This window comes from Lactuca virosa, chromosome 1, assembly GCF_052849685.1.
Source record: "Lactuca virosa cultivar CGN04683 chromosome 1, Lactuca_virosa_CGN04683_v6, whole genome shotgun sequence".
In the NCBI taxonomy this organism is placed as follows: Eukaryota; Viridiplantae; Streptophyta; class Magnoliopsida; order Asterales; family Asteraceae; genus Lactuca; species Lactuca virosa.
The window spans coordinates 305918800-305990888 of NC_136426.1; the positions used below are offsets into that span (position 1 = coordinate 305918800).

General features: G+C 38.6%; 1 protein-coding gene and 1 long non-coding RNA gene across 3 annotated transcripts; one reads left to right on the forward strand and one right to left on the reverse strand.

The window, feature by feature from the left end:
* Positions 1-28596: 28596 nt before the first annotated feature.
* Positions 28597-32487, reverse strand: LOC145167684 (cysteine-rich receptor-like protein kinase 15). 2 transcript variants are annotated; one of them, XM_079086931.1, is made up of 7 exons: positions 31656-32487; positions 31101-31196; positions 30717-30838; positions 30414-30624; positions 29552-29789; positions 29304-29451; positions 28597-29215 (listed from the first exon to the last, which is right to left on the reverse strand). In XM_079086931.1, exons 1-7 carry the CDS (start codon positions 32416-32418, stop codon positions 28883-28885), a joined length of 1911 nt encoding a protein of 636 aa, XP_078943057.1. In that variant the 5' UTR covers positions 32419-32487; the 3' UTR covers positions 28597-28882. The 2 variants fall into 2 exon arrangements, with proteins under 2 accessions (XP_078943057.1, XP_078943049.1); XM_079086923.1 differs by having other exon boundaries at positions 31101-31223; positions 31656-32486.
* Positions 32488-34311: 1824 nt separating this feature from the next.
* Positions 34312-34870, forward strand: LOC145109904 (uncharacterized). The gene is made up of 3 exons (XR_013709315.1): positions 34312-34402; positions 34518-34596; positions 34685-34870. It is a non-coding gene; the product is annotated as an uncharacterized LOC145109904 (long non-coding RNA).
* Positions 34871-72089: the final 37219 nt, after the last annotated feature.

Sequence of the window (72089 nt, forward strand, 5' to 3'; positions counted from 1 at the left end):
ATGGCCATGGAATCTCCCTTGGCCGTAAACCCTAATTATGGTCAAGTATTGAGCCCTAAACACATCTAGACACTAGCTATCCTTTGGGGCACATGAACCTTTGAGAACCCTTCCCTTTAAGACCCAAAAAGATACCATTTGGAGAGTTTACGGCCATACACTTTTGGTGTGGCGGTAAACACCTCAACTCCTCCTAGAAAGTTGGTTTTGCTCATCCTCTTGTAGAGCAATAGTCCCTCAAGCTTCCCTATCATTCAAACACCCTCTTATGCACCTTTTACCATGAGTTTACGGCCCAAAACTCCATAGCCATAAACCCATGTCCGTAAACACCAAATGATGGCCTTAAAAATCCCTTTGATAAATCACATGTGATTCCATCACTTAGTCCAAGTCCCTAGGGGTGTTTCCTTTCGTATAGTTGCTTATAAACACTATATTCATGCCAATATATGCCATTATATGTCATTTAGGACTCGTTGTGTCTCGGGACTTCATTCGTGGAACTTCTCATCCTTACGCACATATTCGTTTGAATCACCCACATAAGGTGAGTTCATACCTCTATAATGAATCTTTTAACTGTTTTAAATGCTTTTAAGGGGGGGGGGGGGAATACAAGTTGAACACAATGTTAATTGTGTAATTGTTTGTTATAAACATTTTTCAAAAGATTGCTTATGTCTTTTATAAGTGATCAAAACATTTCAAAAACTCTTTTAAAGTTATGTTACTTTATAGTTTAACAAAACTCCGTTTTTAAAGTACAAGCATAACTTAGTAGTAAAATGAGTCTTTTCAATAACAGTCCAATTAAAATACTAGTAAACTATAAGGGGTATAGTTTAGAGGTTCAGTTCATACTAGATGCTAGAACATACTATAAAGAGAAACAGGGAGGTAGATACAATACACGATAACATAAAGAGAAACAGGGAGGTAGATACAATACACGATAACATAAAGAGAAACAGGGAGGTAGATACAATATATGATAACATAAAGAGAAACAGGGAGGTAGATACAATACTTCAGAGAGACATACTAAGATAATATAACAGAACGAACATACTAAGATACTAGAACAGAACGAACATACTAAGATGCTATAGAATAGAACAACTACATGATCTAATTATACCAATGAATCACTAACTCATTGTTCTAAACAAAAGGTGATAGTAAAATTGGGTATACATGATAAATATAACTTAAATGTGAGCCTACTTCACGACTCAGCAACTGGTTTGCTGAAATCACGTTTGGTTCCCAAAATCTCTTGCAGGGAGAGCGTATAGTATAGGGACTATTCATCACATTATGACCTTAATAAAACAAACATGTTTTAAGGTAATCAGTACTGCAGGATGTTAGTTCATAAGACAACTGAGTACTTATATTTTCCAAATACTTTCATTTTGTGACAGTTCCACTTGAAAGTTAATGCAAACTATTTTCGAGACATGATAGTTATAAACTAGGGAAAACTTACATTTTACAAACGACAAACAGAACAGTCGAGTCTAGTACATTCAGTAGAAGGGGGCCTATAATGCTAACTTTATGATTCCTTAGGGTATGCATTCAGGGATATATATTAATCGGGTCCGACAGGTAGTAGGATGTGTGCTTTCGGCTTCATTTCCTGTTCCTTGTTTGGTTGTGGGCTTAGAGCAGATTCACCCAGCCTACTATCTATCTGATCTTAGCTATATATATGTTCCGTGTACACCAAGTAATCATAAGGGGTACCAGGTATGGGCCAGGTCATAGGGTACTAATTCAATGCACCGTTTTCTAGTACAGAACATACTTTTCAAATAAGAACTTTTGGTATACAAAACTAGAAACTTACCAGTAAAGGGTTTAATCCATTTTATTAAACCATTATAACTTAAGGGACCTTGGGTGGTCAATTCTATAATACCTTAGTTTATACATCAAGGTTATATATAATTAATATCTGATAGGTAGTTGGATGTGTGCTTTCCGCCTCATTTCCTGTTCCTTGTTTGGTTGTGGGCTTAGGGCAGATTCACACAATTAACTATCTGTTCGATATTAGATTATATATAGCTAGTATAAACTAAGTGATTATAGAAGGAACTACTGTGGTTACCATTTTATTATAACAAATAAGGGTTTTCTTAAAGAATATTTTCATCAAACTAAAGGAACTATTACAGTTAACTCTGTGAATACCAAGTGAATACGCCAGGGTTATATACAACGATGATCTAACAAACAATGGGATGTGTGACTTCCGCCTTATTTCGTGTTCCTTGTTTGGTTGTGGGCTTAGGGCAGATACACACAACCGATTGTTCGTTTACTCTGAGTTCTATATAACTTGTATTCATTTAATACTCATAGAAAGGACTGTAGAGTCATTTTTACTTATCTTTCATCAAAGCATGAAATATAGGATTTTCTACAGGAACAGGCAAACTTTTCTAAACAGAACTTACTACAACTTACTACAACTTTCTTACTACTTACTACATCACTTAAATGTTATGAACTCACCAGCTTAAATGTTGATCTACGCTTTCAAAATAACTTGTATTCTCAGGAGACCAGTAGACAGGTTCGCGCATGGGGATTCAGAAGATGGAGAAGTATAGCTTCATGTCTTTTTGTTATTTGCTTTGTATTCTATCTTATGTGAATCACATACTTTGTAAACACTTTCTTTCTAGTGAAATGGTTGTTTATTACTTTGCTTACTATGATACATGTCTTGTGATACTAAACATGACGTCCTCCACCCCAGAACGTTTCCGCCGTTCCGGTTTTGGGGTGTGACAATTAAGATGCTTCGATCCGATCGAGGTGGTGAGTATCTTAGTACAGTGTTCCTTCACTATCTTAAGGAATTTGGGATTGTCTCACAATTGACACCTCCCAGGACACCACAGTTAAATGGTGTAGCTAAAAGGCGCAATCGAACCTTGTTGGATATGGTTCGTTCCATGATGAGTTGAGCTTCGCTACCAATCTTATTCTGGGGGTATGCCTTAGAGACTGCCGCCCATATCCTTAATCTAGACCCTACCAAAAAGGTTGCCAAAACACCTCAATAGATTTGGACTGGAAAAGTTCCCAATCTGGACCACATCAAGATTTGGGGTTGCGAGGATTTTGTGAGGCGTGAGTCTCACGATAAGCTCGAACCTCGAAGTGAGAGGTGTATTTTCATCGGCTACCCACAGAGATCCTTTGGTTACCTCTTCGACAGACCCAGTGATAATGTGGTCTTTGTAGCAAGGAGAGGAGTCTTTCGAGAGAGAGAGTTCATAAGCCAAGGAAACAGTGGGAGGCAAATTGACCTTGAAGAACTTCAAGAGTCAAGTGGTGAAGGAACCTCGAACCCTAGCAATCAACCTGAGGAGGAAACTCCTGTTGATCCGATAGAAGAGCATGTACATGTGAGGCGTTCCACGAGAGTTAGGAATGCACCTGAGCATTACCATGGTTTCCATATTACTACGGAAGGTGATACACTTATCAGTGATAGCACACCGGTAAGTCTGGATGAACCTAACAGCTACACGGAAGCCATGGCAGGCCCTGAGGCTGCTAAATGGAAAGAGGCTATGGACATCGAGATACAGTCCATGTATGACAATCAAGTTTGGAACTTGGTTGACAATGTACCAGGTCTCAAGACAGTCGGGTGCAAATGGATCTTTAAGAAGAAGACCGACAGGATGGTAATGTACACACTTATAAGGCGCGACTGGTTGCAAAGGGCTTTTCTCAAACTTCGGGAGTTGATTATGATGAGACATTTTCACCAGTAGCGATGAATAAGTCTATTAGGGTTATGCTAGCCATTGCTGCATTTCATGACTATGAAATATGGCAAATGGATTTCAAAACCGCTTTCCTTAATGGAAAGTTGGCTGAGGATGTTTACATGAGTCATCTAGAGGGTTTTGTCAGTGCAGAGTACCCTAATAGAGTGTGTAAGCTTGAGAAATCTATCTATGGATTGAAACAAGCACCTCGTAGATGGAATCATTGTTTCGATGAGAAAGTCAAAGAGTTTGGCTTTTCGAGCAGTGAAGACGAGTCCTGTATATATGTCAAGGCTAGTAGGAGTATAGTTAGCTTTTTGGTATTGTATGTGGATGACATACTACTCGTAGGAAATGACATCCTAACTCTGCAGGAAGTGAAGTCCTGGCTTGGGAAGTGTTTCGTTATGAAGGACCTTAGAGAAGCTGCCTATATTCTAGGGATAAGGATTCTGAGAGACCGGAGTAAAAGACTAATTGGACTTAGTCAGAGTACCTACTTGGATAAGGAGAGTTACCGATCCACAGTAACGCCAGACTGAGTAAGACTCAGAGCCCGAGTACAGAGGCGCAGAAATGAGTCGAGTACTTTATGCTTCCGCTGTAGGCTCGATCATGTATGCTATGACTTGTACTCGTACCGGTGTGGCCTTTGCCTTGAGCATGGTCAGCAGATATCAGGGGAACCCTGGCAAGGCTCACTGGACTGCGGTAAAGAATATTCTCAAATACCTGCGGAGGACTAAGGGCTGGGTCCTTAACCTCTGTGAGAGTGATGACTTGAGAGTATTAGGGTATAGTGATGCTAGCTTCCATACTGATAGGGATACTTTCCGCTCTCAGTCAGGCTGGGTCTTTACCTTAAACGGAGGAGCAATTTCTTGGAAAAGTTGGAAGCAGGAGACAGTGGCTGATTCAACTTGCGAATCAGAGTATATAGCGGCAAGCGAGGCAGCAAAGGAGGCTATATGGCTAAAGAACTTCATTGGAGGCCTTGGAGTTGTACCCGCTATAAAGGAGCCTATAGAGATTTTCTATGATAGTGAAAGTGCAGTTGCCTTAGCCAAGGAACCAAGGGATCACGGTAGATCCAGTCACATCGACAAAAAATACTATTTCATCAGACATCGAATAGAAGAAGGACTCCTCGTGGCATAGAGGGTATCATCGGATCAGAACCCAGCAGGTCCCCTCACGAAGGGACTGAGCAGGGTTAAGCATCTCCAGAATAATTATGTTATGGTATATCATATTATTCAAATTCTCCACATTCGGTTGTATGTTGGAAGTAGATATGAATCAAGACTGTCATGAGTTGGCTTGTAGATGTCTAAGATATTGGACATAGCAAAGTGTTGCTACAACACTCATGAGTGCTCATAAGTTCTGAGTACTGGATTCAACCCACGTTCGTTGGTATCACTTCATGGAATTTATCTCGAGTGATCGCGAGACGGTAATATCATATAAGTCTTCAAACCTAGAGATATGACTTGTTGCCTATGAGTTGGTTATACATTGATTGTACGAAAACGCATTGGTAACTCGATCTTATAAAACGTGCCTTTGTGTATAATTCAACAAGTAGTAGATCAAGCATATGAGTCGAAGTTTATCTGTTCCTTCTTGGATTAGAAGCAATATCTGGGCCCCTCGATGATTTTGTGTTGACGGATGTACCGGGCCCGGTCAGAATTAAGTTCTATGTCAAACAAATCGGAAATTGGGAAACAAACTGTTGGACAATAAGAAAGACATTGTTCCATGTATTTGTTTGGCTGATATCTAGAACATAGGATTATATAATCACTTATCTTAAATGGCGTATCTTCATCATCTCAGTTCCGAGAGACCTTGAAAGAGCTACGATTGCTGATCGGTTCCTGAATTCATACTTGCAGTTATAGTTATTAGACTTATCCAAGTGGGAGACTATTAGATAAGGTGTCTAAGTCCATAACTATTTTCGGGATGTACTTGACCCGGTTTGGCATGGTCCATTTGGGTTGCATGGCATCATGCATTTGGATAGACTAAAATGAGAGAAATAACACTTATGGTTTATTAATATATTATAAGTTCTAATATATTAATAATGTCTTTTAATTAGTATTGATCAAGAATTAATTTTGCATTAATTAAGTGATCAAAAAGGAGAATAATTAAATATATGGGTTGATTGTGTAAATCATCCATACTTGTATAGTAGGATAATGCTCCATGGATTATCATGTTGGACTAAAACCATAGGATGCTCCATGGTGTTTTTGAACCCATGGATCCAGGAAATGAAAAGCCATGACAATTAGGGTTTACATGGTGTATCCCTAACTATAACACAATATATAAGCATCACTTTGTTCACCAAAATCGGACTAAGTAAGAATGGTGAGGGCTAGCCGATTTCTAAGTATTCTTCATTTCTCTCTAAGTTATTCCAAGTGCATTTGGTGTTGTGTGAGACATTTGAGGCATTACACTTGAGGTGCTAGGCTCACAAGGTTCTCAAGGAATCCAAACTACTACAAGGTATGTTTTCTTACTTAGTTATATGTTTAAAACTTCCCCATGTATTCTAGATAGGTTATGAACCTTGGAAAAACAATTTTGCATGTATCATAGTAAAACATAGATCCAAGGTTTCTAGGTTGCATGTACACTATAGGAGTGTTAGAATGCTCAAAACCCTTCAAATATAACACCCAATACGAAATATTAAGGCTAGGACCCAACACAATATTTTATAACTTGGAAGAGGGACGCCGTAATCCAAGCTATAAAATATTTAAAGGTAGGCGAATGACGATTCACCAATTTCCACCATGAAAACGAAAAAGGTTTGAGGTTTTAATTGGTTTGAAACTCCTAGATCTTTTGAGATTCATTGAAATTTTCAATGGCATGTTTAAATGTCGATTGTGCCCTCTTAAGTTTGTGACTGGGATGTCGAGGATCACAAACAAGGTGTGAATAAGCATGCAAATTAACTAGGTACCCTTAATATTTATCACCTAATCGATGTGCCGGTTACCCACACACGCTCCACCGATTTATGATAAACATTAAGTCTACCCTTTTCCACTCTTACTAGTCCATGTTAATGTGTCGGTTACCCACACACGCTCCACCAACGACTTGGTAAGGTACAAAGTGCAATTTCATGCGTTAGCACCAAATTCACATTTTCCTAAGTAACTAATATTGGGAATTTATAATTGTTTAGTTACTTAGTATTTATCATTATACTTTTAACGAAGGGAGAATTATAGTCTTGTACTACCCGTTCGACTAACGACCCTCCACCAGTCAAGGAAGCGGTGGCTGCGAGTGGACACCCATTAAACTGCCATTTTATAGGCAGTAACCTTATACCCCCCTTATAGACCGACTTCGTGAATGAGGCCTAGTAACGGTAAGACTGAGTTTGTTATTATACATATATATAACTATTAACTATTAATATTATAATAGTATAAGGGTTGAATTTTAACTTTTAATATTTTAAGGGTTTACTTGGAATTAAAGTATTTATGGGGGGAAACTTTACAAATTCCAAAACTTGAGGACAAGTTTTGAACAATTCAAAAAATTTTGGTTTCCATAACTTATGAGTTTAAAATAGTTTTAATGAAAAAACTCTTCAAGTTCCGTAATTTGGGACAACTTATGGAAGAGTTTAAAACATTTAAAAAATGAGACTCTTCATTTTTCATAACTTATGGAAATCTTATGAGTTTTAAAAATCATAAATGAGACTTTTCATATAACTTGAGGACAAGTTACAAAAACACATTTTATGGACAATTTTTAAATCAATTTGGATCGAAAACAAATTATTACATAATTTTCCTATTAATCTAAACTAACTCATAAGAACAACATAATTCAAATCAAACAATTTTCATGTAATTAGCCTAACCACTAAACTAATACAAAACATGAATCTATTGACAATTATCTTTTTGAATTGGATTAGCATCAACATTACCACATAAAATACAGATTTATAAGTTCAAAAACATCTTAGGGTAATGTCCCTAGTCCAATTCCAGCCAAAAAACTCGAAGATATGCTGTCAGGGGGTCCAACTCGCCGAGTTCAAGAGCCAACTCGACGAGTTGGATGTTATTGTACATGGACTCGTCGAGTCCCTTAATGGACTCGTCGAGTCCCCTGTCCAGACCGTAAAAAAATCGATGTTTTCAGCTTTTTTCAGCAATTTGTATCAAGTATAATTGAAAACAACCCATGACTCTGATACCACTGTTGGGTTTTAGTATAATACAACATCCTATGTTGCACATACAACCCTAAATACTTTGGATCTATGTTTTCACTAATTATATATGCTAATGGTTTCCAAGGCATTAAACTTATAACTAGCATGCAATTTATCATAAACACTACAAGATACCAGTTAGAGTAACATACCTTTTATGTGGCTTGAAGTCTTGATGTATTTGGTGTTGCTTGAAAGACTTTGGCCTTTAAGAACTTAGTGCCCCAAGTGTTGCCCCTCAAATGGAATCACAGCTCACCTAGAACAAAGGTGACTCTTGAGAGAGAAACTCCATGCACCAAAAACACCATAATACTCTTAGAACTTCTAGTCTTCATCAAGTGGCGATTTTGGGAAGTGGACTACATATTTATATGTAGGATTTCAAGAGTCATGGATATAATCCAAATCTATACCCATGGGTTTTATGATCCATGGTTAATGTGGCCCAAATCATTATGTATCCATACATAAACTTGGTCGAACATGGATCATAAGCCCAACACATATAAATATAACTAATTACCATAACTAGTCCCCATAGATTTAATTAGTTTCTTTTGATCACTAAATTAATTCCAAATTAATTAATTTATCAATACTAATTAAAACATATGATTTAATATTAATATATTATAACATATAATATATTAACAAATCATATATAACCTTATCTCAAGAGTCCATCCTAACAAATTGTCCTGGTGTTATGCAACCCAAATGGACCATGCTACTCTCGGGTCGAGTACATACCAATAATAGTTATGGACTTAGACGTCTAATCCAACAGTAATAAGATAGGGATCCTACTCAGGAATCGTATGACAGAATTGCCTGATATTTGATGCCTTATCTTATGTAGAGTACCTCATTGATTGTTTGTGACTCTTTTGCTTGTGACCTAACTATTGGGTGAATACTCTAAGTCACATGCTACATGGGTTAAATGGTCTTAGGGTAAGGGATTTGGTCCTGCTGTGCAGCTCTTGTCTGCCAACCGTTGTGGGAATTAAATCTTTTAGGTTAAGATTGTTTAAGTCGTGCGATATGTGATTGTATTCATGAAATACTAAACTGGCACCAATGGACGGTCGTGTGGCAGTTGGTGGATGGGTGGGTAGTGAGAGGCCGGGAGGCCAGTTATGAGATAGTTAGAATTCCTCTAGGAGTGAGGATTTAGCACTCGCTATGTATATGTATATTGTAGGGTGTTGTGGTGATGCTTGAGACAAATATGGGTAGGTGTGGAAGGTATTATGGACCCGTACTACTGAAAGCACAGGACCCATAGGCGTGTCAAGGACGTTAAAACCCCTAGGGTTTGGTTAGGAATAGGTTCCCCGTCGTGTACGCGGATTATCTGATATCTTCCTGGTATATGTTCAGTATGGTGATGGCAAATCGATTTGAGGCGGGATCCGGATCAGGATCGGGAGCGAGTGGCTAGGATAGGCCGGTATTATCCGTCGATGAGATACGGCAGATGATTTCTATGGAGGTTTCACAGATTTTGCAAGAAGAATTGTTCGGTGTCGTGGACCGAGTCACCACCAGGGTGATCTTCAAGTTCTAGGAGCAAGTTCCAGCGTTGCAATCTGTGAGACAGCTAACCTAAGTACTGGAAATCAGGAGGGTTAGGAAGTGTGTGGCAAGTGTGGGGGAACCCACAGATTTGCTTGTCACAAATTCAAGTGCTACAAGTGGGGGGAGAGAGGGAATGTGCAACGGGATTGCTAGAAGGAACAAATATGCTTTCACTATCACCAGCCAGGTCACTTCAGGTCCAGCTGTCCTACGTTGAGGACGGAAGGAATTCAGATTCCAGCGGTCATCGTTCCTCAGGAGGTCAAGGTCGAGCCGCAAGAAGTCTCTGGTATGTAATTGGGAAACCCCATTTTCTAATAATATTGTGGTCAAATCGTTTGTGATCGGTATTTATTTTGTCTTGGAATATTGTTGAGTATGGATAAGCAGTAATTTCAGGTTACTTGCCTGTTCTGTCTGATCTATGTGTTGCGGAGTTTCATCAGTTGTTAGGCCATTGGAGGTGTCAGGAGAAATTTATTATCAAAGGATTGTAGCTGATTAGAGTTCAGGGATTCATTAGTGGATGGGAACTAGAGTGGTTGATTAGAATTTTATCATCTATGGCAACGGTTGTGCCTTTCAGTTTTTTGAGCTCGAAAGAGTGAGTAGACTTGTGACCCCAGGATCGGGCTGTATTCCAACTCGAGGTCAGTTGGTTGCAAGGATTGGAGATATTATTTCAGCGCCGGTGAGCGCAGGTGGGTCGATGTGGCATACGTCTTTTGTGAGGACCGGTTTGCCTTGGATCTCTTATATCAGGTGGTAAGGATTGACTATGCGACCTATTGCGATTTTGGGATTATAGACTATGTCCTGGGAGTATTTTGTAGACCGGCTTATGGCAGAGGTTGCTTCAGCTACTGTAGTTCAGCTGTGAACGTTTGAGCGGAAACTTGTTCGGAACACCTTTGGAAAAGGGGTATTATGTGGGAGGTTTACGGACAGGGTCCCACAGAATGGTTATTCAGCATTGCCAGGATTCAGTGGTTTTAGTAACCATTATTGATTGGCGGGTGAAAGCGCCAAAGGAAGTAGCTCGTGGTCGAGGTATCAGTTGGATTATCTATATTTTGGTCTTCAAGATTTGAATGAGGGATCATTCAAGAATTAGGGATTGTCGGTTTCACTGGGATTCAGGAAGTGTTCATCTGATTCTTAGAAGTGTGTGATCATTTGGGATCAGCTAGTAATGGAGCACTAGTTGGTAAGAGTTGGTTGTTATCGAATCTATCGCTGGAAATGGAGAAAGATTGGGAATTCTCCAATTTTCATGTATTGTGAAGACTTAGTCAAATCTAAGTGGGGGAGAATCGTCCTGGGATTCGGAAGCGGGAGTGGTTTCGAAACTGGGATAAGTTTTGCATCCTCGTCAGGAAAAAAGGCGACCCAAGTGGCTGTTTGGTTTGAGGGTTGTGTGAATTGGGAGTTCGGTAAACTTCCCAACATGTGTATCGCGTCTTCTCGGTGCTTGATAGAAGAAGTAGGGGAATCAGTTTGGGGTTATGGTCATGAATTGAGTTCAGTTCGGGTGTTCAATCGGGTGTGTGATAGACTTTGAGGGTAATCGGATTAATAGATTAAGGGTAAGGTATCGGATTACGGTTGTGTTAGAACGAAAGTGTTTTAAGACTGCGGGGGTAGCCGTAGCATTCACAAGCCATCAGATAGTATGGAAAGTGTTGTAAGATTGCAGGGGTAGCCATAGCATTCACTAGCGGTCAGATGGTGTGGGAAGTGTTGTGAGACTGCGAGACGATTCGTAGCATTCACGTATTCTTTCAGATGATCAGGTAAGGGTCATCCTGATCGGAAGATTGTGGGTAAACCATAACATAATCGGAATCAGGAAAACGGTAGGTCGTTGGAGACCGGACATGATGTAAGACTATAGTATTCTGGTAGCCTTCTCTTTTTGTATCTGATTTGATGGCGTATGGTTGTCAGGCTGTTATGATCAAATGGATCAGAATGATTGATGAAACCATGAGTGGCGATATAGTTAGGGCGGTTATTGCTAGTCGAAGTTTCCTTCGGGAGTCGCATGGGGCGACTGTGAGATTACCATTGGCTCAGCAACCGGACAGGACTTCGGTATTCCAAATAAGTTGGGACCCGGGAGGTCTCAGTGCACTTTGGAAGCAACCAAAAGGGAACCTACTGTTTCCGACAGTTTCTGTGTTTAGGACGGTATTGACGCCTTGGGTTTTTAGGTGTACGGAAAGACTTTGTATGTGTTTGTAGATCTATGTGCGGGTACAGAGCATGCTGAAGGAGTATGCTAAAGACATTGTGTTGGTTTTGTTCGTTATATAATCAGGTTCTGAGTATATATGTGTTTTGGGGTAGCAACTTGTTCTACAAGTGGATAGTGTGGGGGTGAGGTTTTAGTACTGTGACGTTTGTTGGTGTTGTGAAGGACATTGTTTAGGCCCTTTTGGGAAATGGAGGAGGTGAGAATCTCCTGGATGGAGCATTGGGATAACTGAAGTGACGACAGTAGTGTCGATAGGTTATCGGGAGCATTCTAGTCATGAGCTGAGGGCCGGAGTCGGCATACCAGACTCGTGTTGTACGCACAGAGGCTCAAGAGGAGCGGTAGGGTTGAGGTGGTAGGCCAACAAACCCTGACAATTTCAACTCGATGGTCGAACTGATTCGACATGTTGGTATCCCAATCTAGGGTATTCCATCCCGAGGATGACCGGACCCTATGATCATGTGGATTTGGCATATTGGTGTTCCAACTTGAAGGGTGATATGGGCTAGATATTAGTGTCATACTGGTTGACCGGTAGTGGTTGGTATGTTGTTGGTGGTAATTGCTTGCGAGGCTGTATTATATGGATGTGGTGGGCGACAAGGAGCAGCATGGTAGATTATTGTTGGTGTTATGTGGATATATTATCTTGATGGTCTATTAGATGGCATGTTGTGCTTGATCGAGCTAAGGCGGTCCTGTTTTATGCAGTAGGCCAAGATATCCGGTGCGGGCCGACGGTAAATCTTAGGCACAGGGGTTCAGTAGAAGAATAGGACTGGGGAAGGATGTTAGCGGACCAGAGCGGTCCAGATTGATCGAGGGGCTAGCAGGGCGGCCCAGTCGGGTCAAGCGCCCGACGAGCGGTCCGGAGAGACTGTAGGCCCCGAGTGGGCGGTCCGGAGAGACTGTAGGCCCCGATTAGGAGATGACAGTCAGGGTGGACCAGCAATGCCCGAGACCATTGTTCAGATGAGACCAGATGAGTTAGATGCCGGGATTAGGGAGATCCTGCATGATGAGGTTGCTTTTTTTTCGGGCTCAGTTGTCGGAGATGTTTGGGTCTATTAAGACCGCTATGGTTGAGTATTTTGATGAGCGCTATGTAGCTATTGCTAAGACAGCTGTGTTGGATATAGTGTCTAAGTCCATAACTTTATTTGGTATGTACTTGACCCGACCCGGCATGGTCCATTTGGGTTGCATGACATTGCAATACTTGGATAGACTAGATGAGAGAATAAGGCACTTATGATTATTAATATATTATAAGTTCTAATATATTAATAATAGTATTATTTAATTTGTATTGATCAAGTATTAATCTAGTATTAATTTGGTGATCAAAGTGAGACTAATTAAATATATAGGGTTGATTATGACAATCATCAATTCTTTTATGGTGGATTAATGATCCATGGTTTATGGGTTTGGTTATAACCATATGGAGCTCCATGGATAGTCCATGGGAGTTACAAACCCATGGGTCATGAGAAATCAAGAGTCATGACAATTAAGGGCATTCATGTGTAAACCCTAATTGTGACAACACTATAAAAGGAACCCTATGGCTAGCAAAATCGTGACCTAGTGTTTCTAGAGACGGCATAACCGATTTTGAGGCTAAGTGACATTCTCTCAAGTTATTCCAAGTCTTGTGGTGTTGTGTGAAGCATTTGAGGCACAACATTTGGGGTGCTAGGCTCACAAAGTCTTGAAGGAATCCAAGCAACAACAAGGTATGTATTTCTACTAGTTTTTATGTTTTATGTAATCCCCATGCCATGCTAGTTAGGAAATAACCTTGAAAAAGAAATTTGCATGTATATAGAGAAAACATAGATTCAAGGTTATTAGGGTTGCATGTACACTTAGGAAGTGTTAGAATGCTCAAAAACCCCATCAGTGGTATCAGAGCCTAGGATTGTTTTCTGTATACTTGATGCAAAACTGCTTAAAAATCGAAAATTCTGCACTCTGACGACTAGACTCGCCGAGTCCATGAACAAATTCATCCTACTCGACGAGTAGAATAATGCACTCGGCGAGTAGGAGCGTGCTGGGCAGTTTTTTCGAGTTTTGTTGCTGGAAATGGATTAAGATCATTATCCCAATCTGTTTTGGACTTGTAAAATCTGTTTTTCAAAATGATAATGATTATGTTAACCCATTTTACATGACTTTTATCAATTTTCAAGTATTGTATATGTTTATATGATTTCTTGAAATTGCTTGACATGAATTTGTGTTCATATGAGTTTAGAAGATCATAGGAATTATGTGTAACCTCCATGTATGTTTAATTCATGATCTTAATGGCAATGATGGTGTACATAACTTGTCCTCAAGTTATGGATAGCCAAAAGTCACTTCTTTAAATTGTGATTAAAGAACTAAAGAAGTTTCATAAAATGAAGAGTCTTCATTTTTATGAACCATTAAAACTCATAAGTTACAAATTGAAGAGACTTGGAATAGTTTCAATTCTTGCCCTCAAGTTTTGGAATTTGAAAAGTCTTACACTTTAATACTTTAATTCCAAATTAAACCTTAGATTTTTAAAAAGTTTAAAAATCAACACTTATACTATTATTATAATTTTATTATATAGATATGTATAAGAATATGTCATTCTTACCGTTAGTAGGCCTCATTCACGAAGCCGGTCTATAAGGGGGGTATAAGGTTGTTGCCTATAAAATGGTGACTTAATGGGTGTCCACTCTCACCCACCGCTTCCTTGATCGGTGGAGGGTCGTTAGCCGAACGGGTAGGATACGACTTTAAATACTCGTTAAAAGTATAGTGAATTATAAAGTAACTATACATTATAAATTCTCAATCTTAGTTACTTTAGGAAAATGTGAAATTGGTGCTAGCCCATAAAATTACACTTTGTACCTTACCAAGTCGTTAGTGGAGCGTGTGTGGTTAACCGGCACACTAACATGGACTAGTAAGAGTGGCAAAGGGTAACTTGACCTTATTATAGATCGGTGGAGCGTGTGTGGTTAACCGGCACATCGATTAGGTAATATTGTTGAGGGTACCAAGTCAATTTGTATGGTTATTCACACCTTGTTTGTGATCCTCGGCATCCCAGTCACAAACTTGAGAGGACACAATCGAGATTCAAACATGCCATTGAAAAGTTCAATGTATCTCAAAAGATCTAGGAGTTTCAAAACCAATAAAACCTAATAATAAAATATTTCGTTCTTATGGTGGAAATTGGTAAATCGTCATTTACCTACCTTCAAATATTTTATAGTATGGATTACGGCATCCCTCTTCCAACTATAAATAGTTTGTTGGATCCTAGCCTTAATATTTCATTTGGGTGAATTATTAAGGATTCCTAATCTAATGAAACTTGTCTTTCTTTCCTTTCAGATGTCTTCCAACAATGCTTCTGGCTCAAACCCAACAGGTTCCTTTTCCCTTATGAACTTGTGTGGTAAGGTCATCTTTGATGGATCCAATTTCAATGAGTGGATCAGAAACATCAGAATGATTACCCGCTATGAGGACAAAGAATATGTCCTCGATAGGGAGCTTAAGGTTGTGAGTGAAGCCACTGCTACTCCTGAAGAGTTTGCGGAGTTTGTTGCACATGAAAAGGATGCTACTAAAGTAGCATGCATCATGATGGCCACCATGACTCCTGAACTTCAAAAATCCTATGAAGATTTCTACCCCTATGAGATGCACCTGGATCTGATGGAAAGGTACCATCAGAGCGCGCGTCAGGAGAGGTATGAAATCATCTCCTCCATGATAACCGCAAGGATGAAGGATGGTGAACCCATCACCGGTCACTTGCAGAAGATGCAAAGGTTCGTTGACCGGTTGCTAAAGCTAAATGTTGACTTTCCTGAGGAAATGGCGATTGACATCATTCTCCATTCCTTACCTCCAAGTTATGATCAGTTTCGTATAACTTATCACATGAACAAGGAGGAAGTCACACTTAGCAAACTTCAAGGACTCTTAAGGACAACTGAAAATGGCCTTAAGGGTAAAGCGGTTACTACTTATACTCCTTCAACAGCCCCTGTTCTGGCTATTGGGCAGGGAAAGGGTAAGAAGAGGAAAAGCCCTTCGAAGGGTACCAAGGGTAAGACTCTTGATGGTTCCTCTTCAAGTGGGACAAAGAAAGGTCCCATTACTCCTTCTTCAAACCCAAAGGAAGCACAGTGCTTCTATTGCCAGGATAAGGGACACTTCAAGCGAAGCTGCCCTAAATATCTGCAAGATGTAAAGGATGGGAAGGTTAAACCCACCCATGCAGGTATTTACACAATATTGTCTAATAACTCATCTAATGCTAATTCTTGGGTGCTTGATACAGGTTGTGGTATTCACATCTGTACTGATTTGCAGGCACTAAGAAGAAGTGAGCAAGTGGAGCACGGGAAGATAAACTTAGTCATGGGCAACAGGAAAGCATCACCTGTTACCAAGATATGAGTTTATTCTTTATTGCTTAATAATGGGTTAATGTTAGATTTGAATAAGTGTTGTTACTCGCCCGAAATGGCGAGAAATATTATTTCTTTTCATGGCTTGTACAAACAAGGTTTTTCATTTTCATTTGATAATAAAAATGGTGCTATTAATGTTTATTACAATGATGTATTTTACTTTAAAGCATTACCTTGTGATGGTGTATATGAAGCCGTGAATGTTGTAGACAATCTAGGAAATAATGTGTTGTATATTGATTCTTCAGATAGCTTGGATAAAGCATCCTTGTGGCATTGTCGTCTTGGACATGTTAACAAGAAGCGCATAGGCCAACTCCAAAAGGCTGGAGTCTTGGAATCATTTGACCTCAAGTCAGATGATAGTTGCGAGTCTTGTTTACTTGGAAAAATGACAAAGTCACCCTTCACAGGTACTTATGATAGGGGTGAAGGTTTGTTGGACCTTGTACACACGGATGTGTGTGGGCCCTTCAGAGTTGCTACAAGGGATGCTAATCGCTATTATGTGACTTTTACTGATGATTACGGTAGATATGGATATATTTACTTAATCAAGCATAAGTCAGAAACCTTTGAAAAGTTCAAAGAGTTTAAGCAGGAAGTGGAGAATCAATTGGGCAGGAACATCAAGATGCTCCGATCCGATCGGGGAGGAGAGTATCTTAGCATTGAGTTCCTTGACTATCTTAAGGAATGTGGGATTGTCTCACAATTGACACCTCCCAGAACACCACAGTGGAATGGTGTAGCTGAGAGGCGCAATCGAACCTTGTTGGATATGGTTCGTTCCATGATGAGTCGAGTTTCGTTACCAATCTCTTTCTGGGGGTATGCCTTAGAGACTGCTGCCCATATCCTTAATCTAGTCCCTACTAAAAAGGTTGCCAAAACACCTCACGAGATGTGGACTGGGAAAGTTCCCAATTTGGACCACATCAAGATTTGGGGTTGTGAAGCTTTCGTGAGGCGTGAGACTCATGATAAGCTTGAACCTCGAAGTGAGAGGTGTATTTTCATCGGCTACCCACAGAGATCCTTTGGTTACCTCTTCTACAGACCCAGAGATAATGTGGTCTTTGTAGCAAGAAGAGGAGTCTTTCGTGAGAGAGAATTCATAAGCCAAGGGGACAGTGGGAGGCAAATTGACCTTGAAGAGCTTCAAGAGTCAAGTGGTGAAGGAACCTCAAATGCTATCGACCAACCTGAGGAGGAAACTCCTGTTGATCCGATAGATGAGTTTGTACCTCCAAGACGTTCCACTAGGGTGAGGAACACACCTGATTTTTATTATGGTTATCACATCACCACTGAAGGTGATACATTTATTAGTGATAGTACACTAATAAATTTGGATGATCCTAATAATTACAGGGAAGCCATGGCAGGCCCTGAGTTTGTTAAATGGAAGGAGGCTATGGACAGCGAGATTCAGTCCATGTATGACAATCAAGTTTGGAACTTGGTTGACAATGTACCAGGTCGTAAGACAATTGGGTGCAAATGGATCTTCAAGAAGAAGACCGACATGGATGGGAAGGTACATACTTACAAAGCACGACTGGTTGCGAAGGGCTTTACTCAAACTCCGGGAGTTGACTATGATGAGACCTTCTCACCAGTAGCTAAGATTAAGTCTATTAGAGTATTGTTAGCCATAGCTGCATTTCATGATTATGAAATATGGCAAATGGATGTCAAAACCGCTTTCCTTAATGGAAAGTTGGCTGAGGATGTTTACATGGCTCAACCAGAGGGTTTTGTCGATACAAGATACCCTAATAGAGTGTGTAAGCTTGATAAATCCATTTATGGATTGAAACAAGCATCTCGCAGATGGAATCTTTGCTTTGATGAGAAAGTCAAAGAGTTTGGCTTTTCTAGGAGTGAGGATGAGTCTTGTGTGTATGTCAGGGCTAGTGGGAGCATAGTTAGCTTTTTGGTGTTGTATGTGGATGACATACTTCTCATAGGAAACGACGTCCCAACCTTGCAGGAGGTTAAGTCCTGGCTTGGGAAGTGTTTCGCTATGAAGGACCTTGGGGAAGCTGCCTATATCCTACGGGTAAGGATATTGAGAGATAGGAGTAAGAGACTAATTGGACTTAGTCAAAGTACTTACTTGGATAAGGTGCTGAAGAGGTTCAGCATGCATGAATCCAAGAAAGGGGAATTACCCGTCCAGAGTAATGCCAAGCTGAGTAAGACTCCGAGTCCGAGTACAGAGGCTGAGATACCTGAGATGAGTCATATACCATATGCTTCCGCTGTGGGCTCAATCATGTATGCTATGACTTGTACTCGCCCTGATGTGGCTTTTGCTTTGAGCATGGTCAGTAGATATCAAGGGAACCCTGGCAAGGCACACTGGACAGCGGTAAAGAACATTCTCAAGTATCTGCGGAGGACTAAGGATTGGGTCCTTACCCTCGGAGGCAGTGATGACTTGAGAGTAGAAGGATATAGCGATGCTAGCTTCCAGACTGATAGGGATAATTTCCGCTCTCAGTCAGGCTGGGTCTTTATCCTAAATGGAGGGGCAATTACTTGGAAAAGTTCCAAGCAGGAGACAGTAGCTGATTCTACTTGTGAATCAGAGTACATAGCAGCAAGTGAAGCAGCTAAGGACGCGATATGGCTAAAGAACTTCATCGGAGACCTTGGAGTTGTACCAGCTATAAAGGAGCCAATGGAAAATTTCTGTGACAGTGAAAGTGCGGTTGCTTTGGCTAAGGAACCGAGAGATCACGGGAGATCTAGGCACATTGACAGAAAATACCATTTCATCAGACATCGAATAGAAGAAGGACTCCTCGTGGCTAAGAGGGTATCATCAGATGAGAACCCGGCAGATCCCCTCACGAAGGGACTGAGCAGGGTTAAGCATTTACAACATGCGAGGTGTATTGGGCTGAAGGATGATATTAGTTTCAATAATTTGATTCCTGAAACTTTTAAAATGTAATTGACATTTGATGATAAATAAAAGTTGTTATTTATTTATGAGTAAGGTGTTACTATCTTGTGTTGATTGTTTACTATGTTTCAATTTTGCATGTTTTTACTTCCAGAATAATTATGTTATTATTCAAACCATCCACAGTCAGTCAAACTTTGGAAGTAAGTATTGATTTAAGACTGTCATGAATTTGGCTTGTATGATTTGTCTAAAAGTGCTTTGGACAATGCAATGGTTGCTACAACATTCATGAGTACTCATAAGGGCTGAGTATTGGATCCAACCCACGCTCACTTGCATCACTTCATGGAATTTATCTCGAGTGATCGTGAGACGGTAATATCATATAAATCTTCAAACCTAGAGATATGAGTTGTTGACTATGAGTTGGTTATTCATTGATTGTACGAAAACGCATTGGTAACTCGATGTCATAAAACGTGCCTTTGTGAGTAATTCAACAAGTAGTTAGTACAAGCATATCAGTCGAATTTTATCTGTTCCTTCTAGAAATAGAAGCGATATCTAGGTCCCTCGATGATTTGGTTTTGACCTATGTACCGGGGCCGGTCAGAACCTAATTGATGTGTTCATGTGTTTGTCCGGCTGATATCATGAGAACAGAGGATTATATGATCACTTATCTTAAATGGCGTATCATCATCATCTCAGTTCCGAGAGACTTTGAAAGAGCTACGATTGCTAGTCGGATTTTGAAGTCATATTTGCAAATATAGTTATTAGACTTATCCAAGTGGGAGACTGTTGGATATAGTGTCTAAGTCCATAACTTTATTTGGTATGTACTTGACCCGACCCGGCATGGTCCATTTGGGTTGCATGGCATTGCAATACTTGGATAGACTAGATGAGAGAATAAGGCACTTATGATTATTAATATATTATAAGTTCTAATATATTAATAATAGTATTATTTAATTAGTATTGATCAAGTATTAACCTAGTATTAATTTGGTGATCAAAGTGAGACTAATTAAATATATAGGGTTGATTATGACATTCATCAATTCTTTTATGGTGGATTAATGATCCATGGTTTATGGGTTTGGTTATAACCATATGGAGCTCCATGGATAGTCCATGGGAGTTACAAACCCATGGGTCATGAGAAATCAAGAGTCATGACAATTAAGGGCATTCATGTGTAAACCCTAATTGTGACAACACTATAAAAGGAACCCTATGGCTAGCAAAATCGTGACCTAGTGTTTCTAGAGAGGGCATAACCGATTTTGAGGCTAAGTGACATTCTCTCAAGTTATTCCAAGTCTTGTGGTGTTGTGTGAAGCATTTGAGGCACAACATTTGGGGTGCTAGGCTCACAAAGTCTTGAAGGAATCCAAGCAACAACAAGGTATGTATTTCTACTAGTTTTTATGTTTTATGTAATCCCCATGCCATGCTAGTTAGGAAATAACCTTGAAAAAGAAATTTGCATGTATATAGAGAAAACATAGATTCAAGGTTATTAGTGTTGCATATACACTTAGGAAGTGTTAGAATGCTCAAAAACCCCATCAAGCTGTCGCTGCAGCTTCCGCAGCCGTAGCAGCTGCAGGTGGTGGGGCCAGTCGGGCTTTCCAGTACCGGGACTTCGATAACACGAAGCCCCCGACTTTCGATGGGATTCAGGAGCTAATCATAGCCATGAGGTGTCTATATGACGTTGAGGTATACTTTTTCACATGCTCATGTCTTACTGACTAGAAGGTCAGGTGTGCTCTGAACCTGCTGAGGTCCGGAGCAAAGGACTGGTGGAGATTGATGACGGGGTCGTATTCTAATGCGCAGAGAGCTGCGGTTACTTGAGATCAGTTCAGGGAGATGTTCCACACTCGCTATATTCCGTGGGTTGAGTGAGAGCAGATGGAACAAGAGTTCTTGGAATTGAGACAGGGTATGGAGTAGGTGATGGAAGTCACCTGAATGTTTACTGAGAGGGAGATGTTTTGCCCGAAGTTTGCTTCCGAGCAGGCTCAGATGACTCATTATCTGAGCATGCTCAAGACTGACATCAGACAATTCGTTGTTACCCTCCGTTGTGATACGTTACTAGAGTTACAGGAGGCCACTAGGCGCATTGAGCTTGAGATTGAGCTGCATTTGAGAGAGCAGAAGCAGGCCCCGGCACAGTCACAGTCGGCACCGAAGCGGTCTAAGACCGTCGATTCTATGTCTGGCGGCCAGCACAGCCGCACTTGTGGGAAGTGCGGGAAGGGTCATTTTGAAGTTTTTTGATCCATTGGTGTGTGCCGCAAGTGTTGCAAGGAGGGGCACTTTGCGAGGGGTTGCCGCCAGTTAGCCCCGGTTCAGGATATGAGAATTTGTTACCACTGCGATCAGATTGATCATGTGAAGACCAACTATCCGTTGCTCGGCGCTAAGCCAGCATAGGCCCCCGAGCCAACTACACTGAGGATTATTGAAGGGAGTCAAGGTAGAGCAGAGCCCCAAGGGCTCGAGGACGGGCCTTCCAACTCAAAGCCGAGGAGGTCAGGACAGCACCGGATGCGGTGGCTGGTATGTTTCTATCCTTTATCTTATTGATTATATATGTTTTATGCTTATGTGTTTGTACCTATGTTAGGTATGTTCTTAGTGAACTCTCTGCCTGCTCTGGTATTGTTTGAATCTAGAGCAAGTCGGTCGTTCGTCTCTCGGTCTTTTAGTAGGGAGTTCGGTTTGCCCTTTGGAGAGCTAGAGTGTCCGTTGCAAGTCTCCATCGCCAACGAACATGGGATTTCCGCTTCTTCAGTCTATCGAGGTTGCGTTCTGGAGATCTTCGGGGTATCCTTCCCAATTGACTTGATTTCGATTTCCATGGGGAATGTTTGTGTGATAGTGGATATGAACTCGCTGAGTCATTTCAGTGACATGATCGACTGCGAGGGTCAGCATGTGGTAGTTCGAACCCCAAGTGGGGGAGAACTTGTTATATATGGCGAGGGCACCAGGTTAGGTTCAGGGTTCTGTTCAGCCGCCAGGGCTCAACAGTATATTCAGCACAGGTGTGCGGGTTATCTGGCGTATGTGGTGGATACGCGGGTCGGGGATCAGGTCTCGGTTTCAGACGTTCCAGTCATCCAAGAATTCACCGATGTATTTCCTGAGGAGTTACCCGGAGTGCATCCTGAGCGGCAGATCGAGTTCAGGATCGACCTTGTGCCAGGTGCGGCCCCTATTGCAAAGGCACCGTACCGATTGGCACCACCAGAGATGCAGGAGCTATCATCTCAGCTGTAGGAGCTGCTAGGCAAGCAGTTCACACTGGATGTGCATCGATTACCGAGGGATGAACAAGTTGACAGTGAAGAACCGTTATCCACTTTCACGGATTGATGATCTATTCGATCAGCTGCAGGGAGCATGTTGGTTCTCCAAGATAGACCTGAGGTCCTGGTACCATCAGGTCAGGTGAGGGAGGAGGACGTGGAGAAGACCGCGTTCCAAACTCGTTATGGATATTACGAGTTCGTGGTGATGCCGTTTGGGCTCACCAACGCGCCAGCAGTATTCATGGACCTGATGAATCGGGTATGCAAACCGATGCTCGATCGCTTGGTTATTGTGTTCATAGATGACATCTTGGTGTATTCCAAGACTAGAGAGTAGCATGAGGAGCATCTCCACGAGCTACTGGGAGTTTTGAGGCGAGAACGGCTTTATGACAAGTTCTCGAAATGTGAGTTTTGGTTGCGAGAGGTTCATTTCCTTGGACATCTCGTTAACCAAGATGGGATTTTGGTTGATCCGGCCAAGATTGAGGCGGTGATGCAGTGGGAGGTTCCGAAATCTCCCTCGGATATCAGGAGTTTTCTAGGATTAGCAGGGTATACCGGAGAGTCATTCAGGACTTCTCCAAAATTGTGGTACCCCTCACTCATCTGACGAGGAAGGGTGTAGATTTCCGGTAGGGCCCTGAGCAGCAGACGGTATTCGAGACTCTATGACAGAGACTTTGCGAGGCCTCACTGTTGACCCTCCTTGAGGGAGTGCATAATTTTGTGGTTTTCTGTGATGCATCTATCACAGGACTGGGAGCGGTCCTCATGCAGAGAGGACGAGTGATAGCCGACACATTGCAGCTGTTCAAGCCGCATGAGACGAGATATCACACGCATGATCTTGAGTTAGGAGCGGTGGTGTTCACCCTCAAGATCTGGAGACATTACATATGCGGGTTCCGCTGTACCATGTACACGGACCACAAGAGCTTGAGGCATATCATGGATCAGCCGAAACTGAACATGAGACAACGCAGGTGGCTGGACGTAGTCAACGATTATGACTGTGAGATCCTTTACCATCCGGGTAAAGCGAACGTTGTGGCGGACGCCCTGAGCCGCAAGTTAGCTGGATCTTCTGTTCCAGCATCATGTATGAGGATATTTGTAGATTCTCCACTGGTGAGCTTGATCAGGGAAGCTCAGGCTGAGGGTGTACGACAGGAGAACTGGGATCTTGAGAGGATTAGAGGCAAGATCACCCGATTTATGCAGGACAGTCATGGGTTGTTGACCCGTTGCGGTCGGGTGTGGATTCTGATGTCTGGTGGATTCAGACAGATTGTATTGGAGGGGGCTCATAAGTCTCGCTTTTCTATTCACTCGGGGGCCACCAAGATGTACCAGATGATCAAGGCCGAGCACCAGAGGCCGCGTGGCAAGTTGTAGCCTCAGGAGGTTCCTATGAGGAAATGGGAGCAGATCACGATGGACTTTATCACCAAGTTGCTGAGGACGGCTAAGGGATATGATGCTATATGGGTCGTCATGGATCGATTAACCAAGTGCGCACATTTCATGGCCATTCGGGAGAGTTCATCGGCCGAGAAGTTGGCTGATGTATATAACCGTGAGATCATTGCTCGCCATGGGGTGCCGATCTCTATTGTCTTAGACCATCATGTGCGATTCACCTCCTGTTTCTGGCAGAAGTTCCATGAGGAACTGGGCACGAGACTGCATTTTAGCACCGCATACCATCCGCAGACAGACGGCCATAGCGAGCGGACCATTCAGACCCTCGAGGATATGTTGGGGGCAAGCGTCATTGATTTTGGTGGGAGCTGGGACTCCTACCTACCCCTTTCAGAGTTCTCCTACAACAACAGATTTCACTCCAACATTGATGCTCCACCTTTTGAGTTGGTGTATGGGCGGAGATATCGTACCCCTGTCTGTTGGGGCGAGGTTGGTCACAGGGTGATGAGTCGGACCAAGGTGGTCTTGCAGACTACCGAGATGATACAACAGATTAGGCGGCGATTGCAAACTGTTATGAGTCGGCAGAAGAGTTACGCCGACCGGCGCCGATCTGAGTTGGAGTTTCAGGTCGGTGACATGGTGTTACTGAAGATCTCACCCTGGAAGGGTGTGATCCGTTTCAGCAAGAGGGGAAAGTTGAGTCCCCGATACATTAGGCCATTCTAGATTATTGCCAAGGTTGGCAAGGTCGCATATAGACTGGATCTTTCCGAGGAGCTCAGTTATATGCACAACACTTTCCATGTCTCACAGTTGCGGAAGTGCATATTAGAAGAGGATGTGATAGTGTCATTGGATGACATTCTTGTTGATGAACGCCTGAATTTTGTTGAGCTGTAGGTGGCTGTCTTGGAAAGGAAGATAAAGGTTCTGTGTAACAAGGAGATAGCTTTGGTAAAGGTACAGTGGCAGCATCGGAGAGGGACCGAGTGGACTTGGGAGCCGGAGGCCGAGATGCGGGAGCATTATCCAGATCTGTTTACCGCAGCAAACTTAGAAGACGATGTCTAGGTCAAGTGGGTGAGAGTTGTAACATCCCAGAATTTGTAGGTATTTTCAAATCCTCCCTTTATTATTACCTTGTCATTTTTAGTCCTTGGGGATGGAAGGGTGTAGCCATGAGATTCCCTAATGGCTAATATTGTAATTTTGGATTAGGAGGAGTACGTTGAGCGTACATAAGTGTACGCGGAGCGTACTAGGCGCGCCTTAGTACGCTGGGCGTACTCACGTCAGGTGGAAACCCTAATATTTAGGGTTTGGGTGGTATATAAGTATCCTTATGACCTCATAACCCTCTACCAATTCAGCCTCCATAGTGTTTACCCGTTTTCCCCAAACACTAACCTATCTCTTGAGTGTATTAGCTAAAAGTGTGTGTTTTGAGTAGTTGAAGAAGAAGAAGTTGCATCAAGGTGTTGGAGAAGTGAGGCAAGCTTGAAGATCTGAGATTATCTTGTCCTCTAGAAGCTCCAGGAGGTAAAAAGCTTATGCCTTTGTGCTTATATGATGTAGATCTTGCCTTGATAGCTTTATGACACCTTTCTTGTCCCAAAAAGTCCCAAGATTGTGCATGTTATGTTTTGGATGTGTTAAGCTGTCCTTTCAGACCCTAGGAAGGGTTCTAATTGATAAAAATGAGGTCCCAATGGCTAAAAATGTCCCATGCAAGTGGTAGAAAGATCATAATGGATTAAGACCTTGCATTAAGGACTTTCTAGACGTTCAAAGTCTTAAAGTTTGAGACTTTATGGTGTTGAGACACATTTGGTCGATGGATCTGGAATTTGGGCTTACGTACTTAAGCCATTAAGCACTTATTTGAGTTTTGAGTACAGTAAGGGTACGCCCCGCGTACGCATCCAACGTCCCCGTTTTCCAGTCAACGTGAGGCTCACGTACGCCCCGCGTAGCTGCGGAGTACGCCCAACGTACGCCCTCGGATGAGTTTTTGCGAGTTGGGCTTCAGATTTGGGCCACCTTTGGGCCAGCTGACTTGGACTCTTATTGGGCTTTCTAATTAGAAGTGTTTTGGGCCAATTTTGGAAGTGGATCTTAGGATGAGGCCCATTTAGAGAGTTGGGCCCAATTTGGATAATTGGGCCAATTATGGGCCTTGTATATTGGGCTTTTGGATTAAGGAATTGGAGTTGGGCCGTGCCAAGGAAAGGATATAATGGATTATTACCATATGTTTGGACCCTTAGCCAAGATTGGTATTCAACTGTTGACTTAATGTTCGTTTATTTGATAGTTTGGCATTGTGAGGTGAGTTCTTCTCACTATATCAACAGGGTCTAAGGCATCAAGGGCGACCGTTTTTGGATTGTATCCTGGTTATAGGATGATGCTATGTTTTTTGATCTGTTAGATCTGTATCCTGGTATATTGGATGATGCTACGTTTAGTGATCTGTTAGATCGGTATCCTAGTATATAGGATGATGCTATGATTGGTGATCTGTTAGGTCTGTATGACTGTCTGTACATGCTAGCTAGTGTATGATATTTATGTATTGTTTGTTATGTTGCGGGTGGGTTGAGGCTGTCCTACTTTGTGCTCTAGGCCAACAGACCCAGGGTGGCCCGGATAGACTGAAGGCCCATCGGGGCGTACCAGTCTGGCCGAAGGCCCGGAGAACGGTCGAGACAGGCTGAAGGCCCGGTAGGGCGGACCAAATATGCTGAAGGTTCTGAGAGTGGGCCAGATAGACTGAAGGCCCGGTGAGGGCAGTCAAGTCATACTGAAGACTCTATATGCATGTTGTTTGTTATGATATTGTTCTGGTTTGTATGGCGTTGGTATTTTGGGGGAACTCACAAAGCTTCGGGCTTACAGTTGTGGATTTTGTTTCAGGTACTTCGGATGATCGCGGGAAGGCGAATGTTTGATCGTGCACCTCATCACATTTTATGACTTTGATTTCTGGGATTCTCTGATATGAAACTATTTTGAAAACATTTTTTAATAACTAATGGTTTTGATGATTGAAAAAGTTTTAAATCTTCATGAATTTTATGGATGTTACATTTTATTACTTAAAAATGAAGTAGATTGTTGGGTTTTTTTGTGTTAGTTTTAAAGTATATTGTCAATCTTCGTAAAATATAGAATGCTTTAGTTTTTGAGGTTACTTTATAGTCTCTGCACATATCCAGATACTATTGATTGGATCGCAACATTTGAGAAGGTCTTAGGTGCTCGAAGGGGGCATGCAAGAGGCATTGGGCCTAAACCTCCCTCTGCAGCGGGTACAAGTGCTCCATCCTAATGGCAGTCACAGTCACAAGCGCCACAACCAACACATGTACTTATTAAATTGTTAAAGAATTTGGTAGTTTTGCTATATTGTTAAGAACTTAATGCGTTTAATTTTTGGTAGTTTGGTAGTTTTTGTAGTTTGTTAAATTGTTAACGACTTAATTCATTTGATGGTTTGATAGTTTGTTAAGTTGTTAATGACTTAATATGTTTGTGACATAATTATAGGATGTGGATGTGAATGCTTTTCTTCAAAACCCGGCGTTCGTGACGCTAATTGGAGATATCATCCGCTCGTTTAAGAACTAAATCAATAATGGGGAAAACAACAATGAGGAAGAAGAATACGTCTAGTATTTCTTGTTTTATGTTATGGGTGATGGTATTTTTGATTTATTAGATAATTTATAAATACTATATTCGATATTTATTTTTGATTTATTAGATAGTTTATGTAATGTGATATATTTGATGTTATATTTAATGTGGTATGTATTGTTTTATGTTATTTGATGTTTTATTCAACGTGGTATGTATTTATTTCTGTATTTTTATAAAATTTGTATTTTATAATATAAAACTAGTATCATATATAAATTGTTTAAAAAAAAACATTAGGGGCGACAACATTTGCGACGACATGCGCCAATTGTGACGACACCTACCTCCAGAAAGCGTTGCCGGAAAAAACTCCGACCGGTGGCCGGAATACTAATAGAGGCGATGCTAATAGCGACGACGAAGCCTTTTCGCGATGACAAGTATTAGAGACGACAATAATTGCGACGACAACTGAATATTAGCTACGAGATAATATCGGCGACGTTTTTTGTCGTCGTTATAGGTAAGGTCTTTTGTTGTGGACTGCTTCTCCACTATCGTCAAAAATACATCTTTAGGAATGGCTTGGTAGATCGTAGACGGAAGCCATTTCCATCTTATCTTTCTTGGATGACGTCCCATACTTCTTGGGCCTACATGTAGATCTTCATATTTATAGACCATCTTGGGTAATTCGTCTTTAGACAACATTAGATACTATAAGTAACTTAAGTAACCGATTCTTCTTTGTTTGCCAGAGTAGCACCAATCTGATACCAGTTATTGGGTTAAACCTCGATGAATCTTGTATTATGAACATGGGAGAAAAAATGAATACAGGAAAATAACGGAAAAGATAGATGGTTTTTCAATGCTTAATTTCTTATGCAAAATCAGAAAACGTACAAATATTTATAAAAAAAATAAAAAGACTCCTAGACTTGGTAAACAAGCAAACATCTCCTAATTATATTCAAATTCCTATTTCCTTATTATTCTGGATTATGGCTACACATGCTACCTTGATGCAATAAGCATATTACATATGGTTTAATATTAATAACAAATTTCTAAATGAGAGGTGTTCGTTTATATGAAGTTCCAGACATTAAATATGTTAACGCCTAGTTTCATCATTGTTTAGAGGTTATAAACGAGGATGTACTTCAGTAATAAGTGACGTCTCAGTTCCCCAAACAGTCGACTTACTTATACTGTTATCTGGTTCTAGCATTTTTGAAGTCATGCGTCTAGCTCTACCATGAGACACAAATGGAGGACTTTCAGGCAACGGTAAAACAACCGAGTAGCTGTTGAGCATGATGACTACAGAAGCCATTGAAGGCCTTAATTCAGCATCTTCTTGAACACACAATAAGGCAATATTGATGCAGCGTAAAACTTGGTTTTTGGAGCAAGTCTCAACAACATTTGGATCGACTATCCATAGTGGTTCTCCGTGCTTCCATTTATCCCATACCTGGAAAAGTATATTTTAAAGGCAGGTTACCAAAATAGTTAACATGAATATTAGCTATTTGTTACTATTTATTATTGATTGTACTCACATGACATAGAAGGTCCATATAACCAGATTCAAAACGTGCTGCGTTTTTCTGTCCACTAATAATCTCAAGAACCAATACACCAAAACTGAACACATCTGATCTCACAGAGAAGTTTCCATGCATTGCATACTCTGGTGACATGTATCCACTTACAAAAAAGAAACATAAATTCAAAAGCATAACTTTTATAGTAATTGTGTCATGTCATGGTCTACTATCTGTTTTAAAATGGAAGTTAGACAACTTACATAGTTCCAACAATTCTATCTGTCTTTCCTTGTGTTTGATTTCCGCAGAAAATTCTTGCCATGCCAAAATCTGAAATTTTTGGATTCATTTCTTCGTCTAACAATATATTGCTAGCTTTGAGATCCCGATGGATAATTCTTAATCTAGAATCTTCATGTAGGTACAACATCCCTTTAGAAATTCCTCCAATTATTCTATAACGTATTGACCAATCCAATTGTGCTTGTTTTGTGGAATCTGAATTATTATTATTATAAATGTGAGCTTTAAAACAAATAAATTGGTATACGACCATATTCAAGTATACAATTCAACCAAACATATAATTTAGGTTTTGGAAGCTTCCTTGTGACAAAACGGGAAATACTAATCACGTAGTGGACACGTCAGTTCCAGGTCAAATAAATATCTTATCAACTCGTTTAGTTTGTTGGTCCAAAAGTTATGATAGAATAGTTTCAGGACCACATTCTCAAAAATAAGAAAGACCGAATAATAGCTATTAAAAAAGAAATATATACGGTCTAAAACAAAGGTGCATGTGTCCAATATGCAAGTGGCATCTTATGCTAAATGGAATTTTCTAAAGTGAGTTCATAATAGCTAGTTAATTAAATGTCAAAAATACCTTCAAGACAAATATATGTATGTGATCTTTTGGTCTAACAAAAATATAACTGAATATTTTGAACATGGGTTGAAGACTTAATACTAACTGTTTGTGTTTTATTGCCTCTGTTTCACTTCGTAAAAAAAGGCCTTTGATTCAATTTAAACTTTCATGTAGATGAAAGCGGTAAATATTCATGCAACAAGAAGCTCATAAACTCTTTAATGGAAGGTGAAGGTTTCTAGGCTAACCAAATAGAAAGTAGTCAAGACTATGGTTAGGAACATATTCGTATATGAGGATCTTCTCTTCCCCTTCAAGGCAAAATCCCAAAAGTCTCACAAGATTTCTGTGTTGAAGCTTGGCGAGCAACACAACCTCATTCTTAAACTCCAATGCACCTTGTCCCGAAACTTTTGATAGTCTCTTCACAGCAATTTCATTGCCATTAGCAAGAACTCCCTATCAATACATACCAAGTGACAACAAGTAATTCAAAAGATAGTTACATTTTGTTCACTATTAAAGTAAATGAAATGATTTACATAACGTACCTTATATACTCCACCAAACCCACCTTCACCTATTTTATTATGTTTGGAGAAGTTGTTTGTAGCTGCTTCGATTGTACGCAATTCGAATTGTAGAGATTCCTCGGTTATAATTTCACTATCATCTAAAAGAACACATTTGCTATTATATTTGTCGCATGAAAATTGAAATTAACCTATAGATGCATTCATGTTGCTGGAAAATACAAATTAAAATACTCACGCACGGATGCATCCTCACAGAATTTTCTATAAAAAACATATGCTAATTTACTCATCCTAGTGTTTTTCCTAGAGAAACGTCTTTCCATATCGGTGTGTTTTCCTAGCTAGAGAAATTTCATTCCAAATCGTGTAATAGAATGTAAGTATATAATTTCTACATACCAGTTAATGTGAGAGCACGTCGTTTCTTCCTCATGAACACAAGGTACATGCACACTATCACACATAGAACACCAATCGGAGCAACAATGCCTGCAACTATATTTATTGAGATGTTATTTTTCCCTGCATGTGAAAAGTAACATATAAACTTAGAAGTTTGTCACTTTCTTCCATTGATTTCAGGAACCAAGAATACAACGTTCAAAAAAATGCGCACTTTGTTTGCAATTATCCCACTTCAACTACAAGGAAAACATTAAAGGATATAATAAAAACTAAATATAGTATAATAATAATACATATCAAAATATGAGAAACCTGCATAACCCATAAATAGTTTTTAGCGAGAAAATCATGAAACCGCACTCAGGCACTCAAATCCACAGGGAAATATATTTTGTGGCATCGGGTAAACAGGTAGTTGAACAATATTTTGAAAACCATTGATGAACAAAAAAAAAATTATTTCATCAACTACATCATATATATTCAAAAAACACTATTAGCTATATCATATATATTACTAAAAAAGGATCAACGAGTTTTCTATCAAACCTGTTGACGTTGACTCCGATGAGGTTGCTGAGAATCGGAGGAACTTATACATCTCGAATCTAACATTGCAACTCGGGGTCAAAACTCTTGCCCCTTGTTTTCCAAGACAATACTCTCCCAAACGATCAATGCTAACTTGAAAGCATCGACCACAGTCAAAACCCGATAAATCTGGTGTACACTGTACATAACCATAAACCTTTTCCTTCTTATCGTAGCTTAACTCGCTAAATGCAAACTTCTTTTTTGGATCAGTTGAAGCCTCGGTTGCCAATCTGCTCATGAAAACCCTAGCAGCTTCCCAAAACCGACTTTGCTCTGATAACTGTTCAGAAATATTAATCTTGTTGCACTCAGGCACAAAAGTAGCTGGATCCATCATCGACAACATTGAATAATCGGCATAGTGTAACATGCAGTCATCCTTCCAATAAACTGCATGTTTTGATGATGGGCATGTCTTAATGATATCTTGACGGGCTTCAAGCAAGCAGTTACGACAGTCATTTGGGAGAACATCCTCCCGACAAAGGTAGACACCATATACGATGTCTGGATGGCTACTTCCAGCAGTATGATATGCGAATTTGCTTTCATTGACTGTGTTATCAGCAAGTGAATCTAGAACTTGGATGAGATTTATATAATAAGTGGTGTTTGTGAAACGGGTTGTGTTGTGGCCACAATATTGTGTATTAAATTCAGCTGCTGTGGCTATCGATATTACAAAAGGTAGCCAAAGCAAATGAAGGGAAAGAAGCATATTTTTTGAGGCGCGATGGAAGGTTTTATGTTCCTTTTGGCGTTCTTAATTTTCTTTTTGTTATGCGTAGGACAAAGGGGATGAATGGTGTGCTAACATTCACTTGGTCAAAGGTGGTCCTAACTTTCTTTTAGACAAAGTTACATAAAAGGTCCTTGTGTACACCTGCAAGTTCTTTTAAATAATTTTTAAAATGGTCGGTCCATTTGCGAACTGGATTTGACATGCACAATATGAAGAATGACAATCGACAAGATCAATGTAACGTTTATACCCAATATATAAATCATGAGAAGTAAAACAAAATCAGTAGGAACGTTCATTTGCTCGACTACATAAGCAAATTTAACTAATCTACCCTCTAAACAGTAAAGATCATACAAATAAGATGTAACGTCCAAAAAACTCATAATAAAATTTTCATTTCCAAAATAATAAACCTTACAATGGAGTCATACCAAAATAATTCAATGTGAATATATCATTAAAACATCAGAGCAAGAATGACGAATAACCAATGCGGAAACTTTGAGGGAGGTTGTGCAGTCATGTCGGACGCTTCCCTTTGGAACTGAAATTACCTGAAATAATAGACATAAAACCATAAAAAAAAAAAAAAAAACTTACTGAGTTCCCAAAATATCATATAGCATACATAGAATAGAGAATGTTATGTACTAACTATAATCATACAATTACTATCATGCCATGAGCCGTATCATGGTCTTTCTTGGTAAGCCGGGGGCAAAAAACTCAGGTATTACAAATAAGTACCAAGAGCCACCTCCTAGTCTTCCATGCAAACATCACAAATACAACTATTATCTTATATATATATGGACAAATGACTTAAAAGCCCAAGGAAGTTTCCAAACCATTCAAAAAACCACAATCATATTTTGTTTGTTAAAAAAAAACTCAACGAACTTAACATTTTGTGTAAAAAATCCAACAAAGTTCCAAACCGTTCAAAAAATCTCAATTTTGTTTTGTTTATGTTCGTTGGATTTTTATTGAACAGTCAAAATATGATTGGAGTTTTTTAAACGTTTTGGAAACTTCGTTGGTCTAACAAGTCATTTTCCCGATAGGGTAATAAGCCACGTCATCTATTTCTATTATTTGACTTTCAGGAAAGTGTAACTTAGTTGGGCTTTTTAGATTAAATGTTAAATTTGTTGGGTTTTTCTGAACAGACAAAACATAATTGAAGTTTTTTGAACGGTTTGGAAACTTCGTTGGGCTCGTAAGTCATTTTCCCATATATATATATATATATATATATATATATATATATATATATATATATATATATAATATTAGATATCTCTTAAAAGTTTTAAGAGGTACAACTACTGTAACATTAAATACTTACTTTCCCCTTTGTCGACACACTACAAGAATAAGCATCTATAGGGACGAGGTCTATAGGGACGACATTTGTCGTCGCTATTGGCTACCTATAGGGACGACATGTCATTGCCATAGAGTTGACGATTTTTTTTTTTACTTTTGAGGCTACAACGACTTCTCGTCGCAGTGTGTTAAGCGGGAATATATGTGGATTCAGCGCGCCCTTCACGGAAATAAAGCTCGGACGTGGAGAACTATAGGGACAACTTGTCGTCCCCATAGATTACTATTCCCAACATTAGGAGAGCATCCCCTTCGTTTCATTCATGCACACTCAATCCTCAGTATCTCTCTCTCTCGATCGATCGATCGACAATTCACCCCTGGCGACTTCCTCACCTGCCACTCCCGGCAAATCTTCTTACTAACTCACGATCCTCATGTTAGTTGTGGAAGACCGCCGACGATTACCTTCAACGCCGACGATTCTAACTACCAGCTTCATTTTCACCTCCTGTTACAAATTCTAAATAATACAAGCCCCACTCCGGTGACCTAGGTTAGTGTTCAATTATTGGGAGCCTCTTCATTTCATCCTCTACAAATCAGGCTTTCAGACTTGGGAGTACAGGTATTCTCCATTCATTTCAGACATTCGTAATGATTCTGTAAACGTGGAACAGTTGTGAATTTACATTTAATTCAAATGAAGAGTATGCCTTTTGATTTTATGTTTTTGTTTACAGGTACTCTGATTTTATAGTCAATGAAGTGGATTTGGATGGAAATGTTGTTCATTTGACTTCCTTAGATGCACCAATGGAGGTCTGGTACCATCTCTTATCATCTAATTCACGATCATTTCCATTCATCCTTACATTTGAGTTTAACGATCTACATTTTTTCGATTCAGACAACAGAGGAACATGAATCAAAGACTACAAATCAACCAAATGGTAACCATTGTAGTGAAATTGAATCGTTTAGAGCCCTAGTTGGTGACTCTGATGCCAACTCCCTGAAGGAGTTTATAGATAAGATAAATTCAAATGATGAAGATGGAGTTATAGTTACCAATACCTCCATTGTTCTTTCTCCAAGTTCTGATAAAGTTCATCTCACAATAGGAATCTCTTGTCTCAATGTTTCTTTTAATCAACTATAGCTAATCAATAGTATGTGTATGTGTAATTTACTAATAATTTGCTCCCTTTAGGTAGTTCATAATTTTTTTAAAGAGAAACTCAAGTTCTTGGTTACAGATACAGTAGATGGACTTGAATCCTCATCAAATGCATATATGTGAGATTGAATTCAGGGGGGAATAATGAAAGAGGCAGAGGTAATAAGAAGAGGAAAGGAAGAGATGAGACTCCTTATGACAGTAGAGGTTCAGATCGTTGGCCTGAGCATCTTGGAAAGTTCCTCAAGTAGTATCTATTATAGCAACATACTTTCATATATTTGTTTATTATATCATCTTATTTCCTTTCATTAATGACAATGTTTTACTTTTGAAGCTTTATATTCTTTATTAATGACAAATTTTTTAAATATTCATCTCTAGATTTCACCTTTGTAAGGAAAACAAGGATACACAAGAGGCATTAGGGGTGATTGGAAAGATGCTTGGCATTCAGGTTATTGTACTTACACATCATTCTGAGTAATTCAATCGAATTGGTATTTTTTTTTTTATAGGAGACTAAATGTGCTTTTATGCAATAATGTTTCACATTCTTCCCAATTTATACAACAAAGTGGATTTTTATATGAAATATGCAATGACATTTCTTTTAAGACCTAAAGATGCAATATTTTACCTGATTATTAATTTTACTTTTTACAGCCTAGGGCATTTGGATTTTCTGGTACAAAAGATAAACGTGCTGTAACAACTCAAAGGGTAAATATTCTTTTTGTATCAACCATATTAATTTACACAAAAATGATAACTTATACATTGCAAGTGTTTTACGTTTGAGTTGTTACAGCACGCTTATCGTCCTCTTCCTCCAAAGATGCAAGTGTTATACATTTTCTCTCTATCTATGAAGTCTAACATTTTGGCATACTTGAAATCTCAGGTCATTGTATTTAAACAGCGTGTAAACAAGGTGGCTAATCTAAATAAAAGATTAATTGGAATTAAAGTTGGCGACTTTTCGTAAGTGCACTGAATTTTTTTTTATTTGTTTATTTTTGTTTATAAACAGCGTGCAAACAAAGTGGCTAATCTAAATATGTCTATTTTGGAAGGAGGTACAGAAGGATCACTGCCAACATCGCGTAGAAGATCTCTATATACATTGTCAATCTCCATGATAAGCATCTCTTTTAAAGCTTTTGGTATTGTCCCACTTGTCCTACTGGCTAAGGCGGCACTTTCTAATATGGTAAGAATTTGTCTATAAATAACTAAAATATCATTTTTACCCTTGTGTAAAGTATAAAACTTTATGGTGTCATGCAACTTGATCTGTACCTGTGTTTGGTTGATGATTGCAAGTTGACCATTAGAGATGGATCAGATCAGATTCAGATTAAGGTTGGTTCTAAAGAGAATAATAAGGCTGCACAGAAATCCCTGTCAGCAGAATCACTGGCTGCTGCAGTTGTGAAACACTTGGAAACTGTCGCAGGGGTAAACCTGTCATTTTATTTACTTGTGGATTAACTTAAACATTGCAAGTGTATATATTGACTCAGAATGTGTTTATATGTGCAGACTGAAATAACTTCCATTAAGGAAGAGTTGATTCACAAATTTGTGCCTGATGATGATGTATGTCCTACGAAATATGGGTTGGCTGATATCTTACAAAATAAGGGTCGCTTCAAAGATGATGTAAATCAAATCCTCTTGAAAATTTATAATTTTGCTTTTTTATTTTTTTAAACCGTTTTACATATGATGTGTTGATTTCTGTAGGTTGCTCCACTCTTTTCACTTGATGATGATACCACTAAAGCAGATTCAGAAACGGCTTTTGATATGGACCTCTGGAGTGTCGATCAATTGTTACACTCAGTAAGACTTTTTAGTTATTCTAGTTTATAAGAACGATTATGATTATGATTATATGATCATAATTATTTATTTAAATCTTGTGTAGGTGATGGAATCTGCACAAGTCGGTAGAATGTTAGTATGCAATGCACCCAATATGTCTTTCTTAGAAATGACAAATCACTGTGAGAAGCAAACAAAAATGTCCACGATGATGAGCATGAACCAGAGGCAAAACAATGGTGACACAAACAATCAATTAGTATATATATATATATATATATATATATATATATATATATATATATATATATATATTAGTTTGATATGCGGCTTAATTTTTTTTTTAATATTTTATTTAGCAAGCTGGCGATGGTTTGAATGAACACAATCTTTTAACATGTGAATATGTTTGATTTTGTAATTTGTATTTAGTTATGTCAATGAAGGTCTTCTTCTTGGTAAACTCCATGGAAATCAATTCACAATCACACTAAGGTTTGATAAGGCTGCATTTGTTAGATAGGTATTTTCAATGATGAGGATGATGAGGGGCATATATGTCTTTTGCATCTTTTTAGGGGGGTGGTTGCAGATTCGGAAGATACTGTAAAAGCAGCAGCAGATGCTTTAGGAAAACATGGATTTGTAAACTACTTTGGTATGCAGGTAATAAGTTCTCACTCAGATGAATTAATTTATTTAAAAAAAAAAAGAAAAGAGGAGACTCACCTGAATCATAAAGCCTGAATCATACAATTTTCGGGAGCCATATCCAGGTCTTTCATTCAGTTGTCAGGGGTCACCACCTTTCTTCTTACATAATATAATCCAGGCGTCTGCATTGGTGCCTTCGCCTACAAGAACAATGAGGAGACTCACCTGAATCATAAAGCCGACTAAAACCCAGCTCAATGTTGTGCCGACCACATCTAACAGCTCTCACCGCCAAAAGATGAGTGCTAGACACCTCCTAACAATCTACACAAGGTAAACCTTAAGTCTACCTTCTAAAAATATAAATTTGACCAAAAGTCAACTTTCAAAGTCAAAGTCAACATCCGAAAATGTCTACTATCAAGACTCACATCATGACCAACCCTTCATCATGTCGTAAGAGTATAGTCGGTACGATTCCAACTCATCTCGACCCAAGTCAACTAACTCAATCATGGTAAAACATTTGAGCTAATCTCACGATGTGAATAGCCTTCTGTCACATCATGAGCATCGATATGCTTAACAGAAGACGATGTCTTCCAGTCTTACGTCGTTAGACCTCATGTCTTACGTCGTGACGACAATCTGAAGCTTAATGCAATGATTTATGCCCTTAATCCATTAGGCCTTTCACTCTAGCTTTTCTATATGGTCTTATAAATCCAAAATCCATTATGTCCGATACATGTTTAGATCTCATTTGGATCAAAAATGTAGAAAATGTCACCAAGCTCTCGTGCAAGGATTCAAAACGTGACCACTAACTTGATTTGAACTTCATAACATTCTAAGTAGCCTTGTATCCCATAAAGTTACCAACTTTATGGTTTTATTTCATTTACACTTGCTCAACAAGGAGAAAGGTGGGACAGAACATAGATAGAGCCATGTACAACAATAAAGGTGGAAGCTTTGACACTTACAAAGGTCTAAAAAGAATAGGAGATGATGATGATGATGATGATGTTTCCTTGAAAGCTTCACCAATAGAACAACTTCTTCTCCTTCTCTTCTTCTCCAAGCCAATAAATGTTCTAAAAGACCAAGAATCTTCAAATGGGTTAGGGTTAGGGTTTTCTAAGGGAAAAAGGGGTTGGAGGCTGATAATGAACCCTAAAATTGGTTTAGATGGGTTTATATATGAAGGAAACCCTAAAAGATCATGGGTTTAGGCTGCAACTGATCTCACGTCGTGAGACCTTATATCTCACGTCGTGAGAATTATTCCAACATGCTTCTTCATATTTTTTGTCATGTCGTGACCACTCAACGGTCATGTTGTGACACTTGATTTTACCCCAAAACATTGCCCTTAACTCATTAAAACCCTAAATCGATACATCCTTGAAAACGGGTGTTACAACTCTCCACCACTTACTTTAGATTTCGTCCACGAAATCTTTCCCTACTACTCCTTATGCTACACCAGTCGATCCTGCCCGTACCTTGTCCTACTAACCTTAACAAGTGAAGAGTAACCATCACTATTCTTCCCAACATCCTAAACCTGACACCATGTCTGACTTCCAGAGAAACAAAATCATTCCCACACAACCATATTAACCGTATTCTGCAACCCGAATCGAACAAACCTATTCGACCCTAATTTATCCCATAAATACCGGAGAAACATAACACTTGAGCATCTGCTGATACCGATAACCCTGCTCCCGAAACAAGGACAACCCTTAGAATGAGTCTTAATCATTAGTTCCATACCAACATAAGGTTACACTCTACTATCCATCATTCGTATTTTGATCTATCCGAGATCTCCCGGGTTCCGTGCTAGTCTACCAATAGCTGATGTACTAGATTTCCTACCGGTTGCCGTAGCTGATTGCTTTACGCACGACTGTACCATTAGTCTCCAACGAAGAGACTTTCTAATAGAAGCTATCCTAGAATGTTTGCCAATATGGCTCCAACAGCCTTCCTGCTCCAAAAAAGGACAAAATAACCAACCCTCACATGAACATTAGAAAATCTAATTCGCTCTAGATGAATGTCACCGGCTCAACCGAAGTCTTACGTCACATTCAACCCAAAATCAGCCTATAACCTTCCTCAATCACATGAATGTTGTGAACCTACCAAAGACTCACCACCCTTCCTGGAATGGTCTAACTCTATCTAGTGAAGGCTATGAGCCAAATCGTAGATTTATAACACTCTGACAACTGCTCATTGACTTGGTGAATGCTACTGGCTACACCGCAATCTTATAACACTTCCACACTGCCTATCAGCCTAGTGAATGCTACAGACCACCCCACAGTCTTACAACACTCCTATCACCGACTGGCAACCTAGTGAATGCTACGGGTCACCCTATAGTCATACAACATTCATATCATTGCCTACCACCCTACAGTCTTACAACACTCCTATCACTATAATGCTCCTAGACCATGGTCTTGCCAATAATCCATGACAAAACTTAGTCACGAATTAAATACATGCAGGAACACCAATCTCTGAAATCCCTAATAGGCGTTCAGATCTTGCTTCGAACTTTAAGGCCTTAATCAAACAAGAACAGGCAGATAGATATTAACACAACCCTCAACATGAGGCTAGCCACAAACCCAGAATACACGACTATTGACGCTTCATGTCCTCGGAATATATAACCTGATTTCCCACTCTCATGTATCTAATTACAACTGCCCAACGAACACTATCACTTGGATAAAATTATGGCTCATCTCATGGTCAAGATTGGAGATCCTTTGTTATTGGCAAGCCATTCCAAGTAGACTCGCATTGGGAATATTTCTATTAGACCCAAGTGATTCTACCCCACCTGGAATCATCTAAGCCTTGTCAATCTGGTGCCTAATCGAATTCCCAAGCCACCTACAATTTCATCACTTCAAGCTGTTGACAACTTGAGCTCACTAGAACTAGCATTCCATGACCAACCGACCTAGTGTACACATATCCCAAGAAACCGGATGAATGCACCCCAGTAACTCAATGAAAACTTGATATCTCCAAACACCTTCCACTAATACAATTTCCTAATCTTCCAACGAATTTAATGGATAAAGTAGTATGAATAATTGAACCATAAAAAAGGTAGATAACTTATCCGACGACTTTCTTACTATGGAGAAATTCCAATGCAAGCCTGCAATCAATCACCCTGAAGATATGAATTGACAACTGGCGACCTTACACTCAAAATCTGACCAATCTTTCCTCCCATCGCCGCCACAGTAGATCCCTACGAGTCCTATATTTAATTCTGACACATTCACTATGCGACTTCTTCGGAAACCTTGCTGAACTACCAAAAATAAAATTAGTTGCTGGTTCTCCAAGCTGAACACTTAGTTTCCTCCCTCTTAAGGCTTGTTTTGTTGTTGTTCGATGTCTCCCACATCGAAGCCCTAAACAGGCCCACTCAAATAAGCTCTAAGCATGACTATCAATATGAAAAATAGCATATGAAGATTCTTGAATTATAATAACTAGACCGTTATAGGGAAATTGTGATATCTAGGTGGATAATTAAATAAACCGAACATAGCGTCTCGCATACACAATTATACAATCATAAGCACAAATAAGAAAATGAGGATGATGGAATTGAATACAATGTATACCTGTGACGTCACCTGATGGAACTCAGATCTCCTCTGTCAGGAAATGAAACACTCGGCTCCTCACCATTAGAGCCTCAACTCTACCCTCTCGGCCATCTATAATTCTCAGAGTGGTTGCACTTGGAGCCCGCACTGCTCTACCTGACAATCCTGAACAGTCGGTTTCTTGTAGCCCACTTAGTTGTAGTGGAAAGATATCAGACTCAATCCCTAGGCGTAGTCCTTGATGACATGACCAATCCCATCATACTTATAACAATCCATAGCCCTAGATCGACATACACCATCATGTTGTTTCCTGCATGTACCAAAATGACCACGATCCTGCTAGCCCCTCAATCGGTGTTAGGTTTTATGTTTTTTTTGTGTATTTAGTTGTATTGCAAAAACAATTATGTTACGATTCACATGTTTGGTTTGTAAATGAGAAAGGTGTGTTCACAATTGTATTGTTTTACTTAGGTTCGTAGTATGTTTCTTTGATACTTGTGTTGATCCTAGGTGTCCTGACTTCATTGGTAAGATGCCTTTCTAGCTTTCTGATTTGCAGGTATAAATAGAAAGTTAGTTAGAGAGATAGATAGAGAGAGAGAGAGAGAGAGTAGCTTTTGAATGAGTCTTACACCTTTGTAATTACATTTCTTTACTCTTAAATCAAATCAAGATCTTATTTACGTCTTCTTTTCTACTTGATTGCGTATTTCATTTTTGCTGATTTCATTCTCATTGAATCTAAATGGTGTAATAAGTGGTATGAGAGCAGGAATATATTTGAGTTCTTTTTCAAATCTGTTCATTCGATTTGGTTCGATCGGGTGATTTGTTTGATTGTATCATTATTCATTTGTTCTTAGATCTATTCCGCAATTTTACAATTTGTTTGCATTTCTGATCTAAGATTCAGTTTTCTGAATTCATTTCTTTGATTTGACTCCACTTGGAGTTTGATACTTCTGAATTTGTTGGATCACCGGCTTTCGATAAGGAATCATTCCTTCAAACAAATCACAAGAACACAACTTTTCCTTCTTCATAAGAATCAACTTGAACTCCTTTTTCTTGAACGTCATGAATATCCGGGTAAGAAGCAAGAACACTATCACCATATTTGCAATCATCAAGACGAATTCTTTAATTATTTCATCATCTTTCTTCTTCTTCTTTATTTCATGATAAGTTGTTACCAAACAATCAAGCAACACTTTATGATGATCATGATCAATAGGATAGCCATTGAACTTTCCACATTCACATTTATCCTTAGAAATGAGTAAATTTCGTTTCAAATACCCGGTTACAAAACAATGGAGAATTCCTTCAAAATTGAATTTCCATGGAAAACCCTCTATAGAGAGAGAAAGTGATTTTGAATGGGTTTTCTAGAGAGAGAAAGTAAAAATCACTTGAATTCTAGTGAAGAGAATTTTATGAATAGAAAGAATGAAAAATTTGATTTCTAGAATCCAAAAAATCTCTAAATCACGAAGACCAAAGATCAAAAAATGAATCACCGAATCTAGATTGCCACCATGGATCAATTCTTGATTCAATCAAGAATACCTACTTTGATACCAATTGTAGTGGTGTTGATTATGATGGCATGTGTGGAATAAGAAAAGATCTAGTGAATCATCATACAAATTCAAGAACACATGGAGTACATAAATCTTTTAAGCTCTCATTAGTATGAATTAGAAAGAGTACAAATGGGTATGCTAGTTTCTATCTCTAAAACTAATGCTCTCCAAATAGTTCCTTCATTACATAATGGGAGTCACTCACTTCCTATTTATAGGAAAGACTCACCCACTTACGTATACAAGAGGGTAAGCCTAACACTCCACATCCAAGTGTGACTTTGCACCCTAACAAAATCGTTCAAATAGTAACAAAGTTAAAGTTGATAAAGAGAAAATCATTTATAATGATGATCTTATGTTGAAACAAAAGAACATGAATTTAAAAATGAAGAAAAGAAGTTCTTGAAAAGATTCAACCAATTCACAAAAGAGTTCTTAATAGAACAACATTTACTGAGATAAATCTTTGTGATAAAAGGAAGAGAGTTTTAAAAAATATTAAAAATATGAATAATGTTTTGTAAAGAAGTCATTTTGGGTTGATAAGACTATGATTTTTCCTATTGTTAAATCTAAAACATATTTCTCACATGGGCCCAAGATGGTTTAGGTTCCTAAATAGGTTTAGTTTCGCAGGTGATTCTTGAAAAGAGTTTGATTTACAATGGTATATTAATAGCGACTGTTCTCGTAATATGAATGGGATAAAATCATAGTTGCGAGAGTTTTGAAGTTTGCAAGATGCATGCAAAATCAAATATGCAAACAATACGACTGGAGAAATAAAAGGATATCGGATGATCACAAATGGAGAATTAACTATTCATAAGGTTCCTTATGTTGAAGGTTTGTAACATAATCTAGTTATTGTTTCTCAATTAGTTGTAGGATCAGATTTGAAAGTTACTTTTGACGAGGAAGGATTAGAAATCATTCATAGACAATAAAAACCATATTGAAATCGAAAAGAAAAGGTGAAATGTATCATCTCGACATTTTCTTCTCTACGAACTTGGTTTAGGCTGAATTCTTTGAATTCAGAGGCTAATTTTTTGAGGATTTGGAGGTATAGTGCTAGTCTTTCTCCTTTTACTGCATTGGATCAATTAAAATGGTTAGTTATTAATAAGAAGTCGACATATACCTGTTAACACGCTGTCGCGCACGTATTAAACAAATAAATTTATCACTGCTGGTTGCACTAAAAATATAGCATAGGGAAGCAGGGTCGAATCCTCAAGGACACAGCCTAAAAGTCAATGCCTTTTTGCATCAGGCACATCTAGTCAAGAAACAGAGTATAAAAGGGGGATTTTTGATTAAAACTAATAACTAGAAATGCAGTGATAATAAAGTAAACGAAAATCAATAATAAAAATGGTTTCAGCTCTGCTGTTACTTTCCTAATCATGCAACCGATCCAGATCTGATTATTTGAGATGCATTCTATCTAAGCTGGTACTGAGAAAAACTAACAAGCTCTAGTAATTTCTCTTTTACCTTATTTAGTTAACCAAAACAAGCTCTTCAATTAACCATAACTTTTTACTGTCTAATCAAACAAGCTCTTAATTAAGATCAGAAAAGTTGCATTAAGTTCTTTGTAAAATTCCCAGCAATACCCAATACTTCTCACAAGCTCGGAAGCATAAATCTATGATTTTTACAGTTTACAATAAAGTCAAATCCCAAACACGGAACCGATTTATTACTTGTTACTTATTACCAATTAATTAGAACAATTACAGATTCTATTAACTGATTAAATGGAATGATAAAACCCTAGCTAGGTGATCAGACTAACAAGAATTCAAATCAAACATTCATTAAGCTCAAAACTGAAGAATCTAGATAGAAACACAAATCGAAAACCAGATCTAATGATCAATCACATGAAAAGTAATTGTCTTTGAAAAACTGAAAACTAGGGTTTACCCAGACATGGCTAAAATCTGATCTAAAACAATAAAAAGAAACATTAAACTACTAAATCTTACTAAACTAAACGTAGGAGATGATCCACAGTCTTCAGATCTTCAGAAATTGATGAAATCGGATAAGAAACACCTCCAAAATCGTATTTTCGTCATCTGGAAGCTCTGGAATCGCAAACTTAGGTTACATGAATGCTATCAGGGTCTATTTATACGTCCAGCAGCAAAAACGGCACACCTGCGATCGCATGTACACAACCTGCGATCGCAGGTTTTGAAATAAACGCGTCTGGTGCCTTTTTAATGAAGTAGGATGCTATTTTGACACTTTTTGGCCAACCTGCGATCGCATGTACACAAACTACGATCGCAGGTATTGAGTTTTCACTCCCGGATGAATTTTGGGCACAAAAGAACCTCGAAGGCAACCTGCGATCAAACCTGCGATCGCAAAAAGGGTCACCTGCGATCGCAAGGAGACAACCTGCGATCGCCGGTTGCGCCTATGACGTCCGAAATTTCGTCTACTTTTCAGATCATTTTGAATCGCTTCAATCGGATTTACGGTTCTCGAGATATGGTCAAAATACTGACAGGGGGTCAAAGCTGCCAGCAACATCCTTTAACTTTCGATTGCATATTCTATCTTCGTGTGATCAATTCAATCGAATGTTTCTTGACCAAAGCATCTTCCAAACATTCCTCAACATACTCCATAAGTCCGAAGCTCCATTTTAAGCTCCAAACACGCATCCAACTGTTCCCAAAGCATTGCTCCACTCGAACTATCTGAAATTGACATAAAAACATGAGCAGTACGAGAATTCTAACGAAAGACATGAGCTGAACATTATTTATCTAAATGACATGCAAATGTACAAAATATGATGCTAAAATGATGATAAAAACTACCCTATAAGATGCATAAAATGGCATCTAACAATAACTGAAGATCCTTGGCTAGTTATAGTCACATGATTTGTGCTATGTATTCATCTTTAATATTGGTTGCATCGAACTCATAAATGACTGCATAGGGTAGGATGCCCCTTGTGAATAACATCGAACATTAGTATGACCCCTAATCTGGTTCCTCTTTGGTTTGATGATCCATTTGTGAATAGCATCCATCTTCCTTTGTTTTATTTTTTCTAGGAATCGTTTAGTTTCTATGTCTACTTCAGCTCGTAGATCATTACTGAAATTAACCACAAAGTCTGCTACTTCTTGGGATTTTATCGCGGATCTTGGCTCATACTTGATGTCGTATGTGCTTAGTTTTAACGATCACTTTTCCATCGTTCCTGACATTTCTGGTTTTCTCATAAAATTCTTAATAGTGTAGTTAGTCTTTATGTTTATAGGATGTGTTTCAAAGTAGTATCTTAATTTTGTGGATGTAGTTACTAGTCCAAGTATTAGTTTTTCAAGGTGAAAGTACCTATTGTTTGGATCGAAGAGACTTTTAATGACATAGTAGATGGGATGTTGATCCCCGTTAATATCCTTATCTTAGACTGTACTTACCACATTTGAGGAAACTGAAAGGTAGACAAGAAGTGTTTCCCTATCTAATGGTTTTACCAATAGGGGTGTTGAACTTGGGTATTTCTTAGTTTCTTGGAAAGCATCTTGAGATGAATCTGTTTAAAGCTACCACTCTTCATGTTAATCTTTGAATATCCTTTGTCGAGGATGGGGTTCTTAGATCTATGATTGCTTTGATTTTCTTAGGATTTCTTTGATTCCTCTTATGTACCCAAGGAACTTGTGTGATCTCTGTCGAAAGTGACACTTGGCGGGGTTGTGCTTCATATCATACTCATCTAGTATGTCAAAGGCTTCTTCAATATCCTTGAGATGGTCTTTAATTTCTTCGATTTGACCACCATGTCATTAATGTAGACTTCCATAGTGTCCCCCAGTTTCTCCTAGAACAGCTTGTTTACTAGCCTTTGATGTGTTGCACCTGTATTTTTAAGACCAAATGGCATGGTAGTATAACAATATATTTATATCCTCTTGGTCAGATGGTTCCATTTGGATTTGTTGGAACCTTGCTGATACATCCACGAATGTTAGTAGCTCCTGACCAGTTGTGGCGTCTATTATGGAGTCTATGTGTAGTAGAGGGAAAGGCTCCTTGGGAGAAGCCTTGTTGAGGTCCGTATAATCCACACACTCTCTGTTTTCCATTCTTCTTTTGTACTACCACCATGTTGGCTTGCCACCTTGGGAACGTCACTTCCTTGATCATTCTTGTTTTAAGAATTTTTTCTACTTCTTCTTGTATGATTTGTTTTCTCTCTGGTGCGAACTTCCTTCTCTTTTGGTATATTGGTCTAAATGAAGGATCAGTATTAAGTTTATGGGTTGTTATATTTTTATCTATAACAGTCATGTCCTCATTCTTCCATGCAAATATCTTGCTTCTAGCTTTGAGGAACTTTATTAGTTCTTGTTCGATTGGTTCTGGTATTGAGGATCCTATGAGAACTTTGGATCAAGATCCTCAAGCCTCAGGATAATTCCTTTATATATTGCTCTCTTGTTCTTGGCTTGTCTTGTGCTCACTGATTTAACTTCTATGATTGTCATGGTATTGTTGTCGATTTCATCTAGGTCTTGTAATACTCTTTGGATTCTCGTTGATCACATGTGATCATCACCGTCACCTACGGGGGGGGGGGGGAATCTTCACATATTGATGGTATGTTTATGGGACTACCTTCATGTCGTGAATCCATGGTCTACGTCGTACAACGTTATAAGAGGATAATGTATCTATTACATAAAAACGTTGCATACATTTTACCCCCTCAATGTAGATAGGTAGCTTTATTTCGCAGACTATATGTTTTGCTTCGCCACTGAATCCTCTTAATACTGAGGATCTTTTGGTTACTTCGGACCTTGTGATGTTCATTCTTTTCAAAGCTTCCAAGAGTATATTGTTGACTGAGGATCCTCCACTGACAAGGATCCTTCTGAAGAAAATGTTGGCAATGTAAAGAGTGATCAACAATCCGTCGTGGTGAGGATCCTAGATGTCATGTCCATCTTCTTCGTCGAAGGTGATCTCCTTCTCTTTTGTTATCAACATATTCTTCCATGACCTTTTTTTCAGTTTTTGACACCTTGACATGCCTTTTTGCTGCAGAATAAGAGGTACCACAAATGTCAGATCCTCCGTTGATCACATTGATTACCTTGGCATCAACAGGAGGGGATCTTGGCTTATCGAGAATCTTCTGAGGATCCTGATCTTTCTGTTTGGATTTTTCCTTTTTTCTTCCAAGGATATCTTTAAGGTATCCTTTAATTAAGAGGTAGACGATCTCCTAACTGAGAGCTATGCAATCCTTCATGATATGACCAAAGTCTTCATGGTACGCAGACCATTTGGATTTATCTTTCCAAGTGGTAGATTTTTCTCCCTTCCATGGCCATCTTGCTTTGTCACCAAGATCCTGCATTGCAAATATTTTACCTAAAATATCCACAGAAAAGCAATAGTCAGTAATATTAGGAAATTCTTCTTCGTCTCCTTCATTTTCAAGGGCGTTAACCCTATGATGATCAGGTTTTGAATATGGTTTTAATTTGTAGGATCTTTATGGTGATGAGTTGGCATTCCTTGTAGGTTGCTCCTTTTTTAGATCTCCTTGTCCTCTTCGAGCCTTATGAATCTTAATGCTCTGCTTCGGACCTCATCCATTCTCCTGCATTGGGTCATTACAAGGTCTTCGTAGAAAGGATATTCCTTCTTTAAGCCCATTTAGAAGGCTTCAACCGTAGTCGTCATATCGATATTGGGGATACTTAGAGCTTCCCTACCAAACTTGTTTACAAAAGTCCTAAGGTATTCCTTAGGATCGTGAACCAGTCGCTAAAGATCACTAGTGAACTTCTCGAATGCTCTACTACAATATTTTTTTTTAAATAAATTAACTAAGTGAGTAAATGAAGTAATAGATTAACGATGAACGTCAAGAACACATTTTAAGGGTGATCCTGTAAGGGTCGAATCAAAACACTTGCATATGCAAGCTTCCTTTAAGTGTTTCAGAATGGGGATGATCTCTATTCTTTCCCTATAATGTGCGACATGCTCCTCAGAATCTGTGGTGCCATCGTAAGGCTTCATGTTGGGCGTTTGGAAGAGCTTTGGGACCCCGGTTTCAGCGATCGCAGGAGAGAATCTCGAGAACCTATGGCTTGTAAGGTATACTTCTGGTATAGGTTTAACTACTCTAGGAACGCTCGAGATCATTTGTCTTAATTGCTGAAGTTCCTTAGCCATGATCGGGCTTAAACATGTAACAAGGTCCATAGAGTTAGTAGTAAAGATATTATTGTTGACGAATTTACTAGGATCCTTGTTATTAGGAGTAACGAAGGTTTTGCCAGGATCATGGGTTGTATCGGCTTGCTCCCTTTGAGTTGCGCCCTAACCAGGAACAGAGCCTGATGTTGAGGATCCTATCTTGCAGCAATTTGCTAAGGATCTCGTGTTATCAAAGTTCAGGATCTTGGACTGCAAGATCTCTACCCTCATTCTTCCCACGTCCATGTGTATTGTCCTATTATCCTCGTATTGTTGAGTGACTTTTCGTTCCAACCATTTCATTATAGTGAAGATTTCATTATTGGAAATCAGCACAGGAGGATCCTGAAGTCCTTGGGTAGCGACCGGAGATTTGTTCTTCTTCGGTGCCTCGGAGGCTTTCTTGGAAGGTCCCCCGGGGCTGTATGAAGGTTTTTATAGGAATTGGGAGGAATGGAGGATGAAAATATGGCTGGTTGTGTAGACATGATTTTCCGAAAGGTTTTGAATACCACGACCCCACGGTGAGTACCAAATTGTTTTGGTAAAATATAAACTAAACATAATTTAACCAAATTGTATGAGAGGCTATGATGTTCATGATAAATGAAGTAAGAAATGATAATATAAGTGACACAAGTGAGTTACAAGGAAAGCCCTTGATCCTTTATAGGGTGTCCGATATAAAACCTTAGGAGGTGATAATGATCACCTACCTTGATGATTTTATTATTATCAAATGTTCAATAAGAGATGAATGTGTAAATGTAAGTACAAGTATCATAAATGAGCTTAGTGTTTCCCTAGTGTGCTAATTACATATGTTATTTATAGTCTAATGTTAATAACAAAAAGTCTGATAATTCCAGGATCCTCCAGAATCAACATACGAACGTTATTTAACTTGGTATTTTGGGTCTTTTGCCAGGCTGAGATGACTCTCCGTTGAGAATTGTTGATTCGTTTTGCACATGTGAGATAAATAAAGAAAATATAGTCGTTAAAAGTGTTAGAAATACTAGTGGTAATAGTTAGGATTCTGTGATATGTTTAAGAATCCCGAAGCTTCAGGAATATTTTAGGATCCTGAATATGAGTCAAGGATACTGACCGTAACACAATATAACTGGGAAGGATCCCTATTTATAACATGATAATGCTAAGAGCCTTGTATATTTACAAGGGAAGATCCCAGTTTATGATAACATGATAAGGTTTATGGATTTTAGCATGTCACTGGGGAAAATCCAACTTAAAACAATACGTTATCATTATAAACTTTACGAAATTACTAAGGAAGATCCAACCTTAAAATAACACGTTAGTGTTATAAGCCTGAGGAAATTACTGGGTGTAGTGGTGTTTATCATGATGAGATATGTGGAATTGATAAGATGTAGTGTAACGGACATGTTCGGTTATAATGTTTTATAATGAATAATATTATGAAATATTATATGAATTTGAGTATTGAGTTCTAACAGATAGTTTTTACTAGAAATGAAGTAAAACTATGTTTAGAATCACTCGGAAAATATTGGAAGTCTTATGAGATTCCAATCTAATGTCAAATATTGAAATTTAATGAAAATATAAAACTTTAAATAAGTAAAATTTTATTATTGAAAGTTGTAGATAATCGCGTTAGCAACATTTAGGCGAAAACCTCATCGAAATCCGAGTTATAACGAAGAAGTTATGACCAATAGAAGATCCGGGACAAAACCGGCATACACTATTTAGCGTAAAAAGTGAGTTTTCGATAAACTATTTTTTAGCTTTAGTGATCTAAACGAAAGTCGTAGTATTCGTTAAGCCAAAAATTTTCATGAAAAGAACGTCCAAATCTGACTTCGTATGAGGAAGTTATGATTTTTCTAAGTTTCGGAATAGCAGTAGACAGCTAAAAACTCGAAATAAAGATCGAATGATTTTTAACCGACGCAAGCTAAATGGGAATCAAAGGTCTCGTCAATAGTAGTACAACGGTAAAAAGACAGACGAAAACGGACATCGGATGAAGAAGTTATGAATATTTAACGGACTTTTTCTATCTCGGCCCGTTAAACATATAATATTAAAAATGAGTCGACGGAGTCTAAACGAAAGTTGTAGAGTATAATCTCGCCTACGTGTGGATATAAACAACGTCAAAAACAGAGCTCGTACGCGAAAGTTACGATTTTTTGAAGTTTAGAAATTCGGACTACACGCAGCGTACAGGAGTACGCCCAAATTACTCGTGTTCGCGGTCCGAGATTGGCCACGTCGCCTATTCCTCGCAATCGATACGTATCACGTAGGTTCGATACGTCTGATGCCATGCATCAGGGTACGCCCAGCGTACTAAGCTGTACGCCCAGCGTAATGGCAAATAGAGCAGTACGCCCAGCGTACTTGAAAATTACGCCCAACGTAATTCGTACTTCAGCCACTATAAATAGAATGCGAAGGCTTACAGATTTTGTTTACAAATTCTCCCATTTTATACCCTCTATTCTCTCTCAAGTTACCCTAACACACCCGAGGTCCCGGTATCATCCCCGACACCCGAAGCAAGTCCCGACACTCCGAAGTTCCCGAGAAAATTATATTTTCAAGTCGAAACTCTTCCCGAGTAAGGCCGATTTTCAACTAAAATCCCCGGTTTCGTCACAGAAATCGATATTTAAAGTCGAAGTTCTACCTAAATTAATACTTTAATCCCCAGTTATTTCACGGTGAGTTCAATATATACGAACAATTTTATGTTATGTGTTATATGTGCCATGTGCCTTTCCGTGTTATCATCTCGTGTTATTATTCCCGCTATTATGGTAGCAAAGTTGTACCTTTGACCATGTGATTAGTGAAAGGACATAGATTCACAGTGGTACTGGTATGTAGCCTCTGGCCATGTAGAATATGTCTCGTAAGAGAATGACTTCTATTGTATGGCATTGGCAGAAGGTTAGATAGGGATGAAAGCCTGAAATCTACCAAAATGTTTAAATCATTGATTGATATGGAAAGCTTGTCGTATGATTCACATATGCCTTTGTTGCTCCTTGTTCCCTTTGCTTCTTCCAAATTGAAGTATATATATGGCATAACGTTATATTGTATCTATTGTTGAACTCACTAAGCGTCACCGCTTACCCCTCTCATTGTTTAACAATTGCAGGTAATGAGAATCCAGTATACTCATATACTATTGGAAGATTTAGAATAGTTTATACTATTACTTTTGCACTTGGGTTTATGTTCTATAAAAATTATAATATCTTGGGTAGTTAAGTAATATACTAAAACTTAGTCAGTTTGTATCCAGTATTTTGTAATCACATTATCAATGTAAAATATTATTTATAAATATGCATGTAGCATGTTTTGGAGTAACAATATTGTGAAGTTTGAAAGTTTGGGTCTTTCAAAAATACGAAAGTTAGGGTCTTTCATGTAGTGACTCATTGTAAGAATCGAGAACATGAAGAACACAAGAGGAAATAAATTGTTTAAGCTCTCATTAGTTCTTAGAAAGAGTACAAGTGGGTTTACAATTATTCTCTCTCTAAACTAACTCTCAAAATGTTCCTTACATAAAATGAGTGTCACTCACTTCTTATAAATAAAATACAACTCATTACACACATACAAATGAGTAAGCACACATGACATCGAAGAGTGACTTTCCACCCTAACATTCTCCCCCTCAAAGTTAGGATTTGATGTCTCAGATTCAATATCCAACGAGCTCGCGCGATCAAGACCAACTTCCCCTACATTCTCCCCTTTTTTATAATCAGAAAGTGATTATAATACCCATTAAGGTTGAGAAGCGCCCGAGGAATAAACTTCACAAAAATCCCCCTTAATGCGTGCCACAAATGAAATCGCGAAAAATTTGCATGGAAAAACAATCAAGAAAAAGTTATGAAAAATTTCCAATTTTTGTGAAAATTTTCAACGTTTGGGTGAGAGTTGCAAGAATTTCGAAAATCTGGGTAAAAACTGCCAATATCAGAATTTTGCAGGGATCCGTTGCGCCAAAAATAGTCTTAGATGTGAAACTTTACCCAATTGCGAAATTGGGCATAAATTGACAATTCGCATTAAATGCAAGGACTAAACTCGAAAAATCTTCCACTTCTCAGAAATTTTAGTCCTATTTCGAAGTTGGGTAGTTTTTGCCATCATTTCGAATCATTAGGGACTAAATGTGCAAATTTTTCATTCGTCACAATGTTTTTACTCCGATGTAGAAACTGTACCTTTTCTGCCATTTCGTTAGGAGTTCAGGGATGCAATTCCTTGTAAGATTAATGTGTGTTCTCCAGAAAATCCAATATTTTCTTTTAAATGTAATGTAGTCTCAAATAACCTAAGACCGAAAATGTAAAAGTATTGTTGCACTCAGACATAGTATAATGTAGTTTTAATATTTGTAAAACCATTCGAATGTAAGTTTCCAGAAATGTAAGTTGTACTATACTAGAAAATAATCTACTGTATTTGTATCTGTGTAAAACCCTTTGAATGTATGTTCCTGTAACTACCAGTTGTACTGTAAAATAGTGCAGTGCAGTTTTATTATTTAATAAAACTGGTTGAATGTAAGTTAGCCCTGTAAACCAAATGTATTAGTTAATACCCCATGTGAGTTATTATAACCATGCAAGCGACTAGTGACATGTTACAACGTTCTTCAGGCGTTGGAATGGTAGGACGTTTGTCACCCCAGACCTGTTGGTCTAACTTTAGCTAACAGTTTAGGTGCAGGATTGCCAGTCCCATATAGATCTATACACGAGTGTCACACTCTCCCTAGAAGAGACTCTGGTTATAAAAAAATTACTTTAGTGTGTACTCTGGTAAGTACGGTGAAGGATGTCTCACAAATTTGTATTAACCGGTTTACGTATAGTGTAATGAAATCCATTTTTCTTGTAATTATATGTATTACCCTCTCATAGTGTTTACATAGTGTGAAAATAATTATACTTTTAAATAATTATTTCTTTGTCCCAAAAAGAGTAAAATAGTGTGAATGCCGCATATACTATACCTATGTATATATATATATATATATATATATATATATATATATATATATATATATAGAATAACAGTGTGTATTTATACTTTGTTTTTCGTAGTGTTGTGTTCTTAGTCAAAACCTTGTATGTATATGTTTCACAAATTTGGAAATAAAGTTATTCCATAAATTTAGAATCTTTGTATAAACGGTAAGAAAATGTATTTAACCATTTCGTATTTTTAACACAAGTTTTCTTGTGTTTTACTTGTATTCCCCCCCCCCCCCCCTAAAACATTGAAAATCTCGAAAAATGTAGGGGTATGAACTCACCTCGCGTGTGTTCTTGGTTGTATAACGAAGTGATATGGATGTTCTTCAAGTTAAAATACGTGAAAGTGTTCGTACCCTACGAGTATTTAACACATGATATTGTGTGTAAATTAGTTGAGTTAACATGGAAGTGTTATAAAAACACTGGATTATATAAGGAATACTTACAAAGATTCCCAAGAATCAATTGAAGAACTAGTTTTCCTGGGAAGTTCGAAGGAATTTCTGGGGAACTGTTTTATGATTTGAAGATGGTTGAACTTGTTCTTGAGAGCAATTTGGGAAAGCTTTGGAGTGTAATTGAGGAATGAGGAAGTGTTTTCGGGCAAATATATATATAAGGGGGTGTATGAGTGATGTGATGTTTGCATTGGTTTGTGGATTATATCACAATCGGAAAAGCACCACCGCTTTAAACTATTGACTTTGGCCTAGTCCTAACTGAAATCTCCATAATTTTGGTCCAAGATCCAACCGAGAACTCTCTTTAAGCCACCGAAATCTCGCATGATCTCGATCTAGCCGGATCTCGGTCTCGCATGTGGATTTCAGTCTAAGAGATTTCGGTCTTGGTGATTTCGGTCTAGGCATGTGATCTTCGTCCATCACAGCCGAAATCTGAAGGGTTTTGGGTCCCAAAACCGAAAAATCTAAAAACAAAATGTAAAAAGTGTTTTGTCTTAATTATTTGGCTTTTGTTGAGTAAATTGACTTTTGTTGACTTACTTGACCTTTGTTGACCCGAAATAGCTAGTTCTCACATTATCCCCCCGTTAGAGGGAATTTCATCCCGAAATTAGTTCTAGAGCGGGTACTCATGAACTAGGGAAAAGATGTGGGCACTTTTGTTTCATCTGGTCTTTTCGTTCCCAAGTGAATTCAGGTCCTCGCTTGGCGTTCTAGCGGACCGTCACTATTTGTATACGGCTTTGTTTCGTTCTCTTGATCTCCCTGTCCATGATATCCACAGGTTCCTCTAGGAAGTGTAGACTCTCGTTTATCTCGATTTCATCGAGTGGGACTACAAGAGTTTCGTCGGACAAATACTTCTTCAGATTGGACACGTGGAAAGTGGGGTGTATGTTGTTGAGTTCCTGCGGTAGTTGAAGTTTGTAAGCCACCGGGCCGATTCTAGCAAGAATCTTGAATGACATGATATACCTTGGATTCAGTTTCCTAAGTTGCCAAAAACATATCATTCCCTTCCAGGGTGAGACCTTTAACAGAACGCGGTCACCAACCTGGATTTCGAAGGGCTTCCGTCGTTTATCCACATAACTCTTTTGTCGGTCCCCAGATGCTTTCAGTCGTTCCCTAATTTGGACGATATTCTCTGTTGTCTCCCTTATGATCTCGGGGCCGGTGAGAGTGTTGTCTGGAACTTGCCTCCTTGCTAGCTGTTTGTCACCCACTTCAGCCCAGCACAGAGGTGATCTGCACTTACGTCCGTAGAGGGCTTCGAATGGTGCGAATTTGATGCTAGTGTGATAGTTGTTATTGTATGAGAACTAATTGAGTGGTAAATGGGTATCACAAGCCTTACCAAAGTGGATCACACAAGCTCTCAACATGTCTTCCAGAGTCTGAATGGTTCTCTCTCTTTGCCCATCAGTCTGGGGATGGTAAGCTGTACTTATGTCGAGTTTGGTTCCCGAGGAATTTTGTAATGATTGCCAAAACCGTGAGGTAAATCTACTATCTCTATCTGAGATAATGGATATTGGCACACCATGAAATCATAAGATTTCTTTAATGTACATCCTGGTCAGCTTCTCCATATTGTCGGTCTCTTTTATTGGTAGGAATTACGTGGATTTGGTCAACCTATGAACGATTACCCAAATGGTGTCAAGACTACCCGTTGTCTTGGGAAACTTGGCTATGAAATCCATAGTTATCCGCTCCTACTTCTACTCGGGTATATCTGGTTGTTGTAGTAAACCCGAGGGCTTCTGGTATTCTATATTGACCTTGGCGCAAGTCAGGCACTTGCCCATATAGTTAGCGATTTCTGCCTTCATGTTTGGCCACCAATAAAGTTTATTGAGGTCTAGGTACATCTTTTCTGAACCGGGATGAACAGAGTATCTGGTCTTGTGAGCTTCGTTCATGACAACGTCTCTGTACCCACCAAACTTTGGTGTCCAGATCCAATTCATAAGATAACGAACTCCGTCATCCTTAACTTCCAGGTTTTTATCCATTCCTCTTAAGGCTTCACCTGCCACATTCTTGGGTTTCAAGGTTTCCATCTGAGCCTCTTTAATCTGTGTGGACAGGTGTGAATGGATGGTCATGGTTAATGATTTTACTTGGCGGCCCGAGTACTCTTTTCGACTCAGGGCATCTGCTACTACATTGGCCTTGCCTGTATGATAGCGAATCTTGTATTTGTAATCATTTAGTAGTTCTACCAATCTTCGTTGCCTCATGTGGAGTTCCTTTTGATCGAATATTCGTACCATAAATTAGTGCCACCAGATCTTTAGAGCAAATACTACTGCTCCCAGTTCGAGGTCATGTGTGGTATAGTTGACCTCGTGATTCTTAAGTTGCCTCAAGGAATAGGAAATGAACTTTCCTTGTTGCATAAGTACATAGCCTAGTCCTTGCTTGGATGCATCGTAGTAGACCACAAAGTCTTCCGTCCCTTTTGGAAGGGAGAGATCGGGGAACTGCATAGGGCTCGCTTTAGTGTTTGGAACACCGTTTCTTGTTTCTCCTCCCAGTTGAAGGTTACACCCTTCTAAGTCAAGGTGGTGAGTAGCTTTGCGATATTGGAGAAGTTTTGTATAAACCTTTTGTAGTAGCCAACGAGGCCTAAAAATTAACGAATTTCAGTTGGTGATCTTGGGGTCGCCCAATTTTCGATTGCCTTGACTTTGGAGGGATCCACGTGTATCCTTTCCTCGTTGACCATGTGGCCTAGGAAATCCACCTTTCGAATCCAAAATTCGCATTTCGACAACTTTGCATACAACTTCTCCGCCCTTAATGTTTCCAAGACTTGTCGTAGGTGCTGACTGTGTTCTTCCTTACTTCGTGAGTAAACTAATATGTAATCTATGAATACTATCATGAATTTGTCTAAGTAAGGTCGGCATACACGTTTCATCAGGTCCATCAACACCGCGGGTGCATTTGTTAATCCGAAGGGCATTACTACGATTTCGTAGTGACCGTAGCAAGTTTTGAATGTGGTCTTGGGAATATCTTCCTCCTGGACTCGCAGCTGGTGGTACCCGGATCTTAGACTGATCTTTGAGAAGTAACTTGATCCTTGTAGTTGGTCGAAGAGGTCGTCGCTCCGAGGTAAAGGATATCGGTTTTTGATGGTGAATTTATTTAGTTTCCGGTAATCTATGTACATGCGAAATGATCCATCCTTCTTCTTCACGAACGGAACCAGTGCTCCACAAGGCGAGAAGCTTGGTCTGATGATTACTTTGCTTTACAGTTCGTTCAGTTGGCCGGACAATTCCGCTATTATGGTAGCAAAGTTGTACCTTTGACCATGTGATTAGTGAAAGGACATAGATTCACAGTGGTACTGGTATGTAGCCTCTGGCCATGTAGAATATGTCTCGTAAGAGAATGACTTCTATTGTATGGCATTGGCAGAAGGTTAGATAGGGATGAAAGCCTGAAATCTACCAAAATGTTTAATTCATTGATTGATATGGAAAGCTTGTCGTATGATTCACATATGCCTTTGTTGCTCCTTGTTCCCTTTGCTTCTTCCAAATTGAAGTATATATATGGCATAACGTTATATTGTATCTATTGTTGAACTCACTAAGCGTCACCGCTTACCCCTCTCATTGTTTAATAATTGCAGGTAATGAGAATCCAGTATACTCATATACTATTGGAAGATTTAGAATAGTTTATACTATTACTTTTGCACTTGGGTTTATGTTCTATAAAAATTATAATATCTTGGGTAGTTAAGTAATATACTAAAACTTAGTCAGTTTGTATCCAGTATTTTGTAATCACATTATCAATGTAAAATATTATTTATAAATATGCATGTAGCATGTTTTGGAGTAACAATATTGTGAAGTTTGAAAGTTTGGGTCTTTCAAAAATACGAAAGTTAGGGTCTTTCATGTAGTGACTCATTGTAAGAATCGAGAACATGAAGAACACAAGAGGAAATAAATTGTTTAAGCTCTCATTAGTTCTTAGAAAGAGTACAAGTGGGTTTACAATTATTCTCTCTCTAAACTAACTCTCAAAATGTTCCTTACATAAAATGAGTGTCACTCACTTCTTATAAATAAAATACAACTCATTACACACATACAAATGAGTAAGCACACATGACATCGAAGAGTGACTTTCCACCCTAACATTCTCCCCCTCAAAGTTAGGATTTGATGTCTCAGATTCAATATCCAACGAGCTCGCGCGATCAAGACCAACTTCCCCTACATTCTCCCCTTTTTTATAATCAGAAAGTGATTATAATACCCATTAAGGTTGAGAAGCGCCCGAGGAATAAACTTCACAAAAATCCCCCTTAATGCGTGCCACAAATGAAATCGCGAAAAATTTGCATGGAAAAACAATCAAGAAAAAGTTATGAAAAATTTCCAATTTTTGTGAAAATTTTCAACGTTTGGGTGAGAGTTGCAAGAATTTCGAAAATCTGGGTAAAAACTGCCAATATCAGAATTTTGCAGGGATTCGTTGCGCCAAAAATAGTCTTAGATGTGAAACTTTACCCAATTGCGAAATTGGGCATAAATTGACAATTCGCATTAAATGCAAGGACTAAACTCGAAAAATCTTCCACTTCTCAGAAATTTTAGTCCTATTTCGAAGTTGGGTAGTTTTTGCCATCATTTCGAATCATTAGGGACTAAATGTGCAAATTTTTCATTCTTCACAATGTTTTTACTCCGATGTAGAAACTGTACCTTTTCTGCCATTTCGTTAGGAGTTCAGGGATGCAATTCCTTGTAAGATTAATGTGTGTTCTCCAGAAAATCCAATATTTTCTTTTAAATGTAATGTAGTCTCAAATAACCTAAGACCGAAAATGTAAAAGTATTGTTGCACTCAGACATAGTATAATGTAGTTTTAATATTTGTAAAACCATTCGAATGTAAGTTTCCAGAAATGTAAGTTGTACTATACTAGAAAATAATCTACTGTATTTGTATCTGTGTAAAACCCTTTGAATGTATGTTCCTGTAACTACCAGTTGTACTGTAAAATAGTGCAGTGCAGTTTTATTATTTAATAAAACTGGTTGAATGTAAGTTAGCCCTGTAAACCAAATGTATTAGTTAATACCCCATGTGAGTTATTATAACCATGCAAGCGACTAGTGACATGTTACAACGTTCTTCAGGCGTTGGAATGGTAGGACGTTTGTCACCCCAGACCTGTTGGTCTAACTTTAGCTAACAGTTTAGGTGCAGGATTGCCAGTCCCATATAGATCTATACACGAGTGTCACACTCTCCCTAGAAGAGACTCTGGTTATAAAAAAATTACTTTAGTGTGTACTCTGGTAAGTACGGTGAAGGATGTCTCACAAATTTGTATTAACCGGTTTACGTATAGTGTAATGAAATCCATTTTTCTTGTAATTATATGTATTACCCTCTCATAGTGTTTACATAGTGTGAAAATAATTATACTTTTAAATAATTATTTCTTTGTCCCAAAAAGAGTAAAATAGTGTGAATGCCGCATATACTATACCTATGTATATATATATATATATATATATATATATATATATATATATAGAATAACAGTGTGTATTTATACTTTGTTTTTCGTAGTGTTGTGTTCTTAGTCAAAACCTTGTATGTATATGTTTCACAAATTTGGAAATAAAGTTATTCCATAAATTTAGAATCTTTGTATAAACGGTAAGAAAATGTATTTAACCATTTCGTATTTTTAACACAAGTTTTCTTGTGTTTTACTTGTATTCCCCCCCCCCCCCTAAAACATTGAAAATCTCGAAAAATGTAGGGGTATGAACTCACCTCGCGTGTGTTCTTGGTTGTATAACGAAGTGATATGGATGTTCTTCAAGTTAAAATACGTGAAAGTGTTCGTACCCTACGAGTATTTAACACATGATATTGTGTGTAAATTAGTTGAGTTAACATGGAAGTGTTATAAAAACACTGGATTATATAAGGAATACTTACAAAGATTCCCAAGAATCAATTGAAGAACTAGTTTTCCTGGGAAGTTCGAAGGAATTTCTGGGGAACTGTTTTATGATTTGAAGATGGTTGAACTTGTTCTTGAGAGCAATTTGGGAAAGCTTTGGAGTGTAATTGAGGAATGAGGAAGTGTTTTCGGGCAAATATATATATAAGGGGGTGTATGAGTGATGTGATGTTTGCATTGGTTTGTGGATTATATCACAATCGGAAAAGCACCATCGCTTTAAACTATTGACTTTGGCCTAGTCCTAACTGAAATCTCCATAATTTTGGTCCAAGATCCAACCGAGAACTCTCTTTAAGCCACCGAAATCTCGCATGATCTCGATCTAGCCGGATCTCGGTCTCGCATGTGGATTTCAGTCTAAGAGATTTCGGTCTTGGTGATTTCGGTCTAGGCATGTGATCTTCGTCCATCACAGCCGAAATCTGAAGGGTTTTGGGTCCCAAAACCGAAAAATCTAAAAACAAAATGTAAAAAGTGTTTTGTCTTAATTATTTGGCTTTTGTTGAGTAAATTGACTTTTGTTGACTTACTTGACCTTTGTTGACCCGAGATAGCTAGTTCTCACATTATCCCCCCGTTAGAGGGAATTTCATCCCGAAATTAGTTCTAGAGCGGGTACTCATGAACTAGGGAAAAGATGTGGGCACTTTTGTTTCATCTGGTCTTTTCGTTCCCAAGTGAATTCAGGTCCTCGCTTGGCGTTCTAGCGGACCGTCACTATTTGTATACGGCTTTGTTTCGTTCTCTTGATCTCCCTGTCCATGATATCCACAGGTTCCTCTAGGAAGTGTAGACTCTCGTTTATCTCGATTTCATCGAGTGGGACTACAAGAGTTTCGTCGGACAAATACTTCTTCAGATTGGACACGTGGAAAGTGGGGTGTATGTTGTTGAGTTCCTGCGGTAGTTGAAGTTTGTAAGCCACCGGGCCGATTCTAGCAAGAATCTTGAATGACATGATATACCTTGGATTCAGTTTCCTAAGTTGCCAAAAACATATCATTCCCTTCCAGGGTGAGACCTTTAACAGAACGCGGTCACCAACCTGGATTTCGAAGGGCTTCCGTCGTTTATCCACATAACTCTTTTGTCGGTCCCCAGATGCTTTCAGTCGTTCCCTAATTTGGACGATATTCTCTGTTGTCTCCCTTATGATCTCGGGGCCGGTGAGAGTGTTGTCTGGAACTTGCCTCCTTGCTAGCTGTTTGTCACCCACTTCAGCCCAGCACAGAGGTGATCTGCACTTACGTCCGTAGAGGGCTTCGAATGGTGCGAATTTGATGCTAGTGTGATAGTTGTTATTGTATGAGAACTAATTGAGTGGTAAATGGGTATCACAAGCCTTACCAAAGTGGATCACACAAGCTCTCAACATGTCTTCCAGAGTCTGAATGGTTCTCTCTCTTTGCCCATCAGTCTGGGGATGGTAAGCTGTACTTATGTCGAGTTTGGTTCCCGAGGAATTTTGTAATGATTGCCAAAACCGTGAGGTAAATCTACTATCTCTATCTGAGATAATGGATATTGGCACACCATGAAATCATAAGATTTCTTTAATGTACATCCTGGTCAGCTTCTCCATATTGTCGGTCTCTTTTATTGGTAGGAATTACGTGGATTTGGTCAACCTATGAACGATTACCCAAATGGTGTCAAGACTACCCGTTGTCTTGGGAAACTTGGCTATGAAATCCATAGTTATCCGCTCCTACTTCTACTCGGGTATATCTGGTTGTTGTAGTAAACCCGAGGGCTTCTGGTATTCTATATTGACCTTGGCGCAAGTCAGGCACTTGCCCATATAGTTAGCGATTTCTGCCTTCATGTTTGGCCACCAATAAAGTTTATTGAGGTCTAGGTACATCTTTTCTGAACCGGGATGAACAGAGTATCTGGTCTTGTGAGCTTCGTTCATGACAACGTCTCTGTACCCACCAAACTTTGGTGTCCAGATCCAATTCATAAGATAACGAACTCCGTCATCCTTAACTTCCAGGTTTTTATCCATTCCTCTTAAGGCTTCACCTGCCACATTCTTGGGTTTCAAGGTTTCCATCTGAGCCTCTTTAATCTGTGTGGACAGGTGTGAATGGATGGTCATGGTTAATGATTTTACTTGGCGGCCCGAGTACTCTTTTCGACTCAGGGCATCTGCTACTACATTGGCCTTGCCTGTATGATAGCGAATCTTGTATTTGTAATCATTTAGTAGTTCTACCAATCTTCGTTGCCTCATGTGGAGTTCCTTTTGATCGAATATTCGTACCATAAATTAGTGCCACCAGATCTTTAGAGCAAATACTACTGCTCCCAGTTCGAGGTCATGTGTGGTATAGTTGACCTCGTGATTCTTAAGTTGCCTCAAGGAATAGGAAATGAACTTTCCTTGTTGCATAAGTACATAGCCTAGTCCTTGCTTGGATGCATCGTAGTAGACCACAAAGTCTTCCGTCCCTTTTGGAAGGGAGAGATCGGGGAACTGCATAGGGCTCGCTTTAGTGTTTGGAACACCGTTTCTTGTTTCTCCTCCCAGTTGAAGGTTACACCCTTCTAAGTCAAGGTGGTGAGTAGCTTTGCGATATTGGAGAAGTTTTGTATAAACCTTTTGTAGTAGCCAACGAGGCCTAAAAATTAACGAATTTCAGTTGGTGATCTTGGGGTCGCCCAATTTTCGATTGCCTTGACTTTGGAGGGATCCACGTGTATCCTTTCCTCGTTGACCATGTGGCCTAGGAAATCCACCTTTCGAATCCAAAATTCGCATTTCGACAACTTTGCATACAACTTCTCCGCCCTTAATGTTTCCAAGACTTGTCGTAGGTGCTGACTGTGTTCTTCCTTACTTCGTGAGTAAACTAATATGTAATCTATGAATACTATCATGAATTTGTCTAAGTAAGGTCGGCATACACGTTTCATCAGGTCCATCAACACCGCGGGTGCATTTGTTAATCCGAAGGGCATTACTACGATTTCGTAGTGACCGTAGCAAGTTTTGAATGTGGTCTTGGGAATATCTTCCTCCTGGACTCGCAGCTGGTGGTACCCGGATCTTAGACTGATCTTTGAGAAGTAACTTGATCCTTGTAGTTGGTCGAAGAGGTCGTCGCTCCGAGGTAAAGGATATCGGTTTTTGATGGTGAATTTATTTAGTTTCCGGTAATCTATGCACATGCGAAATGATCCATCCTTCTTCTTCACGAACGGAACCAGTGCTCCACAAGGCGAGAAGCTTGGTCTGATGATTACTTTGCTTTACAGTTCGTTCAGTTGGCCGGACAATTCCTGTATTTCTTCCGATGCTAAACGGTATGGGGATTTGGCTACGGGGGTGGCTCCGGGAATCAAGTCGATTCTGAACTCGACTTAACGTTCCGAAGGTACTCCTAGGAGGTCTTCGGGAAATATGTCGGGGAAGTTACAGACTTCGGGAATATCCTTGATGTCATTCACTTCTTGTTTCTCATCCACCACGTAGGCTAAGAAGGCGTAGAATTCCTTGCGTAGATACTTTTAAGCCTTGACGCAAGAGATGATTTGTAGGTTTGTATCGGGTTTGACACCATAAATGATGATGGTTTCGCTACTTGGCAGATTAAGGCGAACGACGTTTTCGTAACAAAAGATATCGGCATAGTGAGGACTTAACCAATCCATGCCAATGATGACGTCAAAAGTTTTTATTATGACCGACATCAGGTCGAGTTGGAAAGAATAGTTATTTAGGGTGAGGGTGCATCCTATGTATATATCGTTAGTGCTCGCTTCCTTTCCATTTTCCATTTCTACGGTGAACATGTCATTTAGTGATTGGGGATTTTGTTAAAGTAAGCGTTTAAATTTGTGGCTCACGAAACTGTTCTCCGCACCAATATCAAAAAGTACGCATGCATACGAGTTATTGAGAATGAACGTACCGGTAACCACGGTAGGATCATTCATAGCCTCCTCATGCCCCATTGTTAGAACTCTTCCCACTCCTTCGACATTCCTTGCTTTTGGACAATCTCTCTTGAGATGCCCCGTTTCACCACATCTGTAGCAAGACTGACTCACTCCGGCATTAGCAGCTTGGGTGGTTTGTTGTGTCGGTGCCTTACAGAAGCGGGCGGTGTGCCTTTTCTTGTTGCAATTATTGCAGTGCATCTCTTGGCGGGCTCCATAACGGTGAAAGTTAGACTTGTTAGATTTTGGAAAAGTTCCAGCATACTGTTTGGCGGGTGCTGGAGCGGCAGGAACAGTAGCAACGTGAACTGCCACAGTTTGTTGTTTCTTTGTGGGCTCTTGTGTCGGCTGGCCCTTCCTCTTGTTCCAAAATTTCTTTTTGTTGTATCCCCCTTTTGCTTGTTCGGGGGTGGCCGTCATAAAGCCTTGGCGGACTCCATGATCCACAAGCGTTTGTGCCAGGCGTTTGGCACTGTAAAAAGTTGACTAGTTTGCATATATCACATTTCCTTGAATCTGGAGGGGATAGTCCCCAGATGTATTGCTCCACCTTTTTACTTTCAGGGGTGACCATCCCGGGACATAGTACTGTTAGATCAATAAATCTGGTAGTGTAGGTTGCGATGTCGGAGTCCTTCATTGTATGGTTCCAGAGCTCTTGCTCTAGCTTTTGTACTTCACCCCTCGGGCAGTATTTTGCAAGCATCAAAATATTCAAGTCCTCCCATCTCATGACGTTGGCCACTCGGAGAGTTAGTGATTTGACATAAACGTTCCACCAGGAGAGGGCTCTATCCATGAATGTGCAGGCTGCGAATTTGATCTTGCTAAATTCTAGGCATGCGTAGATTTCGAACACTGACTCTGTTTTGTCGAACCACCACGTTAGAGCAATGACACCTCCGCTGCCATCGAAAGATTTTGGTTTGCCATTTGTGAAGTCTTTGTAGGAACATTCCCTCGGGTGTCCTTGGCTATCTCCCTGGTTAGTATTATTGGCACCGCCTCCAGTCCCACTGGTACCATTTGTGCTGATTTACGCCATGGCGGCTGCCACATCGACTGTTACATCAGCTTGGAAAACGGTAGTGTCCATCTGTGGAGGTGGTGGCGCTGGTGGAGTTGGTGTGGTGTTGTTGAAACGCCTGATAGATTTGCATGGTGGCATAATTCTGCCATCATGTTTAAAAGTGGATTGTCGATAACGCTTTGATAATGGTCATGAATCGAGTATTATCGAAACAGAGTGTCTTAACTATTAGTTATGTTGACCGAGAAAGAATAGCGGTATAAAGACACATGAAGAGTTTAGTCGTATGGTTCTATAGTATCATAAAATACTCCTATAGTATTTTAAACATGGTGTTTGATTCTTAATGTTTCTTTGTATATAGGGTTGGTAAGTTTTAGACTCGTTGTTCACCATGATCATTCCCAAACACATGTTAGTCATATCTCATATAAATATAGTTACTCAGGCTATATTCATCCCAGATATGATTACGTAACTATCTAGGCTTAACCGCAGCGTCCTACTTATCTAAATACTTTTATATGGTTCTTATTACGACACTTTCTAGTATGCATGCAGGTACGTATACTTTTATAAACATACTTATATTTTAAAAATATAATTTTAGTCAGAGCCTTTTAGCCCCCATTGTATTTATAGTTGTATATCTTACATGGGTTGATATACTTAGTTCATTATAAACAATGCTCTAATACCAATCTGTCACACCCCCAAACCGAGAAAAACGGCGGAAACGTTTGGGGGTGTGACAAATCCATTCGATTCGACTATCGACATCAACAATTGTACACATTGATGACTCCTAGGCTTCGAAATCAAAATCATCAACCATCGACTCCTTCTGTCTTCGTTATCAGTAAAGGAGCAATTACCCATTCGATATCATTCACACATTCGTTTTGACACAACTGCTTTCGTTATCAGTAAAGGACCAATTACCCATTCGATTTCAAACAATCTATCCTTCATTATCGATTTTAAATAATAGATATCGACCTCCAAAGTAACCAATCGACATGAAATCTAATCTGAAATTAACCCTTCGACATTTGAACTCCACATCAATACAGTAAACAATAACAATGATTCTCGATTTCCGATTTTGACTCTAATATTCAAACTCAATACTCCATCCATTCGAAATCAATCCTTCCTAGTCGACTGGACATTAATATGGAACACTCGATTCGAGAAATCACTAATCGAACTCAATATACAATGAGTATTGACTCTAAAACACAGACCTCGACATCGATTACAAATCCACAATTGACATAGACCAACCAACAATTAAGAATCGATATTCAAACTACAAATTTAAAAACCTAGTTAAAAGCGAAATCATACAGAAGTACTTTTAATCGAATACGAATCCAAAATTTGATGTGAAATCATACGATTTTTACATTTAGTCAACATTTTCAAGTAATCATTCCAGATCAGACACCGAATATAATTTAAATTGAAATAATATTGGGCTAAAAATTGTATTGGAACAGTATTGAATATGAGATTTGGGCTCAATGATAAACCAGATTAATAGCAATAGGTCTTCGACATAATGGGCTTAGATGAATAGCTAAAATTTAAATGTTAGAAAATGATTCTGATTTTGATATTTGTTCAAAACAAAAATAATTGGATCAATCAATGGGGTAGAAACGGATTTGATCCAATGAGACAAAGCAATCAAAAATGAAAAAAGCAAAGTATGAATCGAAATCATAAACGTTTTGGAATCCATTTGATAATTTGAGATATCTTTTTGACGATCCGAGTTCCACTTGCAACGAACGAATCAAATTTTGAATATCTTGGTTCTTTTGTTAGAAAAAGAAAATCTCCAATTTGAACATTGTACCACCCACGATGCATGTTGTATAACTCGTTCTTCGTGTTCTTCAACGATCTAGCACCATCTTCATAAGAACCATCATGACTTTTGGGTTTTAACTTCAAATTCATTGCAACATTTGGAGATTGTTGCTTTGGATCCCAAATTTTCTTCATGGATTTCGGCTTCACAACAACATTTGATGATTTTTGTGAATAAACCCTCTTGTTCTTTCGTTTGATCTTCTTCTACTTTTCTTTCTCATCTTTTGGCATCTTGAAGATTTGAATTCATGAACAAACCCACTTTCCACAACTTCAAGTTGACAACTTCAGATCATATCTCTTGGAGTTTGATATTTGTGAATTTCCAGGATTGATGGTTTTCGATAAGGATTCATTCCTTCAAATGGATCACAAGAACACAAAATATCATAGGTTTGAACTCCAATTGAGCAAAAAACTTTTTCATCTTCATGAGAATCAACTTGAATCTTCTTATCATGAACTTCAAGAACATCATGAACATGATAAAGTTCTTCAAGAACCTCCTTCTGATCTTCATGAACATCCGGGTAAAATTCAAGAACATTGAAACCATATTTTGTAGCATCAATACGAATTCCTTGAATGATTACATCTTCTTTCTTTTTCATTCTTCTTTCATAATAAGTTGCAACCAAACGATCAAGCAAAAATTTATTCTTTTCATAATCATTTACATATCCGATCATCTTTCCAAACTCATCTTTTTCACTACAAGAAATGATTGAATAAGTTTTGATTGATCCAACAACCAAAGAATATATAACTTCTTAAAAATTAGATGAATATGTATATTTTCTTTCTTCCAATACATACCACAACTCACAAATTGGTTCTTCCATTTCGAATCAAACGATATGAACTTTGGTTTTTTCAGAGAGAGAAAGTGATTTTGAATGGGTTTTCTAGAGAGAGATTAAAAATAACTTGAATTCTAGTGAAGAAAATCGAATTATGAATTAAATCAAGGATGAATTTGATTTCTAGTATCCAAAAAGTCTCTAAAACACGAAGATCAAAAATCAATGAAGAATCACCAAATCAAGAATGTCATCACCGATCAATTCTTGATCAAATCAAGAACACCCGCTCTGATATCAATTGTATTGGTGTTAATCATGATGACATATGTAGAATTGATAAGATCTAGTGAATCATTTTAAGAAGCATGAAAATGAAGAGACAAGAGTAAATAAATCGTTTAAACTCTCATTAGTTTTTAGAAAGAGTACAAGTGGGTTTGCAATTATTCTCTCTCTAAACTAACTCTCAAAATGTTCCTTTCATAAAATGTGTGTCACTCACTTCCTTATAAGAGAAAGACAACTCATTACACACATGCAAATGAGTAAGCATACATGACATCCATGAGTGACTTTGCACCATAACATTGGGGAAAATCCCAACTTGAGATAACACATTAGTGTCATAAACCTTAGCAAACTACTGGGGAAAATCCCAACTTAAGATAACACATTAGTGTTATAAACATTAGGTTTAAATGTCATCATCTTAACATATGTTCAAAAATAAGAGAGTTGCCAAGTCACTGCAGCGTGATGCGATCCCCTTATTTGTTGGATTAATGTCTAAGTCCATAACTATATTTGGTATGTACTTGACCCGACCCGGCATGGTCCATTTGGGTTGCACTTCATCGGCACAATTTATATGGATAGTCTTTTGAGAATAGTATATTTATGATTTATATTAATATATTATAAGTTCTAATATATTAATATGGAATCATATTATTTAATTAGTATTGATCAAGAATTAATTTAGAATTAATTAAGTGATAAAAAAAAACTAATTAAATATGGACTCTTATATATATGTAATGGGCCAAGTTCATTAAGGTTGGGCTAAGCTTTCATGGATGGTCCATGGAGCTTTTAACCCATGGATCCTATGTAAATGAAAGGTCATGAGTATTAGGGTTTACATGGATGTAACCCTAATCCTCCATAATATATAAAGGGGTCCTTGGCTCACAAAATTGGCATAAGTGTGTGAAAATAAGAGTGGGCCGATTTTAGTGTGCATACATATTCTCTCAAGTTCTTCCAAGGTGTTTTGGTGATTTGTGATTCCATTTGAGGCTTCCACACTATTGGGGCTAAGCTCTTAAAGCTTGAAGACATCAAGCTAGATCAAAAGGTATGTCATCTAACTAGAACTTTGTAGTATAGGTGCTTCATAATATGCTAGTTAGGATGAAACCTTGGAATAGTTAATATTTGCATGTATAATAGAGAAAACATAGATCCAAGGTTTATAGGGTTGCATGTACACCATAGGAGTGTTAGAATGCTCAAAACCCAAGAGTGATATCAGAGCCATGGGTTGTTTTCTGTTATATTGATGCAAATGTTTTATTTTCAAGTTGAAAAAAAAGGAAAAAAAAACATGACGTTTGTCAAATTTTAAGATAATTACATGTTTTTGTGAAAAACTAATTATTTGTAAAATTTGAATCATTTGCTATATGAGTTGAATTAGGTCAAATTTAGTAAAAGATAAAATTATATGATTATTTTATTAGTTTTAAGAGTTTGATCTAAAGAGTTTTTTGAAACCTCCATAAGTTATGGATATGAAAAGGTTTTTAAAAAAAAATTGATTCAAAGTTTTTTATGGAGTTACAAAACTTGGTCTTAATGTTTTAAAGAATTCCATAACTTGTTCTTAAGTTATGGAACATGAAAAGTTTCATCATAAAACAAGTATTTAACTCCATAAGTTATAGAATCCAAAAGTTTTCAAGAGTTACAAAACTTGCCCTCAAGTTTTGGAATTTGGAAAAAGTTTTTTATAATAAAAAAAAAGAATTGAATTCTAAAACTCTTGGGTTCATAACTTAAACAATTAATTAAATGGTTTTAATTTTGAACTTAATAATTAGAATTATGATGTTTTTATTGAATAATTCAATTAACTCTTATGGACTTTATTAATAGATAATTAAAGTGTTTAATTAAAAGAGAGTTAATAATTCCATAATGACATGGTTTAAATTTAATTAAATTAAGAGTATAGTTTAATTAATAGATTAAACCACCAAGTATTTTAATGTCTAAAATACACCCTTATACTATTATAATATTAAAAGTTTAATATATTATATGTATAAGAGCAAGTCGTCTTACCATTAGTAGACCTCATTCACGAAGCCGGTCTATAAGGGGGGTATAAGGTTACTGCCTATAAAATGACAGTTTAATGGGTGTCCACTCTCACCCACCGCTTCCTTGACTGGTGGAGGGTCGTTAGCCGAACAGGTTGGACAAGGACTATAATTCTCCCTTCATTATGAGTATAATGATAAATACTAAGTAACTAAACACTTATAAATTCCCAATCTTAGTTACTTAGGAAAATGTGAATAAGGTGCTAATCCATGAAATTACACTTTGCACTTTGTTTAAGCTGTTAGTGGAGCGTGTGTGGTTAACCGGCACACTAACCTGGACTTAACAAGGTAGGAAAAGGGTAACTTAATGTTTATCATAGTATCGTTGGAGCGTGAGTGGTTAACAGACACATCGATTGAGGGGTAACTATTAAGGGTACCAAGTATATTTGCATGGTTACTTCACACCTTGTTTTGTGATCTTCGGCATCCCAGTCATAAAACCTGAAGGGCACACTCGAGATTGAAACATGCCATTGAAAAGTTCAATGAATCTCAAAAGAATCTAGGAGTTTCAAAACCAATTAAAACCTAATAATACATTTCGTTTATCTTGGTGGAAATTGGTGAATCGTCATTCACCTACCTTCAAATATTTTATAGCTTGGATTACGGCATCCCTCTTCCAAGTTATAAAATAGTTTGTTGGGTCCTAGCCTTAATATATCATATTGGGTGTTATATTAAGGTCTTAAATCAACTTTACGTGAATTTCTCCCATTGTTGATGTTTGGTTTAGACAACAATGATCTTCCCAAACCAAGCTTTCCTAATGAATATGACTTCCCGAGTTTGGCTCATGGAAGTCATACTTCTCTTCCTCCACCTCCTCCAATTATTCTCCCTAACCCACAAGTTCAAGGTCACTCAAGCCCTAATGGAAAGCAAGGTCTATGTGTGATCACATCTTAGAGATGAAGTCACATATTAACAAGCCGGGAGAGTTGGGTGTCAAAGTCTTGAGAAAGTTGGATGTTCAATCACTTTCTAAGTCACATAGTGAGTTCCTTTGGGAGTACTATGAAACAAACTATGACATGAACCTTAATGATCATTTCTATTTGCTTGGTGCTGCTGAATCAACAATGATTTGGACGATAGTAAAGAAAATTTGATTAGAAGATCAACTTCCCAAAAACTTTATGGACAGTGACAATGGTGACACTGGAAATCCAGAAAAAGCATTCTCTTCCCAATGGAAAGGGATTGGCCATAGTCAACCCGGTTGATCAAATGGTAAAGAGAAAGGCTAAGTCTGAGATAGTCCTATTACCAAAGGGTCCATATGTTTATTTTGCCGAAGGAAGGGGCGTTGATTGAAAAGCTGCCAAATTTACCTAAGGATGTTAAAGTCAAAAAGTTTGACTCTACATCAGGTAGAGCCCATTATCTAACTCTGTTAAGTTCTATTCTAAGATCCTGATTACATGATTGACTGGGTCACATGTTGATGTTTTAAGAATCAAAGAATAGAGAGAAATCTTAAAGGAAGTATATGCTGATTCTGATCGCGAAGGAATAGATTACAACAA

What these genes read in the sequence shown, in the direction of transcription:
- LOC145167684 (XM_079086923.1), bottom strand. Translation starts at nt 32,418, where the DNA reads ATGCTTCTTTCCCTTCATTTGCTTTGGCTACCTTTTGTAATATCGATA. An exon ending in ACGTGCTCTCACATTAACTG is followed by an intron (nt 30,839 to 31,100) that starts GTATGTAGAAAT and finishes GTGTTCTTTTAG; the next exon opens with ATGATAGTGAAATTATAACC. An exon ending in ATATGGACCTTCTATGTCAT is followed by an intron (nt 29,216 to 29,303) that starts GTGAGTACAATC and finishes ATACTTTTCCAG; the next exon opens with GTATGGGATAAATGGAAGCA.